The following is a 72,089-nucleotide window of genomic DNA, read 5'->3' on the forward strand; positions in this document are numbered from 1 at the left end:
CTGCTTGTGGATAGTGTTTTTTTATATCCCTGCAGATTGTTCAGGGACATTGCATTGACCCTAATGGAGAAGTCCATTACATTCAATTGTACCACACATGTATCAGTCTCTGTGTACAATGTTCTCCTGGTTCTGCTCCTTTCGCTCTGCATCACTTCCTGGAGGTTGTTCCAGTTCACATGGAATTCCTCCGCTTTATTATTCCTTTGAGCACAATAGTATTCCATCACCAACATATACCACAATTTGCTCAGCCATTCTCCAATTGAAGGGCATCCTCTCATTTTCCAATTTTTGGCCACCACAAAGAGGGCAGCTATGAATATTCTTGTACAAGTCTTTTTCCTTATTATCTCTTTGGGGTACAAAGGTTTATAGAAACTTTTACTTAGAACAAACTATAATCATTAGGATATAAGAAAGTTACAGTGTCAAAAATATTATTGAAATTGTTGCAGTTCACTATTATGTTCAAAATCATATTTCTGTATTGCATTTCTATGTCCCATACCTCTTTCCTTAATCCCAAACCTTAGGATACAATTAGAATAGTGAAAAAGGTTAGGATTTTTTTTTATTGGGGGGTAGTGGAATATTTTTAAATAGTATAGTTTCAGAGTTTAGGTAGTTTAGGAATTCTTCATAGTGAAATAATAAGGCGAGTATTGTTTATGGCAAAATTCTGGGTTGTAATTTTGCAACACAGGAAAAGTGGGGAATTGTAAGGAAGAGACTACAACATCGGTGAGATTGGCAAGCTGATGCAAAGAATGGAAGCTTGAAGGACTGTCAATCAAAGAGAGAAGGAAAGATTCCAAAGAAGAATTTGGTCAGGGAGACAGTTAAGAAAGTCAGCATCTGAAACTGATCACTTCTCTCTTGAACTGTGGAGAAGGAGCTAGCAGGCCACTGCCCTGGATTCCTGGCTAGTGAATTAACATTGGAAAAGATTGGGCCATAGCTCTGAAGATCCTTTTCGATTTATCAACAATATCCCCTCTGAGACAAATCAACTTTACTTCCTTGTATTGAATTTCCTAGTAAATTAGGGAAACCATAAATTCCCTCTTCCCTATCCCAACTCCCTAACCTTCTTTCTTTAAAATAAATCCCTTTTAGAAAATACTATAGTGTGATATTAGTCTTTTGAAAGCTGCTGTAAACTTACCATCTGAGAAGAGCTGTTAGAACCAACTGAGAGAGATAGGAAGTGGGTGAGGGGGGAAAGGAGCAAGAATCCCAGCTTCTCCTTTAACCTATTTCTTAGTGTCACCACTCCAGCACTTCTCTTACCTTAGATATCCTAGTTGAGGAGTCTCTATTATAATAGTAGGTAAAAGGCTGAACCTGATGTGGGCAAGGTCCAAGATGAAGGAAGATTTTAGTGGACAGAGAGTTAGAGGGAGTATACTCTAGGGAAAGAGTGTGCAAAGTAACTGTTCTTGGAAGTAATAGGGAGTCATGAGAAGGGGAAGGTGACATGGTCTGACCTATACTTTATTAAGACCATTTTGATAGCTGAGTGGGAATGAACTGGAATGAGGAGAAGCTTGTGGTAAGGAGACCAAGTAGCAGACTATTGGATTAGACTGGGTTATCAGGTGATGAGGGCCTTTACCAAGATGGTGGCAGTTTCAGAGAACAGAAGGGAGAATATGTAAGAGATGTTACTTTCAAGGTAAAATCAATAGGTCTTAGCAGTATATTGATATGGAGTTTGAGAGAGTAGTTGAATAGTTGAGGGTGGCACTTACATTATGAGCCTGGGGGACTGAAAGGACCCTGGTCCCCTTGACAGAAATAGGGAAGTTTGGAAGGATAAAGGGTTTAGGGGGGAAACTTAGTTTTATACATGTTAGTTTAAGATATCTACAGGCCAACTGCTTCAAAATGGACACTAGGTGGTTGGAGATGGTAGAGTGGAGGTGAGTAGGAAGGTTATGGCTGGATAATTAGATGTGAGAATCATCAGCTTAGAGATGATCATTAAATTCAGTGCAATACTATAGAGAAAGAAGAGAAGAGGACACAGGACAACCCTTGGAGGATGCCCATTGGAAAGCAGGCATGACCTAAAGAAAGATTCAGAAAAAGAGTTTAAGAAGGAAATGTCAGACAGGGAGGAGGAGAACCAGGAAAGAGTAGTGGCTCCAGGCAGTAGTGGCTCAGTGGACTGAGAGTCAGAAGGATCTGGGTTCAAATATGGCCACAGACACTTCCTAGCTGTGTGACTCTGGGCCAATCACTTAACCCCAATTGCCTAGCCCTTACTGTTCTTCTGCTTTGGAAACGATACTTGGCAGTGATTCCAAGATAGAAGTTAAGGGTGTAAAAATAAAAAAGAGTAGTGTCTAGAACATCTTAGCCTTAAAAAAAAACAGGAGAGACATGAAAAAATGGCTAACAGATGTCCAGACAAAATAAGAGGATTTTTTGAGGAATGGGAAGACTTGGGCAAACTTATGGGCAACAAGGAAGAAGCAGCTAGACAGGGAGAAAATTGAAGATAAGTGAGAGTGGGAATGATAGAAGGAAAAATCTACTGGAGAAGACAATGAAATGATGTCACTTTTGCAGGTAGAGGGGTTCACCTCAGCAAGAAGAAAAGTCAGCTCTTCATGTAAGAGTGGAGAGAAGGAGGAAATAGTGGCAAAAGGCATTTGAGTAATATTAGAAGAGGAGATAGAGAAAGAAAAAGAGAGCTCACAGAGAATGGCTTCAATATTTTTAATGAAATATGAGGCAAGGATCCCAGGTAAAAGAATGGAAAAGAGAGAACCATGGGAAATTTAAGTATTAGTAAAAATAAAACATTTGGAAAAGCTACTGTGACTGAGAAGAGTGACTGAGAGAATCAATTAGGGAGATATTAAAGGATTACTTTATCACAGTGAGGACCCAGTTGAAAGTCTATATTATCGATTCATGCTGGACCTAGTTAGCATGGTTTCATGATTTTCTCTACTTTGTTCAGGAGCATGTGAATAGAAAAAAGAAAGCAATCCAAGGCTGAAGCCTGGCAGGGCAAGATCATTAAATAGAATAGGTGGAGAAAGGACAGTAGAAAGTTAAATAAATGTAACCAGACATGTAGGAAATGAATAGGCTAATGTTATAAAACCCCAGAGAGAAGAGAGCATCAAAGACAATACATGATTAAGTGTCCGAAACTGCAGAAAAGTTAAGATGGTTGAGGATGCCCTAAAATGAGTGAAGGAACTGGGATGGATAGAAAGACTGTGATTCAGGCATTAAAATCATTGAGAAAAAAGAGAATCCCAAGAGTTGGCAGAAAATAGCTATTAGGATTTTGACTGAGTGACAAATTTGGACTTAATGAAACTCAAAGAGGACAGAAAACTGAGTGCATGATTCAGATAGAGTAGGAGGCAACTAGGTGGCTCCATGGATTGAGAGCCAGGCCTAGTGATGAGGTCCTGGGTTCAAATTTGGATTCTAATGTCTTAGCTGTGTGACTCTGGGCAAGTCACTCAACCCCCATTGCCTAATCCTTATCATTCTTCTGCCTTGGGACCAATACACAGTATTTATTCCAAAATGGAAGGTAAGGGTTCTAAAAAAAAAATAAGGATTCAGATAGAGTAGCAAGATAGAGTAGATATGGCTAGGAAAGCCAGGTTGGGGTCAGATCACTGATGACCAAATGCTAAGCTAGGACAGTTGGGCCTATGTAAAAATGGAGATTTGAACCCCAGATTTCAATCCCCAGAAGTCCTTGGCAGTTCCCAGAATTCCCTATAATTCCACCTGATATCCCACCTGGGCTGAGAACAGAAATCGTATTTAAACTGACTCTCTGCCTACTTTGAGGCTCTCTGCTTTTGCTTCTAAGCTCATGTGTCTCTCTACCAGGCAGGAAAAATGTAGTGAGTAGGTTACACATGCTTTTCATATTTGTATTTCTTTATTTCTTAATTCTAATAATCTTTAATAAACCTCTAAAAATATAATACCTTTAGTAGAGAAAACTAATTTTAACTGTTACACCTAGGTGGGCTTTGCTCCAGAGGATGGATGGATGGATGGATGGATGGATGGATAGATAGATAAATACAGACAGACAGACAGACAGACACATAGATATAGATATATCCAAAGTATATAGATCCAGAGTATAGATATAGATATCCAAAATATAGAGGCACTTACACTCCTTAGTAGGTGCTATTTGCCTTTATCATCCAGAGTAACACAATGCCTTGCTTTGGGTTTTGAAGAGAAAAGGGCATGAGTCAAGTCATCTACTGAGCAGAGTATCTACTTAGCAAGAATGATGATGGGAGAAATCTCAATCTCAAATGGTCATCTAATCCAATCTATTCATGAGCAAGAATCCCCCCAACAATATTCCAGACAAATAAACACCCTTTGTTTGAAGACCACCATGGAGGAGGAAATTCATTACCTTCTGAACACTTTGTAGGCACAGGAAGAACTTTGTATTATACTGGCTTTGATCCCAAGATTCCAAACTTTTCTACCTCCACCCCAGCTGTCTTCTAACCTTGTAGATGTCTACACTGCTGTGGTTCCCTCCTCTGATTGGTGACTTCCTGCTTAGAACCTCCATTTGAGGCTCACATTAGATATGACTCTTTTTCATCTTGCTTTTATATTTTCACTTCTCCTATCAGAATGGGGGATGGTGAGGGTAATTTACTTTTATCTTTTTCCTATCTTCTAGCAGCAGAATCTTGATAATAACTCAGGTTGGAGGGACTATATAATTGCTCATTTATTCTCATCTTTAATATTTAATATTTCTTTTAATATTGTGTTTATTTGACCTTTGTTTAATTAATCAGTGACTTGACTATGTACAAATATTTGATTTTGAAATTACACCCACTGAGGATAAGAGGCATATGTGAATCGGTCCAACCATTCTGGAAGACAGATTAGAATTACACTGAGAGAGGCACTAAACTTCACAGTTTGACCTAGTGATACCACTGCTAGGTATATAACCCTAGAAGTCGAGACACAGAAGTAGAGGTAAATTTAGGTAGAACTTTGTAGAGAAGCACTTTTTGTAGTAGCAAAGAGCTGGAAAGAAATATTTCATAAAGGGTATTCATCAATAAGGGAATGGCTAGTGGGGGGTGGAAAATCATACTATGATATGTAGAAAAAAGAATATTATTGTGAATATGAGGAAGTTAGAGAAACTCGAGATGACGGACAATTTAAGCAGAACAAAGGAAACAATTTATACTATGACTACACTAATGGAAAGGAAACAGGGAATGAAAGACTTCAGAACTCTGATCAATGCACTGACCAACTTCCGAAATCTCTTGTTTCCTACCTGGCTCTGTACTACTTTGGATCCTGGGCAGGGCATGCCCCAGACTTTTCAGATTCCTTTGTGTGATGTTACCACCTCCATACCTGCCCTGTTAGATTATAAACTCCTTGGGGGCAAGGATTATTTTTCTTTTTTATGTCTAGAATTTATCACAATTCCTGACATATAGTAGGTGCTAAATGAATGCTTATTACCTGAGTAACTGATGCAGAAGCTCGCCTCTTAGTACAAAGATGGTAGACAGCAGGAGTGTGATAAGGAATATATTTTCAGAGCTAATCAATGTGTTGTTTTGTTTTTCATGAATGTATTAATATGTTACAGGGGAGGAGAGTCATCAGATTGCAACAGTTGTGTAAAATTTAAAAAGTCTTGTTGAACATCAGTTCCTTCTAGTTCTTTGCTACTACAAGAAGTTCTGCTCTACATATTTTTATATAAATGGGCTGTTACCCTCTGTGTCTGATCTTCTAGGGGTATATGCCTAACATGGTATCGATGAGATATGTGCATGTATGTATGTATGTATATTCATACATGCATATGTTTTGTGTGAATGTATACACACATATACATATTTATACACATATAAATATACAGCTATCCCTTCCATATCTCAAGGGTTAGAGATGTAGAGCCTCCATGAACTGGAAAATCCATGTGAAAAATTTTAGCCTTCCCTTTATACCAGAGAAGTCTGAATTTTAGATTTTTCTTTTATGGGGTATTTATAGTACCTTACTGTGAAATCTGGATTAAGTATTTCATCATAGGCATATGTAAGTCAAAGTTAAGTAACAATACTTATGAAAAAGACATTTTAAAATATGAAATCAATATGATCATTTCTTAAAAAATGAAACAAATTTGAGAAGAGTAATACTAACAGAGCATGTATAACAAAAGACATTTAACAAATAACTCTGTACATCTTACACATTTATGAGTTACTAAACTTGAAGTTATCTCTACATGCCTAGTCTTGGTGTGTTGTCTGTTGGCTTTTGTGGTCATTTTCACAAACTTAAACTAAAAGGTTTTTTTTAAACTTATTTTAACTTTAAAAAAGAAATTGTTTATATTTATGATATTAAAAAATAAAATGTGTTGATATTCTACAATACCATATATCTATTTCATGCATTTCTAAGTTTTTAAATCTTTTGTCCATCTGATCTTGTATTGTCTGCTACTTCCACAAAACTGCCCTCAAAAATCCATTTAATTTTGTATACCAACCTGTGACATATTGAAACTGTGATGGGGAAAGTCAGCATATGGAAGAGAGATCTGTATATGCCTTTGGTGTGTGTGTGTGTGTGTGTGTGTGTGTGTGTGTGTGTGTGTGTGTACTCATGGTGGGAACTAGTTAGTAAGTGTTAAGCCAGAGGATATCGTACAGGGGGAATATGTCGGTGCATGGAGCTTTACAGTTATGAACAAAAATCAGGCAATTCCACTTTGCGAGGGGAGAATTGTTTGTAGATAATGCAGTGGGGAACTAGCTAAAGGTCAGTGCTAGTGACAACAACTAACCCCCTACCCCCATCATTCTGTAGTATCAATAGGAGACATGAGTGGCTTAAAGATGAGAGAGACAGGTAAGTGGTCTCCCTCATGAGGTACAGAGGTATTTTGCAGCATCTTTGAAAGCCCAGGGGTCCCCATCTGCCCATGAGTGTTTGTCTGTGCCTCCCTGAAGGATTTTTCTAGTTCAATTGGGTATCCCTATAGAGAAAGGCAGCCAGGAGTTAACACTAGTCATGTCTATGTTGGCTACAAAAATAGCACAAAGATTCAAGGTACTGGTGCTCCACAAGGAGACTCCACCTGTAAGAGATTCATGACTCTGCCACTTCTGTGAACACATGCTAACTGAAGCATCCTCTTTTCCTAGGGCAGCAATAGCAGAAAGGCCCCATGGCCTCTGACAGCTGGATTTTGGTAGGAATAAATCATTCCTAGAAATGTGGCAGTGAAAGGAAAGAGAAACATAAAAGAGAGTGACCTCAGGACAAAGAAGTATGGGAGACAGGAACTAGAGAAAAAGTTCAGTTCAACAGAGATAAATGAGGAAGAAAGGTCCCAAGAAATCAGGAGAAAGACTCCATTGAGAGCCCAGACTCAATTTAGCTTCAAAAAAGAGAAAGGATGTCAATTGCTCGATAAAAGAGGGGAAGAAATTAACTTCCATTTCTTGTGAAGAGGTAAGAATGGTCTAGACTTATAGAGACTTCTAGAATTTTTGGGGGGGGGATTTTTTTGCTCATCTCCTAAGGCAAGGAAATATCACATGATTTGGAAGTGGGACAGGAGAAAAGGGAGAGGAGAGAACATACTGGGAAAAAGAGCATCCCCCCCCCCCTTTTCAGAACAGGAATACTATTGAGTAGAAACCTCAGTTCAAATACTTGCTGGGATACTTGCTAGCTAGGTAGCCCAGAGCAAATCATTTAACTTCTTTTATCTTCAGTTTCCTCATCAATAAAATCATGATAATAATGGTCTTTACTTGACAGGGTGGTTATGAGTATCAAATAAGATAATGTTTTAGGAAAGTACTTTATCAACTTTAAAGCATTATATAAATGGTAGATATTCTATTTTCCAGTTTTCTCATTTTTTTTCAGTTGAGGAAAATAAAGACCACCAAAGGGAAGTGACTTATCTAGATCACATAGCTGAGAAATGGCAATGTCAAGATCCTAACCTAGAACCTTCTGAATCCAAACTCATCCTTTTACTTAGATCCCTTGTCCTTATTTGCACAGCACATAGTAGGTGTTTAAATCCCTTTTCATTGTTGGTGATGTTGATAGCATAAATTTGTAATCCAGGGGGAAATGTTAAGAATAGTAGTAAATATCTGAGGCTGATTTTGCACTCAGGTCTTCCTGACTCCAAGCCTACCAACCCAAGAATGTGGAGTCTCTAAACAGAGGGTCTCTGTTTTCTTCAGCTACCTCCCCCACAGCTTCCTTACAAACCAATTCTACTTGCTGCCCACAATGGACATTATATTCTAAAGGACTTTCCACCTTGTATTCTCCTGCCTAAGTGCCATTTGTTGGCCACCATATCTATCTATCTATCTATCTATCTATCTATCTATCTATCTATCTATCTATCTAATATACATTCTAATAGGGGGGATCCCCCTATTAGAATGTAAGGTCCTTGCTTGCAAGGACTGCCTTTGCTTTTGTATTTGCATACCTAACTTTTATTATAGTGCTTTTATGTAATAAATGTTTTTCCACTCATTCATTTTTCTTCCATTCATTATGAATTCAAGGGGCATTATGAAATCTGTGTGGCAGCAGTAATATTAGGAAGGAGAGCAACATTAACAAGTGTTAAATAGCCTGAAGAGTATGCTATAGAATGGTCAGGAAAGATGAGTACTGAAAATAGACCAATTAATTTGACAATTAAGAGGTCATTAGTAATTTTTGAGAGAATAGGGTCAGTAGAGCGGAGAGAATGGAAACAAGTCCAAGGGGCTAACAAAAGTTACCATTGTGAAAATGGACATCAAGATTAGGCAGCATTTTTCAAAAGTTTGGTAGTTAAGCAAAAGAAATTGGATAGTAGCTACAGGAAATGGGAGGTTGAAGGGAAGGCTTTTTCTTTTAAATTTGGGAAGATTTGAGAACATTTGTAAGCATGAGGAAGTGGAATGGGAGAGGTGGAAGATGTGTGAAAACAAAGGAATGACTTCTGGAGCAAGAGTTTCTTCCAAAGGCATGATTGTAACCAAGATCTTACTCAAAACTGAAATGCATTGCTCATTGGTCTACAGGAAAGTGTACATTCCTTACATTGGCATTTTACCTTCTACAATCTAGCTCTGCCCCACTTTTCTAACTTTATTTCACATTACTCTTCCTCATGCACTTGATGGCCTAACCAAAATGGAAATTCTATCTCTTGTTCATGCCTTAAATATACTCTTTGTATTCCTACCTTTATGATTCCTTATCTTCCTTCAAGTCTTAGATCAAGTGCCCTCTTCTTTATGAAGCCTTCAGCATTAGCCTTAGCTGTTAAAATGTTTCTTCTCTCCCCAAATGTTTTTAAATTTAAATTAATCATTTAGTCAATTTAGAACCTTATTCCTTGGTTACAAGAATCACATTATTTCCCTCTCTCCCCTCCTCCCACCCTTCCTGCAGTGGAAGCTCAATTTCATTGGGTATTACTTATGTCCTTGTTCAGAACCAAATTCCATGTTGTTGATGTTTGCACTAGGATGATCATTTAGAGTCTATGTCCCCAATCATATCCCCTTGACCCATGTACTCAAGCAGTTGTTTTTCTTCTGTGTTTCTACTCCCACAGTTTTTCCTCTGAATGTGGATAGTGTTCTTTCTGATAGATCCCTCCAAGTTGTTCAGGATCACTGCATTGCCACTAATTCTCCCCAAATTTTTCCAGGACACTCTGTCTGGATTTCTTCTTTGCCCCACCATTTCCTTCTTGTATTCTACTTATCTGCAGACATTTTGTATCTCCCTCCATTCTCTCTCCCCCCAGTATAATGTAAGTTCCTTGAGGGCAGCAATTTTTTTTTTCAAATTACTGGTTTATTTCCTTTTTTTTTTAACATTATTTTATTTGGTCGTTTTCATACATTATTCACTGGAAACAAAGATCGTTTTCTTTTCCTCCCCCCCCCCCTTTCCCTCTCCCATAGCCGACGCATGATTCCACTGGTTATCACATGTGTTCTTGACTCGAACCCATTTCCCTGTTGTTGGAATTTGCATTATAGTGTTCATTTAGAGTCTCTCCTCAGTCTTATCTCCTCCAACCCTGTAGTCAAGCAGTTGCTTTTCATCGGTGTTTTTACTCCCACAGTTTATCCTCTGCTTGTGGGTAGTATTTTTTTTTAGATCCCTGCAGATTGTTCAGGGAAATTGCATTGATACTAATGGAGAAGTCCATCACCTTCGATTGTACCACAATGTATCAGTCTCTGTGTATAATGTTTTCCTGGTTCTGCTCCTTTCACTCTGCATCACTTCCTGGAGGTTGTTCCAGTCTCCATGGAATTCCTCCACTTTATTATTCCTTTTAGCACAATAGTATTCCATCACCAACATATACCACAATTTGTTCAGCCATTCCCCAATTGAAGGGCATCCCCTCATTTTCCAATTTTTGGCCACCACAAAGAGCGCAGCTATGAATATTCTTGTACAAGTCTTTTTGTCCATTATCTCTTTGGGGTACAAGCCCAGCAGTGCTATGGCTGGATCAAAGGGCAGACAGTCTTTTATCGCCCTTTGGACATAGTTCCAAATTGCCCTCCAGAATGGTTGGATCAATTCACAACTCCACCAGCAATGAATTAATGTCCCCACTTTGCCACATCCCCTCCAGCATTCATTACTTTGCATAGCTGTCATGTTAGCCAATCTGCTAGGTGTGAGGTGATACCTCAGAGTTGTTTTGATTTGCATCTCTCTGATTATAAGAGATGTAGAGCACTTTTTCATGTGCTTATTAATAGTTTTGATTTCTTTGGCTGAGAATTGCCTGTTCATGTCCCTTGCCCATTTGTCAATTGGAGAATGGCTTGATTTTTTGTACAATTGATTTAGTTCTTTATAAATTTGAGTAATTAAACCTTTGTCAGAGGTTTTTATGAAGATTGTTTCCCAATTTGTTGCTACCCTTCTGATTTTGGTTACATTGGTTTTGTTTGTACAAAAACTTTTTAATTTGATGTAATCCAGATTATTTATTTTGCATTTTGTAACTCTTTCTAATTCTTGCTTGGTTTTGAAGTATTTCCCTTCCCAAAGGTCTGACATGTATACTATTCTGTGTTCGCCTAATTTTCTTATAGTTTCCTTCTTTATGTTCAAGTCATTCATCCATTTCGAATTTATCTTGGTATAGGGTGTGAGGTGTTGATCTAAGCTTAATCTTTCCCACACTGTCCTCCAATTTTCCCAGCAGTTTTTATGAAATAGTGGATTTTTGTCCCAAAAGCTGGGATCTTTGGGTTTGTCATATACTGTCTTGCTGAGGTTGCTTGCCCCCAGTCTATTCCACTGATCCTCCTTTCTGTCTCTTAGCCAGTACCAAATTGTTTTGATGACCGCTGCTTTGTAATATAGTCTGAGATCTGGGACTGCAAGATCCCCTTCCTTTGTATTTTTTTTCATCATTTCCCTGGATATCCTTGATCTTTTGTTCTTCCAAATGAACTTTGTTATGGTTTTTTCTAAATCAGTAAAAAATTTTTTTGGAAGTTCCATGGGTATGGCACTAAATAGATAGATGAGTTTGGGTAGGATGGTCATTTTTATTATATTGGCTCGTCCTACCCATGAGCAGTTAATGTTCTTCCAATTGTTCAAGTCTAGTTTTAGTTGTATGGAAAGTGTTTTGTAGTTGTGTTCATATAGATCCTGTGTTTGTCTCGGGAGATAGATTCCTAAGTATTTTATTTTGTCTAGGGTAATTTTGAATGGGATTTCTCTTTCTAGTTCTTGCTGCTGAGCTGTGTTGGAATTATATAGAAATGCTGATGACTTATGTGGGTTTATTTTGTATCCTGCAACTTTGCTAAAGTTGTTGATTATTTCGAATAGCTTTTTGGTTGAATCTCTAGGATTCTTTAAGTAGACCATCATGTCATCTGCAAAGAGCGATAATTTGGTCTCCTCCTTGCCTATTTTGATGCCTTCAATTTCTTTTTCTTCTCTAATTGCTACTGCTAGTGTTTCTAATACAATGTCAAATAATAGAGGTGATAATGGGCATCCTTGTTTCACTCCTGATCTTAATGGGAATGGATTTAGTTTATCCCCATTGCAGATGATATTAGCTGATGGTTTTAGATATATACTGTTTATTATTTTTAGGAATGACCCTTCTATTCCTATGCTTTCTAGTGTTTTTAGTAGGAATGGGTGTTGTATTTTATCAAAGGCTTTTTCTGCATCTATTGAGATAATCATGTGGTTCTTGTTGGTTTGCTTGTTGATGTGGTCAATTATGTGGATAGTTTTCCTAATATTGAACCAGCCCTGCATCCCTGGTATAAATCCTACTTGATCATGGTGGATGACCCTTCTAATCACTTGCTGGAGTCTTTTTGCTAGTATCCTATTTAAGATTGAGGGCAGCAATTTTTTATGTGACTTTGTTTAACCTTACTTTGTCCTCCATACAGTGACCTGCTACTACTAAAGACTATTTCATTGTTGTTGGTGTATGTTTGGTATTTTCCAATTATTTATCTAAACAATATTAAATAACTACTGTGTGTCATTAGTTCTCTGGTAGGCACTGGATTTGTACTCTCTATAAAATTGTCCTTCAAGAAGATCAAATGTTTCTCTTCCCCTTAATTTAAAAACAAAACATTTTCTAGTACTTTGCATTCAGAGTAAATAGCAAATGAGGTCAATGATTTATCTGATTCGTATTTCCACCACAATACTTTTAAGTTCAGATGCCAGATCACAGGAGACATTAATAAATTTGGCGGCTTTTTCTTAGAATCTTTTAAAATCTTGTGACTTTGAGCCTTTGTGTTCTATGGGACTTTTAATGGGCTCTCTCTCTGTGGTCAAGCTTAAAAGCAATCACTTTATGATTTTGTCTATGAGTGCTTACAAGTGAAGATGGCAGTGGATCTAGAAGCCCTATTCCAAGATATCACAAAATGTGATATTGAAAAAGGACTTCTTTTCCATTGAAGCCATTGTTCCAAAGAACTCTTTTAAACATCAGGTAGAAATTGGAGACTTTTTTAGACTCTCTGTTACTATCCATCTGTTTGGGTTTCTGAAAGATGAGAACTTGGGTCTTTAATGGGTGCAATACTCAGCTATTCAAATGGAACTGTGATCTCATTAACTGAATTCAACAGGTAATTGAAGTCAACAAACATTTATTAAATGCTTACTATGTCCCAGGCACTGTCCTAGGTTCTAGTACTTATCTCAGTGTCTGGCACATATCAGGACTAGGTTGATTGACTAGCCAACTAATCAGGTACTGGGAAAACAAAGATAAAATGAAAGGGTATCTGCTCCCACAGAGCCTTGACTCTGAAAGAGCAACATAGTGCATAAAGTGGAGCTGAAAAAGGGTAATGGCATGACTGATAGTGTCAAGAAGTACTGAGGAAGGGTATGCCAAGTCTAGAGGTGGTTTCAGGGAGCCCAATTTTCTGGTGGGGAGGGAGTAGATGTGATGGTTCAAGCAGACCTTAGTAATCATCTAGCATAACCCTCTTGTTTTACAGATGAGGAAACTGAGGCCTATAGAGGTTAAGAACTTGACAAGGTCCCACAAATACGATGTGAAAGCTGGCCTTTAAGCTCAGGTCATGGGAATCCAAGTTCAAGCATTCTTTTCATTGTTCTAAAATGCTCTTTTTGATTTTTTAAAAGGGATCATGAAAAAAAGAATGTCCACATGAGCAGAACACAGTGGGTGGTCAAATGATTAATTCTAGTGTCATGCCAGACTGAGTTAGCAGCTTAGAGATAAAACCATGAGTTACAGTCGAATCATTTTTATCCAACCTTTTATATCAATTTCTTCATCAGTACAATTGAGATAGCAATGCAGGCACATCTCAAAAGGATCTTTTTAAGGTGACTAATGAAAGCTAGTTTAGTTACATTCCAGAAGAAAGATACTGAAATGGTTCTGTTTTCACTCAGTCTAGTGTGGGCCCTTACATCAATGGCAGAGTTCATCATTGTCTCTTAAACATTTTTTCATTGTTAACAATTAAAAGAAGGCTACAATCTGGATAAAAAAATTTTTAACTCCCAAAGGGAAGGAACATACTCATCTGCATTTCTTGGAATTTTCTCCAGTATCTGAGATAGCACTTTCCACAGAGTAAGTGCCAAATGAATAGAACATGAGGATGAGGATGATAAGTGTACAATGGTTCACATGGTGGTGTCAATTATATGAAGAAATAGAAGTGAATTTGTTCATAAAAATTAAATGGGAAAGGCACCATTGCCTAGGAGGTAGACCAGGTCTCAGAGTCAATGAGACCTGATGTCCATCATACCTGGAGTCCTAGATCTGAATAGATATCAATCATTGCTTCTGTTGACTTTAGACACTCAGTACTAGCAGGGACCCCTTCTGTTCTAATCTTGATTTGCCTGACAGGTCAATAAGCATATGCTTGACTTTGGTCAATATCTGACACATAATTAGTGATTAATAAATGTTTATTGATTGATAAGAAAGTGGAATAAACTTTTGTTGGGATTAATTAAAAAAATCTTAAATTCTCTGTACTCCCACCTCTTTTTGAATGATTTTCTGACTCTTTGATTTGAAAGTTTATTAAAAGACCTCTGAGTGGAGTTGCATGCTGGGAGCTAAGATGGTGTGGTCAAGGATGCTCCTCTCCCCCAATCCCTCCACAAAAACAAAGAAGAAAATGAATCATCACAAACCAAAGGAAAGCTAGGGAAAAAGGAAAGAGCTGCCCAGTTATCAGTCTGCTGGTGAGAACCAGCAGAACTTGGAGCAGACCAACACAAGGCTGTCTGAGCCCTCTCCACATAGATGTAGAAGGCAGGAAACCCACAAACTCTCAGGGAAGTAGAGTGCTGTGGTCTCTAGGGGCCAGTCCTGTCCACAGCTCCAAGGGTCCTCGACTAGATGTGATGGCCAAGGCACGAATGAGTGATGGGAGGGCAGTTGAGAATGTCAACCTGTGGCCAGGCTTTGCATGGAACTGTTCTGTCTGGCCCAGAGTTGTGTTTTTTTTTAATACCCCTCAATGGTTATATATTTTCTTAGCACACAACTACATTATTCAACATACATGTTCAATGCAGATAATTGGATAAGTGATACATTAACTTTTAACAAATCATTTGATTAACATTCTGTGATTTTTTTCTACATATTACTTTGCTATTGATTCTGACAACACACACAAAGCTTTCATAGGGAGGATAACTAGAGGTCAGATCTCATTAACCTGTAAGGTGCTTGGACTTGCAGACCACCAAAGAAAATCATTTGTTACTTTTAATTAAATAGATAATCAATCAGGAAATCTGGAAGTCAATCAACAAGCATTGCTGCCAACTTGAGGGGTCAGAGAGTAATAGAAACACAATTCAGTTTCAGATATTCTTTAATATTAGGTTAATCATTTTTCTAGTGTTTCATGGGGGGTTTCCAAGACAGATTACTTATGTTTTAGTCAGTTAAACGAGTCACTGAGGCATGGTGTACCAGCCTCTCCCTAGGGCAATTAATATACTGGCTTAGGAGAACTTGTTCTGTACATGGGAGTGGAATATTTTGAGTGCAGCTTTATTAGAAGTTAACCCATGATAGTCTTTAGGTTTGATTTTGTAAGTATGATCTTTTGGTGATATTCTGGGGGGATAATGTGGAGCATTAGTATTAATTCTGCAAGTATTTTGCTCTCATATTATTTTTCCTGAAGCTAGGGAGAGAACAATAATCATAGCAATTCTAATAGTAAGGGATGTGAGTGAGAGAAGTCACAGATAAGGGGGCTGAGTAGGTGTCTCCATCCTTCCTAGGGGCCACTTTTCAACTCCAGGTTCCACACGTGACCATGTCAAACATCATGGCTTGATGGCCCCCTGCATCTCCCCCTTTTCTGTTTTTTAATTGAAGAGATTTCAGTTCAACTTGAACTTGGTGAATGGTAGAACCTAGTGATCTGATGATGACTGGAAAACAAAATAGAATAAGAAAAAATAAGAGAAGAGCAAATCCACAAGCAATGAGGATATGAGTCAAATCATTATAGGAAATGAAGGAAGAGACATTATCATAAAAGGAATTTGCAATGGAGAAGGTCGAATAAAGGGAAGAACTGGAGTGACTAATAGCCATAATTTGTTTATGTAATGTTTTTAGAACAACAGAGAACTCCGAATGATTCCAAATACCAAAAATATGTTGTTGTATGCTCTCCCAAGGAACATCTGATTGATTATAGGGAAGGGGAGAAACACAGATGCATTTAAAATCAGCATGACATTTTGACTTGAATCTCACTTTTATATTTGTAGTTGGTTCCCAATATAAAGAATAGTGGAGGGAAGCAATAAGTCTCCATAAAGAAGAATGAGTAATGGGAGATGAGGGATTTTCAAAAAACAACAAAAAGGGTGAAGGCCAACCAGGATCATACCAACTAGAAATTGGTTCCTTAATTGGGAAAATTTTATTAATGTGAGTCCAATTATAATTTAGAAGATTAGTTGCAAGTTGTTGAAATCCTCTGAAATCATAGCCTAGACTATAAATAAACCAATCATAAAAAAAAATGAACCATTAATAATGGGATAATAGACACCCTTCTTGGGGAATCCACATTCTCTCCAAGGAGGGAATCCATATTTATCATCAACTTGATGCCAAGGTTTATCAGAGATGTGTTTACATTCAGGAATATTCTTAGGAGGATATACAAGGGTTGTCTGAACAAAGAATTTGTTCAATGAAGAAACAGGTAATAACATACAAAGTAACCATACAAGTCTCATAGTGCCCTTTCCAGGGGAGTCAGTGAGATATGAAAGAACATCTGCCAATAAGTAACCTGGAGTGGGAGTAGGGCCAATGGTGAAACATAAGGGTGGCATATGAGACAAACCAGAGTATATGAAATTTTAAAATGACTTATGTAATAGGTAAGCATCCATAGGACCACCAAGGAAATCAGAATCATTGGTTAGGGCTCCCTGCAGTGGAACCCTGAGGCCACAAGGGAGTGGAGGGGGGAATTTGAACTACAGTAACCTATACCCACATGGCAACAGAGTACCTGAGGTGGTGGAGGAACAAGGGCAGCCCGTTCTACCATAAAAGAGTACTCTACCCCAGGAATAGAGAACTTCAATAACCAGATAAAGTAAAGGGGGAGGTGGGGAGATAACTAGCAAAAGATAAAAACAAAAACAAAAAAGCCCTGACCTTAGAATAGTTACTTTAGTGACAGGAAAGACCAAAAATATTAATTCAGTAGAGCACAACAATGACCAAAAGGAAATATGTGATGCCTCAAAGGAAAGTACAAAAGGATGCCAGACTTTGAAAGAACCCTTGAAAGAACTTGAAAAGAAGTTTAAAAACCAAATAATAAGAACATTGATAGGAAAAACTCAACAGCTGGAGGAAAAAAATACCCTGAAGAAATCAAGTCTATAAAAACTAAAAGAGTCCAAAAGGAAAGAGAAGCACAAAAATATACTGAAAAAAAAAAAAAAACTTCCTAAGGAATAAAATAGGCCAAAGGGAAATGGAGGCCAAGGAACAAATCAAAACAAAACAAAAACAGTGATGAAAACAATTCTTTAAATAGGATTTGACAAATGGAAAAGGAAAAATAAAAACTCCAGGAAGAAAAGAACTCCCTAAAAATTAGAATTAGGCAAAAGACCTCTGAGCAACTGTAGGTCCAGTCCAATAGGTTCCCCTAAAGCGATGGCTGCTGGGTACATTTTTCTAAATTATGGACCATGTACTTGTAAATATTTGGATAATTGGCAGAATTTAACCAAATCTGACCCCCAACACTGCTGGCTCCAGGGGATATGCTTTAACCATGGCAAAAACAACTCTTTGATTGACTCTTGATTCTGCTTCCCCTGAGATTCAAGGCCCTGAGTGGGACACCCTTTTGGTTTTTTCTCCCCAAATGACTCTTTCAAACATGTAAATGAGAATCTGAATCTAAAATCTACTCCCTTCTAGGGGTTATCCAACAACTGAAATTATGGACTATATGTGGTCACTCTGGCAGTCTGTTAGGATAGAGGCATAGGATAGATTTGTTAGGATAGATTTGGAATTCTGAAGGAAAGGACTGAAAAGAAGTTGAGTGACAACTGAAGAAGCAAGGGCTTGTGGGACAAAAAAACAGTTCTGAGGGAATTCTAAGGATCCTCTTGGTCTTCTGCCTTGGGATCTGAAGCTGTGAAGTCCAGTTCAAGAGGACTCTGCTTCTTTCTCCAAGCTTGTTACTGATCTCTCATCAAATCTACCACCATTACCACCCTCTTCCTAAAGAAAGACATCTCAGTCTCCTCTAGGGGGGGTGATTTGGACTCTCAAAAGAGGATACATCACCCTTGACCCTCCCTGTATCCTTGAACTATTTTCAACATTTTCACATAGGCCTAGCTATTAAGTTATAGAAAAGGAGATATTTAGCTAGGAAGGGGCGGAGACGTCTGCTGGACACTGATATAGACCCAGCAGATTAAGGACCGTATAGGATCCTGATAGGGCTACCTAAACTCTCTCTTCATCTTCCTTCTCCCTGCTTACCTGTTCCATAATAATAAACTATCTGTAGCAGTCAGATCCTGGCCAAGTCTCTCAATTCCAGTTATAAGGAGACACTCCTTATATTTGGGTCAAATATCATATTGGGGCCACCTCCAAACCTTTCTGAGAAAGACATTGAAGACATCTACAAGGTGGCTGACTGGGGAGAGAAACATTTAATCTCCTCAGCCATTTCCCCAAGAGGCATCAAGTGATACTGTCAGTCTGATATCACTTGAGTGAGAGAGAAGGAGCTGCCATTTCTTCTCTCACATAGCCTTTTCTCACATCCAGTTTCTGCTTCCATAATCCAGCCAATACTTCACTGGCATTCCACCTTTATCCAGTGAACTAAAACCATTTATTATATCTGCCTATAGGTCCATTTTTACATGTCCCTCTTAAGGGACAGCTGTCAGCTACTTTTGTCTGTCTTTGTGGCAAGCAGTTTGTATTATCGTGCCGTGTATATTTATGTTTGAGAGACAGCATGGCCTCTGCAAACAACTAGTAAGGACCAAACTGAAAATAGCAATAAGTTTGTGCAAAAGACTGGTAACTAAAAAGCTCCACTAGTATTTTAAATGTTGCCATTAGGACACCAAGATTTGAGTTCAATTTAAATGTCCTTTTATATGGAATGATTAGGGTAAATTAAAACCCAATTTCAGACTACCACTTTAAAAATATTTTGGTAATAAATTACCTGACAATAGTTGGTCCCGTAATATGAAGGGTTTTGGATAAATGACCACTGTAAATATACATATATATGCATATATATAAATATAATTATGAGTCTATGTGATACCATTTGGAAAATATATCCAGGTGAGATTGAATTTATTATAGTCTTATTTTGACTGAAGTATGCGTCTCCCGGTGAAGTGCTCTTGATGGGTCAAAATCTGTTGTACTATTTGGCAGTGTTTTTTTAAAGTGTTTTGTTAAAGAATTTGGATATTGGATGATTGCATGATCTGAGAGCAGGTTGCATCAATTTGTCAATCTGTAATGTAGATATTTGTTGGTTTTGAGTCAGTATTCTTTTGTGTTATGGATGGAATTGTTATAAATTGAATTTTAAATGAATGATGTTTTTTAAAACTATAAACTGCTCATTTAGAACTGCAATATTTATGCTTTTACTTTACATTTAGAATAGTAGGAATCTTCTAAGATATCCCCATCTGTGAAAAGCAGAGTTCTAAGATCTTACCAACTGATAATTATTTAATTATGGTGGTTTGATTTTAGGTGAGGACTAAACCATACAAAGAGAAGAAATCCCTAGCCTACCATACTGATCAAAGAATTTTGAAACTTTAAAGGCTTAGAAGATTAAGTTAGATATAGGTATCTGGTAGCCCTGCCCACACACCTTAGATAACCTGTGTTTCTTAGTGCTATTGGGCACCATTATAAATTTGTATCAGTTCTGTTGTCATGGTATAAAGCTTCATAATGCTATAAACATGAGAGCTACAAAATTCAGACGTGGAAAAATTTTGGGGAAATTTACAAATCAATTTACAATTTAGGAAGTAAGCTCCACCTACACTTATTTAGCCAACATAGTCCTGTCTTTGAATTTTTTGCCATTAATATATCGAAATAATTGCAATTCAGATTTTCCCCCTCCCTCACTCCTCCTCAATGTGGTAATAAATGGCCTGATATAGTTTATACCAGTGCTGTCATGAAATACATATTTTCTCATGTCATAACTTAAAAGCAAAGTCCCTCCCTAGGGTATTTATATTCTTGAATAGCTCTGGGAAGGGAGCTACTGGGCTGAGAAAATTTCCCAGCCCTAATTTGTTCAGGCACTGTGTGATGACCCCAAATTGAAATTCCTTTGCCCCAATTAAAGACTCATATCTTTGCTACTTTGGTAGTCCTCATTGTTTCATGTTGATGCCACTTTATTATATTGCTAAGTGTGGAGGGGTGCAATATGTTCGTGCACTATGTTCATACCTGTACTTTTTGGAAATTTTCTTTGTGGCTGAAAGGGGCATGTATTTGCTGACCAGAGTATTGACAGTGTCAGAGAAGGGGAGATGGAGAAATGTTGCTGACGTAAAATCTGCACGTCTTGTTAATTGCTTGGATATAAGATGTGAGAGACAGAGACTGGGAGGATGTTGCTGCCCTGTACAGTAAGAGGGGAGGTAGGAGATGCAGAGCATCAGGGGGAATGATAATGAGTTCTGTTTTGAATATTGTTGAATTTAATGTATCCACTGGACATCCAGTTCTAAATGTCTGAAAGGAGATTCACAATCAGAGGTCAGCAGAAAGTATTTAACCTCCTGTGGTCCCAAGCTACTCATGAAGAACAGCAATTTCAGAGCTAGTGCAGATCTGCTTTGATAGACAGAGCTCATTCACTGGAACTCCTCAAACCAATGAAAATACAGAACCAGGATGAGTACTATACTGTCTAGAAATTTAAAATGGAGCATATGTGTTCTGTATTAACACAAGAAGATGAAATAATATCCAATGAAATAGGAAAATGAATATATACACAAAATTATGTTTGGATGACTAAACACTAATAAAGATCAAGAGAATTTGGAGTAATAATGTAAATAGTTTAGAATCCAGTGTCCATCATGCACTTCCTTTTCCTGTAAATTTAATTTTTTGAAATGCCTCTCCTATATTTACATAAGAATTATGATTAACTAGGACATATATATCTTGGTAGAGATATTGTCATGGTGAGTTTTTTATCTGTAGGAATGGATTACTCCATGTGGTAGGGTGGAGAAAAGCCCTTTGTTTCCCCAAATTTGCCCCAATCACTGGTTATTTCTTAAATTGAAGATTTTTAAAAAATTCTTACCTTCTGTCTTAGAATCAATACCAAGTATCCATCCTAAGGCAGAAGAGAAATAAGGGCTAGGCAATTAAGGTTAAGTGACTTTCCCTGGGTCACACAGGTTGGAAATATCTGAGACCAAATTTGAACCAAGGACCTCCCATCTCAGGTTTGGCTTTCTCTCCTCTGAGCCACCTAGATTCCCCTTACATTGATTCCTTCGAGTCCTCAAGGCTTTTCATTTTCAGGAGTGTCCTATTACAATAAATCATTACTGAGAAATATCTTTAAGCACCTTAGCTGGTTTAGTTGATAATCTGGAAACATGAGAGTTAAGATGCTGAAAAAAAAAAAACCCATGGTAGGGAAAAGGAGTCATCCAGAGGGAATGGAGAAGTCTAAAGGGAAGATAGAAGGGCACCAAAGAAAAGCTTAGCTTTGCCTTCTTCTCCATTTTGTTGAGGTCTCTCCCTGGAAATGCCATATCTATTCTTCTGGACAATGACTATATTAATTTTGTTCTCAGCTCTAGCCCAGTGTAGGAATTTCTTCTATAACAGTCCGGACAGACGGTCATTCAGGCTCTACTTTTCCACCTCTTAGAAACCTTGGCTCCCCTTCAAAGTTAAGTTCAGATGCTGTTTCTTACAGGAAAACTTTCCTATTAGGTCTCCTATTCCTCCAGTTTTGGGTGTTCTCTCCTCCCTACAATTACCTTGTAGTTGCTTACCTTTGAACATGTTGTCTCCCCTCTTCCCTCCAAGAATGTAAGTTGCATGAGGGCACAAGTACTATTTCATTTCTGTCTTTGTATCTCCAGACTTACACATTTAATAAAAATTTACTGGAGTGAGTTAGTTGAATTATGTTATAGCATAGCTTACTTGATTTGAGCAAAGCATCTGATGAAGTCTCATACCATCATGATGGATGAAATTAAATCGTGTGCCCTAGCTTATAGTTATAGGCATACAGAACTGACTGAGGCTGCTAGGCGGTACAGTGATAGTAATGGACTTAAAGTCATGAAAACCATGAAAATCTTGTCTCAGAAACTTACCTGCTATGTTCCAGGCACTGTGCTAAAATCTGAAGGGACAAAGAAAGGAAAAAGATGGTCCTTTCAAGGACCTTACAATCTAAGAGGAGACAATAAGCAAACAAATATGTATAAACAAGATATCTGCAGAATAAATAGAAAATAATCAATAGAGTAGAAGGCTGAAATTGAAAGCCAGGTCTAGAGATGAAAGGTCCCCGGTTCAAATCTGGCCTCAGACATTTCTTAGTCACATGTGACTCTAGGCAAGTCAATCAACCCTCCAGGGCCTAGCCTTTACCACTCTTCTGCCTTGGAACCAATACACAATATTGATTCTATAGTAAGGGTTTAAAATATATGAATTGATAAAGACACTAGAACTAAGAGGGATTGGGAAAGGTTTCCTATAGAAGGTGGAATTTTAGCTAGGACTTGAAGCCAGGAGGTAGAGAAAGGAAAGCATAGATCTAGGCTTGGGTAACAGCCAAATAAAATGCCCAGAGCCCAGAGATGGTGTGTCTTATGTAAGGAAATATGGAAGTCAGTAACTACCAGGTCAAAGACTGCACCGAGGGGATGGGGCAGAAAAAACAGTGAGGTGTAAGAAGCCTGGAAAGATAGAATGGTCTAGGTCAAGAAGGGCCTTAAAGGCCAAATAGAGGATTTTGAATTTGATTCTGGAGGAGAAAGGATACCACTAGAGTTTGCTGAGGTTGTGAGGTTGATGACATGGTGGGACTTAAGTTTTGAAAATCACTTGGGCATCTAAGGAAGATTAATTGGAGTGAGGAGAGATACGAGGCAGGTAGACCCACCAGCAGCTAATGCAACAGTAGGAGGTAGGAGATAAGAAGGGTTTACACCAGAGAAGTGGCAGGATTGAAAGAAAGGGGGCATAGAAGAGATACTGCAACAGTGAAATTGGACGGCCCTTGGCCCCAGTGATGGGAGGTGATATGTTGCCCAGGTTGGGAGCTTTGCCATCTGGAGGGATTGGCCTTGACCTCAGCATTGAGAAGAAAGTGGGGAAGCAGGGAATACTTAGGAATAAAGAGGAGTTCAATTTAAGACATGTTGAGTTTAAGGTGCCCAACTGGACATCCAATTTGAGATGTCTAAAAGGCAGCTCAGCAGAGAGGTGAAAGCTGGATGGGTAGATTTGAGCATCATCAGCATAGAGATGATAATTAAATTCAGAGGAAATCACCAAGTAAATCATATAAGGGGGAGAAGCCCAAGGGAGAGCTCTATGGGACACCCATGACTATGGGCATGATCCAGATAAGAATTTAGCAAAGGAGACTGAAGATCTGTCATACAGATAGAAGAATCAGAAAAAAGGTGTCCCTAAAACCAAAAGAGAGAGGAGTATCAAGGAAAAGAGATGATGGTCAGTGTCAAAGGCTGCAGAGAGGGCAAGACCAGAGAGTAATATTTCCAGTGTATATAGGTAAATATCCAGGTGTGAGCACTGCCAACCTAGCCCTTTTTTGTGTCTCTGGGGATACACTTACCCACAAAATGACAATGCCTGCAAATACTAGGAAATAGGCTGGGAATCACTCACTGTCCAACCTCTGTGTAAACTCGGAGCTTTCATCAGCAGCGTGTACTCTGTGGGGCAAAGGTGAGGGCTCAATGTCCTTTAAAAGAAGAAAAGTACATTCCTGACATTCGCAAAATTCAGAGGGGACTTTGCTTTAGAAGATCAAAAGCAGATTTTTATGGAGAATGACCTTGGTTAAAATTTTAACACTTTACAGACAAAAAAAAAAAGCTCTGAATTTTTTATAGTTTCAAGGAATTCCATTTTTTTGCTGACATTTTCAGGAAAGGTGAAAACTGTGGTGCAAGAGCATCTGAAGCAGTCTCCTTTGGGTTGCAGCATGGCTAAATGGTGCTATTAATAGAAGAGAATTTAGGAATTCTCTTTGATAAAAGCTACTTTATTAGAGATGACCTTTCAAATGACAATTATAGCTCTGTCACCCTTTCCTATCATCAGGTGCTAGGTTATATGCTGAGTATTTCTTCATATACATGTAGATAGGTAATGTAGGTATGTATGTAATCAAGGATTGAAAAAAAAGACTTTTTCAAAATGTCAAAATTTCAAAAAAGTTAGTCACTCATAACTTGCAAAACTTTAAAGTTTTGGATTATGTCCTAATCCCCTCTGATTTTGTCTCTTGATGAGAGCTGTTTTTCAGGGATTACCAGCCTCTGGGAAGCAATTAAAAGTTTACATAAACTTAAGCAAAACATATTTTTGCCCATTTCAAAATAGGGTCCTGGGTTAATGCTGAAATTTCTAAAATTAGGAGTTTTTATGGGAAGGCACTAATCTTCAAAAGTTTTGAGTGCAACCCAATAGTCTCGTGGCCCTGAGTAAATCAGTTAGTTGGTAGTGGATAGAGTGCCAGATTAGAGTCCAGAAGTCCTGAGTTCTAATCCTGCCTCAGACACTGCTGTGTCTTAGGGCAAGTCACTTAAACCTCTGTCTCAGCTCAGTTTATTCATCTGAAAAGTAGAGATGATAACAGTATTTCTGTTATAGGGTTGTTGTTAGTATTAACATAAATGTAAAATGCTAGACTAGGCAAACCTAACAGTACTCTGTTATTATTGTCATGTACTTTTTTGAGCCTCAGTTTCCTTATATCATCCTTAGAATGTGCTATAAAATGGGCATAAGTATACTTACACTACCAACCTCATGGAGTTATGAGGATTAAATTAGATCATGTTTGCAAAGCCCTCTGCAAACTATGAAATGATATTTCCACATAATTATTTATTACTCATATTATAATTATTCAGCATATCAAAGTATAGAAAAAAAAAACTGGTAGAGGTAACAGGAAATTCTCCTGACTCTCGCATGAAAGACAGCTGATGTAGAAAGAAGCTTATCAAAAGACAATCAGAGACATATGCTCATCTGACAATTTGGACCAGGTAAAGCATGTGATAGCTACCTTTATTATTAGTTTAATAATCAGCTCTTAGGTAATCACAGGCCTTTAATAAATATTAAATGGTTAAATATCAAACCTTGGAGATGATGAAAATTGCAACAGTATAGAATTAAGTGCCTCCAACAGTGGGCTATTTTAATTAAAACCAACCATTGGCCATCCAACATATTTACTGGAGGTCAATAGTCCCACCACACCATTGAAAATGCAGGGATATGACAATTTTTTTTTCTTCCCCATGGCAATCAATCATGGCACTCATTCGAATACTGCTGAGAACACAGAAGTTCCAAATAAGATTGCTTACTTTTTACCTACATAGTGATCTTGATGAGACCTTGTCCTTGCAGTGACAGCAGGTTCAATTTTCTTGGAAAGAGGAAGCTGTTAAGCACCATTCTGTCTAGACCTAATCAAGCACATTTCAGGGTCACCTGAGCTCCTGATCTCACTCTTCTTGGAAGCCACCCCAGATGGAGTCCTCATCTCTATTTCCTATAGCACAAATTATATTTTTATATATTAATTTTATTATGCATGTTATTAATTTAGAATACATAATTTATCTCTTTTGATTTTCAGATAGGGAGGGTCACAAACTCAGTGACTTTTCTATTTTCAACAATTGTTCTTTATAAACAAAAACAACTCTAATTTCCAAAATATTTCACACATACACATACAAATCTACCTTTAGACTTTCCAATGCCATGCCTGTGTCTACTATATCAAAGTCACTATGCTAAAGCATTGTGTACCATTGTGTAAATATTATGATTACTCTTTCTAAAGATAGTCCAAATCTTCCAAAACTTCCCAGCTATAATCAAACCACACCTGATTGTCAATTATTCCCTCCTTCCCCAGACTGCTGGATGGTTAAGATACACTAAGTGTGTAGAATTCAGTATTTTAAGATGCTTTAGAAGAAGACAATTAGGGACAATTGCCTTTAGTATTCTAATGTGATCTACACCTAAGCTCATGATATCAGGGACCAAGGTGGCAACAACTAAGTGAAACTACAGTTTTAGAGAAGGACTCAAGAGAATACAGGATGAGTGGAAATAAAATGGATAAACTTGGATTCACAGTCTACTTGAAGGATCTTGGGCTAATAACCAAGCCAGAAGAGGCAGGAAGCAAAGTAGAGCTCAGAATAATGTAATTCAGAAAGTGCCGATGAAAATGGATATTCATCTTAAAGAAAATGGGCAAGAAGCTAAGGGCAGATAACCTGGAGAACAGATAGTCAGGTATTTCCTATGAGCACAGTCCAGAAGCATTCTCGTTAAGGAAGAGAAGTTAGCCCTCTAGTAGGACAATAACTTTGGCCTCAAACTCCAGTGAGTTGCTGCTGAAGCCTAACCAGAAAAAGATACTGCTTCACCAAAGTGCTAAAAAGAAAGTTCAGGTTAGGTTTAAGGGTGAAAATTCCTTAGACTAGCAAGAATGGTAATACTCCCCCATACCCCAACAGATATACAAGAGAGAGGCCTGATGACTAATCATAATAGCTTCTATACTTTTTGAAATATAGCCAATACATCCCAACCCACTCTCCTAGACTCAGACCAACTACAACTGCCTTTTAGCATTCTAAGGCACCAAGAAGGGTTGGCATTATGGCTTCTCTATTGCCATTGGCTTGAGCTCCCACCATCTGTTCCCCATCCCCAGTCCCTTCACTTCCATTGACCACTTAACATCAAATGTCTTTTACAAAAGGGGTATTTATTTCAAATGTGTAGCAAGTACAAAAATATAAACATTTCCCTTGGTATATGAGGGAAATAGTTCTCTTTAGATAAATCTCTAGGAGAAAAGGCTCAAACAAAGCTCAGTCTTGGCACTGGCCCAACCAAATTCCTATCCAACAATTGCTACCACTGGGCTGGGTCACAAAGTTCACTACTGAGAGTTACTTCTTGCTCCTCTAGGTACCAATGTGATAATCGTTGCCAAAAGTCAGACACTGTGGAAGCCTGGAAACTCACTCTTCATTGACTTAAAGTGGAAAAGAATAAACATAGAAGACAAGATCCAAAGGCTCAGGCAATTGGGGTTAAGGGACTTTCCCTGGATCACATAGCTAGGAAGTGTCTGAGGTCACATTTGAACCCAGAACCTCTCCTCTTCAGGCTTAGCACTCTATCCACTGAGCTGCCTAGCTCCCCATTACCCCAATAATCTCCAAAATCAAATGAGAGACATTATCTTAATCATCTTAACCCTGTGAGGCAGTAGGTATGAAGTCACATTTCATAGTTGAAAAAAACTGAAATTCAGAAAGGTTAAGGGATGCCTTTGAATATACAGATAGTCAGCCAGGAGCAGAATACAACCCCAGACTTGCTCTGGACTCAGTGTTCTCCATATTATACCACACTGGGTCTCAAGGAATACTGACAAATTTGAAAAGTACCTTTTGTTCTGAGGCTTTAAACTAATGCCAAGCTAACTTCCTAGTGCTTTTCCTTTGTTATTTCCTATTTGTTCTGTTGATAAATTATTTGCAGGTCATCTTTTCCATTAGAGCCTGAACTTCTTCCTATGTAGTGCCTGACCCATAGAAAGCATTCAGTGTTTTCTGACTGGCTGAAAATATTTTGCAATTTACTCTATATGTATCTAGTACCCTGGAATTCCACCTTGTAGTAAAATATTTGTTATGTATCTGATCTGTGTCCTGGGATGCAACAGGTGAGATGGAAGAGTCTGCCAGAGAGGGAAAAATAGTGAGAAAAAATCAAGAACCCAAGAAATATAATCTCTAGAGGAACTAACTAGCAGAAAGTTAACCCATAACAAAACAGCTATGGAGAAACCAATCAGAGGAGCTTTCATTTTGGCTGTACTGTTCTTGAAGGGAAAAAACACACTCAGCAAATCATGATGAGCAAAACAGAACAATATCATTAGCAAGGAGATAGGTAAGGATAAGAATAGTCTCAGATGAGAATTTCAACTCCAAAGGCTTTGCTGCCAATTCCCAGCCTGCTCTCCACCTGGTCTCAGAATGGAGCATCCCTCCTGGAGGTTTCCCTAGGGGTTGCCATGGTTACATCTGATGTTGCTACAAGGTTCTTCTCCCTGGGAACACTAACTGGGTTGTTGCTTTCCACTCTTACAAAACAGAGACCTCTAATTTGGCATCTGGTGACTCCAAACTCTTGGTTAGAGTTGGGGCTATTTCCCAATTATCAAAGGAAAATGCACCCTATAGATAACAAACTCCCACCAAAGGAGGGTCTAGAACTAATGCAGTATTCTTTCTACAGTGGTCAATTACTCACTCCATGCAACTAAGATTTGGAATACATTTTTAATAGTAATTTACAAAAGCTTTACAGACCAGGGTGTAGTAGACTTCTTGGGGCTTAGTTAACAAAAAATGATGCAATGTTTTCTGAGAGCTTTATCAATAATCATTCACTAAGCTTATCTAGGAAGCACCAACTTCTGGGGGATTTTTTACAAATACTTTTCCACTTGCTTTTGAAGTAAACTTTTATTACCTTACCAGTGACTGTATTTATAGGGAAATGGCTCCAAACCATCAGGTTACAAATTAAATTGGCCCAATTTGTCACAGTTTCCAATGATTACATTTCGTGATAAGGGCCCCAGAGACGCAAATATTTAGAGACTAACTAGGGAATCACACTGATGTAAACACAACCCAATTGTACAGCTCTGTTTTGATCATGTTGTGACTGTGAAGATCTGGACAAAATGGATTGCTAAGGGCCTGCACTAGCTTCTTGATGTAAGAAAAGGTGATTTTCTCAGTGAAGTCCTGTGTAGTTAGGTCTTGGTTTACCTTAGGGATACCTTATCTCCCAATGTGCCATCCTGGGAATGGAAATCAGTCTTTGGCTTCTATCTGTTTCATCAGCACCTGCCTAACTGATAATGGGAAGGAAGAAACAGTCCTAATTGGCAACTGAGTTAACTTTTGTAAAATCATGGAGGCTTGGGAAACCCATTTTTGTAAGTCAATGGAGGGTAAAAGATAATTCTATACAAATGAGGCTCAGGAACAATGGCAAAGGCAACTGTCCTTCTTAAAACAAGGACAACAGAAGACTACAGTGAATTTCTCTTGCTTGGTATAACAACAATGGCAGTTGATAGAGCTTGGCACCAGAGGGCATCCACGACCATAATGCAGTTGTTGATTATTTTTATTGTCCCAGGGACTAGGTTAAAACACAAAAAAGAAAGTATTCGAAGAAAAGAGGCAAAGTTCATGGATTTTCCAACTTGCCGGAATGCTACTCAAGAAGTTTGATTTTCCAAAGTAGTTTGCAGAATTTTTAAAAAAATCATAAAAGGCACACAGTTACAATTGATCCTAGCTCCCTCTTGATTCCAACAATTATTTTCCTTTTTTCACAATCAATAAAAATAATTTTAATGTGTTTCCTATCATTTTGTCTTTTTTGTCTAAGTATACTGATAATTTAACTGTGATGTTGATAAATACAGGCTTTATCAAACAGCCAACGTATTATCCAGAGAAACATAACCATGTGGTTGGCCAAGGAGTATTAAAAACAAATGCCCAGGCTCATATTCTCTTTGTACTTGCCAGATTCTGGTTTACTTTTGCTAAGCAAGCCTTAGTAATGCCTGAGTCTTAAATCCCTTTTACAAATTAGCTCAGACCCTTACGTATAGAGATCAAAAGAAATTAGGTTTGGTTCAAAAAGAATTAGGCTGCAGACAATGAAAAACAGAACACAAGGCCCTAATAAAAAATTTTTTAAGGAAAGGTCTTATTAAGGAGTTCACCGATTTGGCCATGTTGAGAATATGGGCTGAACTCTACCTCTGCACTAGGGAGGAAGTTGGCTTTACTTGTTGGAGCTAGTTTGCTAAGCCAATTAAGAACACAGATTTCTGGGAGCATGTTTAAACTAATTATGAGAATGACTATAATTCAGAACCATTTATCTACCCCAAAAGTCACTGTTAATTACAAATAATTTCACATATATTCATTAAAGATGTCCCTTAAGATCCTCTATGAAGCAACACACAGTTAGTCTCGTTCTAGTTACTATATGGAACTGGATATATGAGTGTCATAAAGGTAAATCCAGCCTCATTCCATCACCACCTGCCTTGTAAGTCTGAACTGCAGAAATTTTATTATACTATATCTCCAGACTACTGAGAAACACTTGCATTTATAGCATCTTAAATCGGCATCATTTCAATCAGGGCAGTAATGAACTCATTTCATTCAATAAACATTTATTAATTAAGCACTTACCATATGCCAGACACTAGAGATACAAAGACAATCAATTTCCTATAACTTTTATTGGGGAAGGGGGCAATAGGATCCAGACCTGTAATTTCATTGTGTAGAGTACTCCTGGGTATGGATAGTCCCTTCAGCAACTCATCTGTAATTTGCAAGCCTTCGAGGGTTGGCTTGGAGCAACAAGAGACTAAGCCATTTATCCAGGGATCACCCAATTTGTTGTTACATGTAAGAGGCCAGACTTGAATCCACACCTAAGTATTCCTGATGCTGGGGCTTCTCAGTGCCATTAGGATGAGAAAATTTCACAGTATGATTAAGATCTTTTTGATGGCTCATAACACTTGGGACTTACCAGTTTCTTTGCAATTATTGATATTTCTATTGATGGTATTATTGTACTTCCCAGACACCAAGGCTCAAAACCTGAGTCATCTTTGACTAATTCTTCTCCCTCTCCATATCTTCCCTACCAATAAGATCAACTGCAAGGTCCCTATCTATCTAGCCTCTGCAGTCTGTTCTGTGCCTTTCTTTCCTACTTTTACTGCAACCACACTAGATTAGTCCCTCAGCACTATACACTAGAGCTGGACTGTTACAACAGCCTTCTAAATGGTCACCCTGCTTCCATTCTCTCTTATAATTCATCCTTCAACTGTCAAAGGAATCTTTCCAAAACACAGGTTAATTAATTTGTCCTTTATTTTCTATTGTCTTCTCAATTTTTTGGCTTGCTCTTGCAATTTTTTTTTTGCTGTTGTTCAAATATACAAAGGCATCATAGTGTATTCTTTCTCTGTTAAAAACAATTTCTGGAGTAGTTCTCCAATAAGTGCTATCTAAATAAAGTACAAACTGCTTAACTCAGAATACACTGCTTTTCACTTCTGAATTTAACCTGTCTTTATAGATTGATCTCATACTATTTCCCTTTATTCTTCACTTTTCTAGTCAGATTAATCTACTTAGTATTCCATGACTAAGGCTATCCTGCTGCTCTCACACAAGGCTCCATCAGATGCATTCAGACCAAAAACCAGGAGTATGCTGGAACCAACTCTAATCTGAAGGGATGTTAAAATTTCACTACATTACACTTTGGAAATGGGTGAATGCTACAAACCAAAGCTTATTGTTTTGTGGATTATTTTAACTTAATGGAGAAAATATTAATGCAGTTTAAAGTAAAAAGTGTATTCGGGGGATAGGTAGGTGACTCGGTAGGTAAGAGTACCAGCCCTGGAGTCCAGAGGACCTGGGTTTCAATCTGGTCCTAGACACTTCCCAGGTGTATGACTGTGGGGAAGATAGGTAACTCCATTTACCTAGCCCTTGCCCTCCTTAGAGTTGTTACTAAGGCAGAAAGTAAGGGTTTTGTTTTTCTTTTAAGTGTATTCTGCATATTCTCCTCCCCTCCCCACCCCCAAACAAGTTGTTAAAACATTTACCTGCATACTATCACTTCAAATATAACCATCCCATCTGCAGAAATGTTTTTTTCCTCCTAATGCCAGCTCAGGCCACCTTTATCTGTGAAGCCTTCTTCCATCCCCTCCAAATCTCTATTCCTTTGGTTCTCCTTTAGGCACTGTTTTATTTTCATTTGTATTGTCATTGTAATGCCTCTTCCCTTTCCTCTAATTCTAAGTTTCTTGAAGGCAAAGCCTTTTTTCTTTGCATCCCTAGCACCTCCTGTCAATGCCTAACACATAGAAGATGCTCAAAAAATGCTTGTTGAACTGAATTCAATTATTCAGCCTTATTACTCCCAATTGCCCTTCTTTCCCACCTCCCTCCTTTTTCTGTTGCCTTCCAATATATCCTCATTGCACTTTATATTCCCTCTATATTCCTACAGTCTAATTCATATTTTTAATCTTTTGCGCATGCCAATATTTTCCCCTTTCAAAGCTACAAAACAGCTAAGCAATACATTGAATGAAATGTAAGGTCTAGTGGCAGAAAGTCTTGAGTTCAAATTTGATCTGACACACAATAGCTAAGTGACTCTAGTATGTCACTTAACCACTGTTTCCTCAACTATAAAATAGGGATAAAATCACCTTCCAGGATTGTTGAGAGTCAAATAAAGCATTTGTAAAGTGCTTTGCACACCTAGCACACAGTGCTTAATAATTGCTTATTTCCTTCCTTCCTACAAAAGCATAGAGACAAATTCTCATTTGACTCTGCATCTTCTCTGCTACATAAACTGGGTGATTTCTACACAATAGGTACTATGTGTGTAAAATGAATTAATGGGTCCTTTGACTTTAATTTTTCCTATACCTATTGTCTCCTATAGTTTTGGTTTACTCTTGCATATTTTTGTGGTTCCTATAATTTCTCCCAGATGAAATAATATCCCCTCCACTAATTCATGTCCACCTTAAGTCTCTATTTAAAATTCATACTCATTTTAAACTTCCTTTAATATTTAAAATTTTAACTTCCACTAAAATTTTTAACTTCCTTTGGCTGAGATTAGTGATTAAAATGGACCTCATCATATTCCTCTTGGTCTTGCTCTTTTCCCTGACTCCCTCAGCTCTGTCAGCCATTATGCCATTCATTCAGATATCCATGATCATAAACCTAGAATTGTTTGTGGTTCCTCCTCCATTCCTCATGCCAAATTCAATCAATTCTATCTCCTAATTATCTAATAAATTTCTTCTTATGTTCCCAGCTGTCTTCTGAGATAATTTGGGCTTTCATTATTTTCAACAGTGATCCTTCAGTGCAGCCAGGTTGGTCTTCCTGAACCCACCTTACTGACCCTTACCTTCCAGTCAGATTCTCTTTGCTTCAGCCAAGTCTGAACATGCTTTCCCATTTCTGTTCCTTTGCTCACCTGGAATTCCATCCCTCATCATTGTTCTTGTCTCCATCATTTATCTTCCAAATGTACCCATTCTTCAAGGTCCAAAGCAAGTGGACCAAGGTAAGTCCCAAGACTTAGACTTTCCTGATTCCTGGCCTTTGAAGTAACATCTCCCTTATCTGATAGAATCTGCACTAATGTTTTTTTTTTTTTAGTTTATGCTTTATTTCCCCCAAGTTCCCAGAACAGAGAATTGCCCACCCTTAATCAATGTTTGTTTTGGCAAAACTTCCAAGTAACCATAGCTAACAATAACATAGTATCTGTAATTTCATCACTGTGGATTATCAATCTCCCAATAGAGATCATGAACCCACTATCATTTAGATGGTCTTTAAGAATTGCTCTTGCCAAAGAATTCATCATCATGCAGCCAACCGGTAAAGGAGTTTCTCTGGGACTTGGCTGAGTTGGTCTTTGGACAGCAGACATAATCTTTTTCACTTTGTAGGACCTGCCAAGGCTTATCATCTGCAAACATTGCTTTTAAGAACTTATCACCTCCATGCCAAGTGTAGGGTTTTAGTAGGGATTAGATGTTTATAAAATGTCTTTCCTATATGCCCCCCCCCCCCCCAGGAAATAGAGGCTTTCCAAACTTTAAGGTGTGTGAACAATACTTTCAAGACCCTAATCAAAATTGTTCTCCTTATTGGCCTTTTATGGTGTGGGATCAAAACAAAGAGGGTGGGAAGGAAGGGGGGATGCTCTGTTTGTGAATGTAGTTAGTGTCACAATTATTTACATAAAGGGGTCAAATGGTGCAGTGTATTTAAAGTAAAAAAGACATGGTTTTGAATCCCAGTTGTCACTTTAAAGCCACTATAATCTTTGACAAATGTCAACCTCTGTGGCCCTTAGTTTCTTCATTTGTAAAATATGGGGTTTATTTGAATAACTCTGAGATTCCTAAGAGCTATGATCTCAGAACAGAAAAGGCCCTTAGAAATAATCAAGCTCCATTTCCCTTTTGTTGTTTAAATAGTACTGGACGAAATAGTCTTTTTCATTTCTAACATTCTGTGAATCTATACGAAGAACAAGACCAAACCAAGTTCAATTTCACTTTTGTTTTGTAATTTAAATGATTCTGGACCAAAGAAAGTCCTTTCCATTTCTAATAATCTAAATCTATGTAATTTTAAAAAACCAGACTGAACCAGGCTAAATTTCACTTTAGCTTTGTAATTTAAATGCTACTGGACCAAATGAACCTTTCAATTTCTAATATTTCCTGAGACTTTGTCTAATGTTTTAAAAACAAGACCGAACCAAACTCAATTTCACTTTTGTTTTGTAATTTAAATAATACCAAATCAAATAAAGTCCTTTCTAGTTCTAGTGTTCTGTGAGTCTATACTAAGAACAAGAACCAATAAATGATATAAATTACAGAAAGGGCTAATCAGGAGATAAATTTCCAGGAGGGTCTTTAAAGTATGGAACAGGAATTAACATACCAAAAAAAAAAAAGTCTAGAATGTCAAAAGTAAAAAACTTCTCTTGCTGCTTTTGAGCTTCTAGTCCCGAATAATGGATACCACAGATGAGTGACCAACAGCTAGGGCCAGCGACAAGGGCAACAAATGTTGAAGTCCCTTGTTTTCATTGTTTTCTAAATTGTGACATGGGCCTGATTATTTGCTCTTTTAAAGCACCTCCTCTCCGCCGCCCGTCGCCCCTGCCTACCTCACCCCAATTCCACAGAGCCTGATCCCTTCTCTCTTATCTCTCGGAATTCATTCATTCCAGTTATGACTGCCGAGGGCACTGGACCCAAATTTCTGCCAGGGCTTTATCCTTGAACCGACCGACAGGAGCGCTCTTATCAGCCCTCCTCCATCAATGACCGATGACCCAAACTGTCTCCGTGGAACTAAAGCGTGGCTGTTGGTTTTAGACTCCCGAAGTCTGACCCTCACCCCCTCCTCCCAAGGGAGTGGGGGGGGGGCACCCTTTGCTCCCTCGGCATGAATCATTAACGAACTCCGTCGGGCATGCGCTTCGGGCGCACGGGGGAGGGAGCGGAATCTGAGAAAAGAGAAAACTCTATCTCTAGGGGATGTGAAACTTTAGCCGGGGAGGCTCCCTCCTGCATCTCCCCATCCCCCCCCCCCCACCTCCTCCTTCTCCTCCTCCCTCCCTCCCTCCCTTCCTCCCTTCCTCTCTCCTTTCCTCCCTCCCTCCCTTCCTCTCTGCTTGCAGTTACCGCGATGCTCAGTCGCAGCGCTGTAGAAGCAACCTTAGCATTAGCAGCATTAGCAGAAGCAGCAAAAGGCTGCGCGGCGGCGGCGGGAGCCGGCCACTAGGAAGGATGCTGAAGGCAGAGAAGAGATAAATCCCCCGCAGCGCGGCGGCCCTCCCCTCCCCTCCCCCACCCCACCCTCTCCACTCCCTCAAAGCTCCCGCCGTCGCCGTCAGCCCCCGCAGACGACAATAGCAGCCGGGGGGAGCGGAGCGGAGCTGGGCTGCTGCGGCTCCCACGGCTGCTGCTCTGGATTGGCGCGGCCACCGGGAGGCTCAGGTATTGTTCACCTGCAGTAGCAGAGACGGCCGGGGCCGGGAGGCCCCCGGGCGGGGAGGCGGAGAGGAGGCGGCGCCGCGCCCGAGGGGCCGGCAGCATGCCTCTGCGGCTCCAGCCCCGGGGTGCGGGGACAAAGAACCCTTCAGCCGCGTCGTCCTCGTCGTCCGCCCCGGCGCTGACGGCGGCCTCCCCTTCCCCGACCCTCCCCGGACCGAAGCCTCTGCTGCGCTGGGACGAGGTGCCCGACGACTTCGTGGAGTGCTTCATCCTGTCAGGTTACCGGCGGTTGCCTTGCACGGCGCAGGAGTGTGTGGCGTCGGTGCTGAAGCCCACCAACGAGACGCTCAACTTCTGGACGCACTTCATCCCGCTGCTGCTGTTCCTAAGCAAATTCTGCCGCCTCTTCTTCCTGAGCGGCCGCGACGACCTGCCCTTCCACCACCCGTGGCTGCTGCCCCTGTGGTGCTACGCGTCGGGCGTTCTGCTGACCTTCGCCATGAGCTGCACGGCCCATGTGTTCAGCTGCCTGTCATTGCGGCTGCGCGCCACCTTCTTCTACCTGGACTATGCCTCTATCAGCTACTACGGCTTCGGCAGCACAGTGGCCTACTACTACTACCTGCTGCCGGGCCTCAGCCTGCTCGATGCCAGCGTCATGACGCCCTATGTGCAGCAGCGCCTGGGCTGGCATGTGGACTGCACGAGGCTCATAGCAGCATACCGAGCACTAGTACTGCCGGTGGCCTTCGTGTTGGCCGTAGCCTGCACCGTGGCGTGCTGCAAGAGCCGCAGCGACTGGTGCACGTATCCATTCGCACTGCGCACCTTCGTGTTCGTCATGCCGCTCAGCATGGCCTGCCCCATCATGCTGGAGAGCTGGCTCTTCGACCTGCGTGGGGAGAACCCCACGCTCTTCGTGCACTTCTACCGCCGCTACTTCTGGCTTGTGGTGGCCGCCTTCTTCAATGTGAGCAAGATCCCAGAGCGCATCCAGCCGGGGCTCTTCGACATCATCGGCCACAGCCACCAGCTCTTCCACATCTTCACCTTCCTCAGCATCTACGACCAGATGCACTATGTGGAGGAGGGCCTGCGCCAGTTCCTCGAGGCCCCGCCCGCCTCGCCCACTTTCTCGGGCACAGTGGGCTACATGATCCTCCTAGTGCTCTGCCTGGGCCTGGTCATCAGGAAGTTCCTAAACGTGGCCGACCTGTGCAAGGAGGACTGAGGCTGCACGAAGGAGGAGACGGACCAACGGAAAAGGAGAGGTGGGGGCCAGGCGGCCACTTGGTCAACCCTCCTGGCTCCACGGTGGGAGTTCCCAGGTGGGGCTTCTTGATCTGGCAGGTTTGGCTTCGTTGGTTTTCCTCTCTCCACTGGAGTGGATGCTGCAAAACCGCAGGGGGTAGGGGGCCAGAATACTCCCAGCCAGCATCGGACCCCAACCCCCCTCACCCAAGCCTTTGCATGGCCCTTAACTGACCGGGAAGCAATCAAGCCACTGGGGGGAGGGGAGGAGAAGAAATGTTCATGTTATGGTTCAGAAAAAAGAGAAAAAAACGCAGAGGACAGCCTTGTGATTTGGGGGGAGGGGGACGATCAGTGGGATTTTATCTTTTCTTTAAATGCACAACTTGCTTTTAGGACAACTATCCCCCTAGATTGTGCCCCCCCCCAGAAGTGAAAGAGGGTTGATAATCATTTTAAAGCCTACTGCTGCTTCCACGCTCTTGGGCTCTCTAAGAAGAGTTGGGAGCCCAGTAATGTAATCATGATGTTTTAACCTGCTAGAAAATGCATGGAAATGTGAACACAAGTTTAATTATTTCAATGTGTTGTTGAATTATTTAAATAGTAATATATATTATATATCCACATATAATATATATGCACAATGATTATTTCATATGTTTTTTAAAAAATCAAATCCTGTGGAAATATTTTCAGAATAAGCACTTGAATTTTTTTTCTTTTTGGGGGGGAATAGGAGGGGATAATTGTTATTTTGAAATCTCAGCCCTTCTGCATTACATACACTGGAACTGGGTGGTTGGAAGGCAAATTGACTGAGAACTGGCTGCCTGTTTTATACAGTGTTTTTCTTGAGGACCTCATGGAGGTGTGATGATAATGCTGTGAATTATTATTCCCCCATAGGGAATTTGATCCAAGTATGTTGGGGTTTGGGTAAATAACCCCAAGGCTGGACATCCTCTCACTCATTCAGGTTTTGCTTGGTCCTTCTCTGAGAGGGCTGTACAAATCCCACCTTGACTGTTTTTCATCTTTATTCTCCTTAATTCAGTTGCCACTGGAGTAAAATGTGCCTTTTGAAGCAGTGCCCAAATGGCTGGTCCTCAGGCAGGATGGATCTGTCTGCCTGGCCGGAGGAGGAAGCCTTGCCTGGGTGGTTATTGCAAATCAAGGTTTAATATTTCACCCATGAATGAAGAAAGATGGGGCTGGCTGTGATTTTTGTGGTCTGAATTGCTCGCTTAGCCTCGTCTTCTGAAATACTCTGCATGTAGAGTTATGCATGGAAATCAAACCAAGATTGCTGGTACCACTGTTTTTCCTGACAAAGCAGCTTTTGGGGAAGAGCCAATGAGAGTGTTCCAAATTGATGCAATCTTTTTGTTTTAAAAATTCAGTAAGGGAAGAAATAATTCATCAGGAGACAGATTCCATCAGCTCCAGTTGAGAAGTTTGAATTAAAACAGGATTTAGCTTCATGATGGGGGAGGTCCAGCTGCCCACTTCCTGGCCTCAGAGGTTCAACTCTTTAGGGGATAAACTCTCAGATGGGTCAGTCTTTAAAAATTACTAATGGGGTCCTCTTAAGTTATTTGTTAAGTTACTTGACTTACTCTTTTAGATCAGTTCAGTTTGGCCTATCTTGAGGGGTGGGGCATTTTTTACAAGGCCTAATCATTTTGCATTTGAGCACAATCTGGGAAGGCTATTTAAATGTTTCCTAAAGGCCAGTTTAGGTCACTTGAAATGGGGAATAAGAAAGTTGGGAGGGTATTTGAATTATAGCATTGTTATGACATTATAGATTCACACCAAACTGAAAAAAGTAGAGAGGAATGACTTCCTTAGAACAGAGAGATGGTGCTTTTAAAAGGGGACTCTATAGTACTACTGTTTTTGTAAACAGAGGTTTACTACAATTCCCTGGAAGAAATAGTATAACCCTGTTGATTTTTGTGCGTTTTGCTTGCATATGGAAGTTAACTTCATATTTATAGGTTTATATTTAATGGAGGATTTTTTTTTTACTGGAATTCATTGCAAGGGTATTGATTGAACACCAGCTCATCCTTTGGAAAACTCAAGCAGCATTTATCATTGGACTGTATAGAGTAATCATTTGTATCTCCAACCTAAATGCAGTTTAAAGATGGTACCTTTGTATCCAAGGAGCCCATGGAAATGACCACGTCTATATGCAAACTTATTTGTTTATAGATGGTGTCTTATGTTACCAGAAGGAATGGCTCTTTGGGTTGCTGAAATGACCCTATGATACTGATTTTGAAGTGATCGCTGATTCTGAGCTGTCCATCTGTGGACTTCTAAAGGTGGATCATGTTATGGGGTGGGGGGTGGGGTGGGGGGGGAGCCTTTTGCACTTGATAGTAGGTCTTCTCTTTAATTCACAGTGGAGAGTATTAGTTAAACCCAAAGACACAATCCCCACCCCACACCTCTTTCTCCTCCTCCTTTGTCCTTATGATAGAGAGGCCACTTAAGGATAAAATTATACCCATATCATTTTCAAGTGATTAATGTTGCGTGAGCCCTGTAAGATGACACACTTTTCCCTGTGAAAGGTTCAGCCCAAAGTATGTCACTGAGAAAATACTTCTCTCCTTCCTTTTCTCCCATTCCTCTCTCCTCCTTTTCCTTCTTGGTTCAAACTTGGACTTTTTATAAAATGTATATGGGAAAAGAGATAGTAAGCATTGGAAATAGAATGTTCACTCACCTGATTTCACATCCTGTATACATTAGGTACATTTGAGTCATAAGATCAGGCAATATCCATCAGATTTCTTTTATTATTTACTAAATTTTTTTTTATGATTTCTGCTAACATAAATGATGGTACACTAGACTCCATCAATATTTACATTCTATTTCCACATTCATGTGAGACTAGTAGGTATAATAGAAACAATACACCAAAATCAGAAGAGATTATCTTTCTGGAACAATTGCTTACTTGCCTGTTTGCCCTATTTCATCCTTTAAAATAAGTTTATTTTGAAGACTGGTTATGTCTCCATAGCATCCAACCTAAGTTGTAAGGTGAAGAACAAAAGACAAATAACAAATGGGAATTTTTAAGTAGACTGCATGAATTATCATAGCAATAGAATGAAGCACATTATATAATCCATTTTATTTTTACTTGTTAGTCCTGAACAGGATGCCATCTCAAGGAAGCAATGTCACAGAGTCATGACTGGCTTGTAAAAATAAATGTGATATTTTCCATTGGCCACATAACATCATCTATATATATCCCAGCAGGAGTATATGGTGCTGGCCTGTCCAAAGTGTGCCTGGAATGTTACCTCCATTCATAAATAGTGCCTGTAGATGAATGATTTATGTGTTCTCAACAAAAAAAAATTTTAGGCCACACTAAATCAATGTTATTTCATACAAAGAAATCATTTCTAGGAATATGAAATATTTAAGAATGATGCTAATGGAAATGATTTTGGAACTTTTTTGATTTCTGTGACTTTTTGCCAGAGAATTAGATTTTAATTAAAGGGATGATGTCTAGCAATAATTAATAGTACTTTTAATTTCCAGGCTTCTTATTAACTAGATTAATTAATCTTCACAAAATTAGATAATCAGATATCATAATCAGATAATCAGAAAAAGATAATCCATAGTTAGTATCTCAGTTGTTAGGGTTAATACAATGTATCTAGGCCTACAGAGCTAGTTTCCCAAACTGATACTTTGAATTTGAGAACTTAAAAGAGTTCACAATGTGGATTTTATATCCATGCCAAAATGCTTAGCTATGATTATTTTTTCAAACAGGTATCAAGTAGACTTTTTTTTTTTAACATTCTGATCTGAAAGTCAGAGACAGTAATCAATACATATGGATGTGTGAAATAGGTGGCAAAAATCTTCCATGAATATCTGGCTCCTACATGTTATTTTATTATATGGCTCTCTGTTTTTTTAGGCCACATCTTTTTTTATTCATTCAACATTTACTGAGCACCTGTCATGTTCAAGCTCATGTTTTTCACATGAATTGGCAGGATAATTCTTTGACCACCAATTTCCCTTTTTCACACATTTCTGAGGAAGTTGGTTTATGGGTGCTAATGACTAGAATAAGCTTTTACTTTAAGTAGGATTAAAACTCTGCCCTTACCCTAATGCCCCTTTGGATCAATTAAGGGAGAATGTTTATGGTACTCCCTTGGATCAGGGATGAGGACTGCAGGCTTGTAAAATTTCTGTTTTCTCTGAATGCCACAATTCTCTTTGGTTGATAAGCCTTGTATTTCCAGGCCAATGTACATTTTCATGATTAGATATCTTTGGAGGTTTCTTCCAAACACAGGAAGAGAGAGGCCAAAGGTATAGACAAACTTTTGAAATTCTGGTTTGAAAAATTGGGTAACCATTCATTTTGGAGACATTGACAGCATTTTAGCATTATGCCGTTTGTATGGAGTGCCTAAATTGTGTCAATGGTATTTCAGATATGAAACATTGTCCCTCAGTTTCTTTCCCCTTACCTTTGACATTGAAAGAATTTTTGGAAAAAGTAAATCTTCATAGAGGATTTGGGGGAGAAGGGGAAGGAAGATACTTACTGAAATAAGAAAGCTGCTTTAATAAGGAGAATAAGGATTTGGCCTTAAGATATCAGCTAGAAGCAGCCAGTCAATGCAGCAAAAAGAGCCAAGAGCATCTCTGCCTAGATTTTTCAGTTTGTCCCCAAAAGTCACGTTGCTGCTCAGAGAACTTATCAACACAGCACCCTCCCACCGTGGCCCCCTTCTCCATCACTCTTCAGTTTGTATTCTACTTGTGGTGTCCAGATTTTTTTTAATCTTTGAGCAAAGTGGGAAATTCGGGGTGCTTATTTTGCCAGTGGGCAGCCAAGAAAGCTCACTTAGCAGCAAATAGTGGCGATATCTGAACTTTGGAGACCAAGGTGCTCTGATTTCCATCTGTATGCAACAGATACCAACAGTTGAGCACATGCAAGCTGTAATCACTCATTTCTATTTACTCTCTTGTTTAAATGGAAGAAACAGTGGTTTATTTTGGTTTGTAGAAATGCTTTATATATATATATATATATGTATATTCTTCTTTGCAATGCATGAGCCCTGTTGCTGTATGATTTTGTATAATTTTTTTTTTCTAAGCCATTCCAGGCATGGCATTTCTCAAGGATACTTGGATTTCTCGAATGTGTAAAAAACACCAAGCCAATTTCTTCATGCCTTATAGCACCACCCAGCACATGCAATAACCACCCAAGTAGGTGCATGTTGTGTCTTAACGGATTACTTTAACTATGTTATTCAGAATGTCTTGTTCTTAGTGCATCTTATCTTATCAAGAGATGGATGATCACTACTGTAAATAAACTTGTTTCTATAGGAAGGAAACCTTGGGACATAGTAAAATTCATTTTCTTTGCAGTCCCGCCTCTACATAGAATGTTTTTAATCAGCTGAATGCAAAAATAAATAAATAAATAAAGATAGGGAAATTTTTTTAAAAAGAAGTATTTTCATTTTATAAAAAAAAATCAAGTTTATAGTAGTAATTAGTTTGTGAATAATTCACCTTTGCACAGAGGTGAGGCTTAGCTTCTTAAAATGCTCATCTTTATCCTGGGCTTTTAATCACTTTTAATTCATTTGAATGATAATGACCTACAGGTCAGTGCTTTTTCCCTTAAAATACTATATGAATAATATATCAGTTAGGAAGGGTAAGCTTAAAAAGAAAAAAGTAAAAAAAGACCAGATTTTTTTTTTTTTGGAAGAAGACCCTTTAAAAAAAAATTCCGGTGGGAAACATCATTAAATTTATTGATTGAACAACAAGCATTGCTAACCAGCCCTCCTTTCTGCTAGTTTCTCATTCTTAATGGAGGTCATTAATAAAATTATTCCAGTTAGGCCACTGAGTCTAAAATAAAACAATATCAGTAAAGAGGCACATTCCATTTTCATGTTGCCTATAACCACAATTAATGATGTGGCTGGACAAAACTGACTGGCCAGGGTCATTCCATTGGTATTGCTGACTTTTACATTTCTGTTGCCTCCTCTGAGAGTGAAAAATAGGGAGAAAAGGAGAAAAGAAACAACCAGTACATTTTTTTTACGTCTCTGTTTCAGAAATAGAAGGGGCATTCAAATTGCATCATTTGCATAATGTGTGTAAGGGGCTCCCACCCCCCAAAACTGCTGCCCTCTTAGAGGCATTCATTCATATTTGTTGGGGAAGCACCAAATAATATAGCCCTGTTTAATTCTGAAGGCAAATCATGATGGACAGCTCAATGGCTTGGATGATGAAGAATTTGGGCCTTTAAAAACCATCTGCCTTATGAGGTTCATTCATTTCTAAACTAAGACTTTAACTTGGATCGCTATTTTGGGCTTTATAATTAATAATGTATAACCAGCATGTATCCCTTTTTATTATAGTAAAAGGAATTAATTAAAGGGCCATTGTTCATCCTTTCTCAGGTGACATACAGGATGGGGGGGTGGGAGTAGGGTAGGAAGGGGGGCTTTGATAATGACCAAATTCTATAGACCTCCATATTTCAGTATTTTTAAAGCACATTTTGATGGTGATAACAGAGGAGGATGGGTAAAGGTTGAGGCAGGCAAGAAGAGAGAAATTAATTTTTTCCCCCATTGCTTGCTAGATGATCATAATTTTTCCCAGGGAAACCCCTGACTCTACTAGCCATCAATAAACATAGTGAATTTTGTCCTTAAAGGGCCATGTTTAACTAGCTGGGAAAGGCTTCTCAGTATGTTTGAACTTGTGTTACAAGTGATCTATGATGCTATTCAAAATCAGTAGTGTGTAAAGGCAGAAAGATCATTGATCATTTTTTGTTATAAATCAATGAATTACATGCACCCATCCACAGAGATAGATGCCACTTTGATCTGTTTTTATGCATGCAGCAGCCAGACAAAATTGTGAGTCATTCTGTTTGATTTACTTTAATTTTGTGTCTGCAAAATTTGTTCTTTGTGGTCTTGAATGCTGATTTCTGTAAAACAAAACAAACTATGCATTTTTAGCTGAAAGACAAATGTATGAATAAAGTTGTTTCTAAGCATAATAATTTAAAGACTTCATTTGTATGCGGTGATTCTCATTCAGAAAAAAAAATCTTTTTGTTCAGTAAGCCTGAAATTATCCAGGAATTAATGAGAATTTAGGATGAATAACCACATTCAGAAAGATTTGTTTCAGGTATAGCAATGAGGAAGAAATATGTATACTTAAATAATTTTAATGGCTATCTTTATCATGGAATGTAGGATCATAAAGCTAGAATTAGAACAATCTTTAGAGGTCATCTAATTGCCATACTTTCTCATTTTTATAGACAAAGAAACTGAAATCTGATGGTTTGTTGTTGTTCTGTTGAATGGCCCAAGTGTGTATAAATGTGTATTGACCCAACTATTGGGCTTATTTCCCAAGGAGATCAGAGAAGAAAAGAAAAAAAAACCATATGTTCTAAAATATTTATAGCAGCTCTCTCTGTGATGGCAAAAAAACCTGGAAATTGAGGGCCTTTCCAACAATTGAAGAATGAATGGTTAAAAAAGTGGCATATGATTATGATAGAAAACTACCGCACTGTAAGAAATGATCATCAGGTTAATTATAAAAAACATGGAAAGACATGAAATTATAAAGAGTGAAATGAGTAGAACCAAGAGAATATTGTATACAGCAAAAGAAATATTGTGTAAAGAATGACTTCTGTCCATCTCCAGAGAAAGAACTGATAAATAGAAATAAGCAAGATATGATATAGACATACATATATCTTTTTGTTAAATGATGTCTTCTCTATTTCAGGGAGGGGAGAGAGATACTTGGGACTGTTAATGTAAGAAAAGTTATTTTTTATAAAGGAAAGAAAAGAAGGTCGAAGGCAGTCCTGCATGTCAGATGGTCCTGAGGACAGTATACAAGGAGACCACAGTGTAATCAATGATCAGGTGTTGCTATATAATAATAAAGACTGCTGCTGTTTTTATGTCAAACACTATTTTTAACATATTAAGGACCAAAAACAAGTGGATTGGAAATTCAATTAGAACCAAAGATGAGAAAAACAATAAGGACTCAGGACAGGGAAGATTATTCCATCTATAGTAAATTTCCCAAAGTTATAGAGATAGATAGGCAATCTATATAATACATACACACATCAATTTTAGATGATTAGAGTGGCATTATAATTCTGACTAATCATCTGAATGGCTTTAGAAATCAAAGGAAAAAAATTTTAACCAAAACATTCATTTAGAAAGCCACATATGCTTTAGAAATTTAATTCTATTAAATGTCTCTGCAGATCCCCTGCATAAATAATTGCTTTTGAGATTATCAGTTTTCCAAAAACTAAGACTCATGGAATTCCTACCCTATGTATATGTAGTATTTTCAGTTGCCAAATGTTAATCTCTATGGCAAAATATGAGAAAGATGAAAATTTTATAATCTACAAATAGTGGTAGTCTCTCGGTGACTGAGAATGACTATTAAAGGTTATATCAATACATATTTTGGGAATTTGCAATTTTATTTCCCTTTAATGTAATAATAATAGTATTTCCTCAAGGAGTCTTTGTTCTTCCTAGTATTTAATTTAATTTAATTCCCAGAATTTAAATTCTTCCTAGTGATAACTCTCCTCTGCTATAATAGTAACAGCATTAATAATGATAGCTAACAATTTGGTGTTTACTATGTACCAAGCACTGTTATAATTGCTACAAATATCTCATTTAATTCTTAGAACAACCCTGGGAGGTAGGTGCTATTATCCCCATTTTACAGATGAGGAAACAGAGGCAAGCAGAGGTTAAGTTCCTTCTCACCACTACATATTTTTTTCTGGTTTATAAAATTTCTTTTTTTAAACTTTTACCTTCTGTCTTAGGATCAATACTAAGTATCAGCGCTAAGGCAAAAGAGCAGTAAGGACTAGGCAAACAGGGTTAAATGTCCCAGAGTCACACAGCTAGGAAGCATCTGAGATCAGATTTGAACCCAGGCCTCCTGACTCTAGGACTGTTACTTTATCCATTGTACCACCTACCTGCCCCAACACAACTCTACACAGAAGCCTAGCTAATCAGAATATGCTTTGATTTCTCATCAGAAACAATGAGTTAAACTTAAGCTGTTATCAATTTGTTCAGACTTGTATCATAGTAGAAAGAGCCTTGGGCTTAAGAGTCAGGAAGGCCTAAGTTGGAATCCATTCTCAGATACTTACTAAGCTATATCCCCTTGGGCAAAGTCACTTAACCTCTGCCTCAGTTTCTCATCTGTAAAATAAAGATAATAAGAGCACCCACCTCTCAGGGGCTGTTGTGAGAATTAAATTAGATAATACTTGTAAAGCACTTGATAGTCATTGTTATAACATTTATATTGATTATATTATACCAATAGCATAGTATCAATATGGCACTTAATAATTGTTATAACATTAATATAATTAATATTTCTTAGAACATTTTTATAGCACTTAATATATGCTAGTACTTCTCTATATACTAGTACTATATACTAGTATTTATTATTATTATTATTGGAAAGGAGAGCTAGTCACTAATCACTTGCTTTCCTGTCTCACTGGCATCCTTCTTTTATTGCTCTCCTTCCAAACTACCTTGAGCTAAGGTTATGGGCTTTCCAGTTGGTTTCCAACCTTCAAGAAAAGTGATAAAGTGATTAACTTATTTGTTAGGAAAGTATAGGGAGAAAAAACAGCAACCAAAACCAGATATAATCTTTAGCATTTGGTCATTTGCCAATCATCTCCATTCACTCATAAAAATACAAATAACCTCCAAACTCAAGGAACTCTTGAAGAAGTCAAGGAATTTCAGAAGGAAGGAGATTTTAAAAGGCTTAGATTCTACTGAGTTTGGCATTGTTCTTTGGTAAATGGAATTGAAAAAATTTAAGATTAATAAAAGCCGCTAAGAGTGGTACCAGGTCCCAGGGGTTGAAAAATCTCAAGATTAGTAAAAGCTGCTAAGAGTGGTACCAAGTCCCAGATGTTCACATGATCCCCTGCCCTTCCCCCATCACTGTTTGGAGTGAAATCAGAGGAAAAGAGGAAAAGAGAGGGGGGGGGGGAGAGAGACCCTTAAAGTACACCTGTTACTAGAAAGGTGTAAAGAATTAAAATTGTAGAGCAATTTGTGATGACTTTGACAGCCCTGAGTCTCATTCTTCTAGTGATGTATGAATCTGCCCTGATAGCAACCTGTCACTGCCAAAAATAACCAAAGATAAATTATTTGGGGCACTCACTTATGTGATGCAGTAAAGAGCCTAAGCAGAAAACAAAAGAAAACCTGTTTATGTGATTTAAAGGAAAAGCTACAGGCTTGGGTAACCCTAATTCTAATCTAGGAACTACTCACAAGACCATTTTGCTCTCATGAAAAATGGATTTTTTTCCTTCCAACCTTTTCCTGCTTGACCTGCTCTCAAAGTAGAAGATAAAAGTTAAACAGTAGGTTCCTGATATAAGAGGCCAGACGTTTTCAAGCTGGAGTCCATGAACATGTTAATATATATATATATATATATATATATTTTAAATTATTTCAATATATTTTATTTCCTTTGTAATCCTATGTATTTTATTTTATACATTAAAAACCATATTCTGAAAAGATGTCTACAGGCCTCACTAGACTTCCACACAAAAAAGGTAAGGACCTCTTTGCTAGGCTGATGGGCTATTATTATGTTGAATATGGGCTTTGCTTGTTACCTTGATGGCTACAATTACGACCATATCTTGCACAAACCAGAACTTCTCGGTTGACCTTACTTTTTAAATGAAAAAAATTTTAATTAAAAATTTTAAATTTAATAAATTTCTCTTTTTTTACCCTTGGTCCTTCATAATGGGGGAGAGGGATAGGACTAACCATCACCACTACATTTTTATACTGCTGAAATTTAATAAAAATGAATATCAAGGGCAGCCTAAAAGTCCCCAAAAGCAGTGTATACTCTGAGGACTATGTCCCACTATGAGTTGACTTCTAGAATCACAGGCTTAGAATTATATATATAGGAAAGAGTGAAAAAATCCAACCAAAACCAAATATAAGCAGAGTTCAGTCATTTGACAACCATCTCCATTCTCTCATGAAATAAATAGCCTCTGAAAGCAAGGAACTCTTTTTCTTTTTTTAAACTCATATGTTCTGTCTTAAAATCTTAGAATCAATACTGTGTATTAGTTCCGAGGCAGAAGAGCAGCAAGGGCTAGCCAATGGGGGTTAAATGACTTGCCCAGGCTCACAAAGTGATGAAGTGTCTATGGCCAGATATGAACTCAGGACCTCCTGCTCCAGGCCTAGTGCCCTATCCACTGAACCACCTAGCTACCCCCCACCCCCCGCACCTTTCAAGGAACTTTGGAAGAAGTCAAGGAATTTTTAGAATTAAAGGGATTTTAGGAAGCCTAGATTCCACCGAGTTTGGCATTGTTCTTAGAGGCCAACTTGACCAATTCTCTTCTTTTACAAATGAGGAAACTCACAGAGAGGAATAAAAGACATACCCAGTGTTGCACATCTTGCATGGAAAATCTTGCTTGGATTCTAATCCAAGTCCTCCTAACTGCAGTATTCTTTTCACGCTGAAAACATTTCATAATGTTTAAAATCATGCTGCTTTTCATTATTTGGGAATATCTTGGGGGGGATATTTTTTGGTGTGTATAGGTGAGGGGTTTTTTTTGTCTTAGGTGACAGGAACACCTCCATGCTTTCTGAACTTCTTGACCCCTGATCTGCCATATAACAACAGCCACAATTATCATTTATTATATTATTGATAATAAGAAGCCTAGATTCTGAGTTTTATGTCGTTATCTTGCTATTATTATTTTATGTCCAGTATTCTGTGGACTGTTGCATAATAGAGAGATAAGTCCAAAAGCTTAGAGCAAAACAGTTATCTAGGAAAAAAACAGAGCCCCATGGATGATAGGAGACTGCTAGGACCCAGGAAGTCTGAGGTTAATGAGGACACACTTAGGGCAATGAGCTTACAGTAATTCCACCATTGGACCAGCCATATTTTTGGTTTCTAGAAAGAAATCAAACAAAAACTCTCACAATGTTAAACAAACTAGAGACTCATCACCCCAAGGTTGCTGTTGGAAGAAGAAGGAAGAAGATTAATAGATGTTCCCAGCATCCACTAAACAGGTTATAAATATATAGAAATACTTCTGGAACAAACAGATGTGATTCCATAAAGCAAGGATTAACAATGGCAAGGTGGCACAGTGGATGGAATGGGTCCTGGAGCCAGGAAGACTTGGGTTCAGATGTGCTCTCAAACACTAGCTGTGTGATGTCACTTAGGTTTTGTTTTCCTCAGTTTCCTCATCTATAAAATGGGGATAATAATAGCACTTATCTCCCAGGGTAAAGATCAAATGACATCATAATTGTAAAGCTCTTAGCACAGCACCTGGAACCTAGTAAGAGCTATATATAGATCTTATTGTTATTATTGTGTAACCATAAACAGTTAATCTTGAGTTGGAGCCCACAAAATGACTAAAATTCAAGAGTGAAATCAAAAGCTCTGTGGAAAACATCTACATGTACTCAGCTAGCTAGCTATGAACAAATATTGAACAAATGACTGAACCAGGAGAACTTTGGGGGGGTCGAATTAGAAGGGTTTATGATAGCAAATCAATTTATTGCTACTACAAATTACAAAAAAAAGGTTATCTTTAAGGAGTTTGGGTTTATTGAACAATCAATGTACATTGTATAGAATATCCCTGCAGGTGCAAACATTTCCAATACACCAGATACCTGGAGACACCCAGTTGGGTGACTGGAATGATAGACCAGAAGCTCATTTGCCTTTATATATTGACAGATAACAAAGACAAATACAGGGGGCAGCTAGGTAGTACAATAGATAGAGCACCAAGCCTGGAGTTAGGAGGACCTGGGTTGAAATCTAGCCTCAGACACTTCCTAGCTGTGCAACCTAGGGCAAGTCACTTAACCCCATTTGCCTAGCCCTTGCCTTTCTGCCTTAGAATTGTTATTTTTATTTTTATAAATATTTTCCATGTTTACAAGATTGATTTTCTTTCCCTCCCCTCTTCCCTCCACCCTTTCGGAGCCAATAAGCCCTTCCCTTGGGTTATACAAATGTTATCATGTATACCTGTTTCCATATTATTCTTTTTGCATTAAAGCAATCTTTTAAAACCAAAATCTCAAATCATGTACCCATTTAACAAATAAGTCATATTTTTTCTTCTGTGTTTCTACTTCCATAGTTCCTTCTCTTCATTAAGACAGAAAACCTTAAAGTATTTTTATTTTATTTTATTGTTTTATTTATAAAAAATAAAGTATTTAAAAAATACAAACCCCTAAATGTCCTTAAGTTGAACAAATAAACAAGCTTAGTGTCTACAACTATATATATATATAACACTCATATGTAAATATTTAAGAATAACATCTTTAATAGATATGGCCATACCAAATGCTAGACATATTACAATATTTCTAAACTACATGGCATAGAAAACTTTCAAAATATAGATTTCTAGGAGAAGAGCCTAAATCACATGAGAATGAACTAAGATATGTGGGAGCATCCATTGAAAGCCAGAAGGAATCCATCCAGTCCATTTTACAGATCAGAAATCTGAGGCAAATACAGGTTAAGTGATTTGCCTAGAATCACACAACTGGTAAGTACTTGATGCTGGATTTGAATGCAGCTTTTCTGGGCTCCAAGTTCATTTCTCTGTCTACTAGCAACCTGCTTTCATCCTATCTGACCCTGGAGCCCTAACAATGTTTTGGGTGAGTCTACAGATGACCTGACACCCCAGGACTCTTATTTAACAGAAAAGCAGTCATCTTATCTACCTATGTAATAGTCCACCAAACACTGAATATAAAATAATAACATTATATAGCAATAAATAAATGTAAAAAATATATAACAATCAACAAGACTCTTTTCACATGAACTCCATCAATAAAAGATGCAGAGACCACAATAGCAACACACGGACATATACACAGATTATTTTTTTTAAGGAACACAGAGCTCTTGACATAGATTATCTAATTTGTATATTCATCTGTAAACTAGGTACTAAAGACATTATTATCCTTTTTTACAGAATAGGAAATTGAGACTCAGGGAGGTTTAGTGAATTGCCTGCAGTCTCACAACTAGTAAATTTCAGAAGAGGGATTTGAACCCAGATTTGTCCTGGTCAGAAGTCTGCTACTTTCTGGGTGTTTCAGTGGATAGAGTACTGGGCTTGGAGTCAGGAATGACTAGTTTCAAATCCAGCCTCAGACACTTACTAGCTGTGGGACCTTGGGCAAATCACTTAACCTCTGTTTGCCTTAATCTACCAGCAATAGAAATGGCAAACTACTCCAAAATCTTGGCCAAGAAAATCCCACAGATCTTCTAAGACAGAAGGGAAGATTTTTATTAAAAAAGTATTAATCCAGAAGTAATATATGGGAATGATCTGAAGAGAGAGTCGCAATGAGAATGGAAGCAAAGAAAAGTTTATCAGCATTGCCAGTAGAAGGGAGTGACTTTTGAGCAAGAAGCTTCATTAAACTCATGGGGACATAAGGACCCGAGAACAGAGAGAAGGGTCACATCGGAAGGGCAAGCAACTTGATTGCTTTTATCTTTCCCAAAGTGTCTCAACGAAAAAGAAGAAAGAGGAGATAGTAAGTTGAGGCTTGAGGGAACATTTATTTAGAAGAAAGGAGATATCTCAATATCGTTTTCCTGGAAGAGCCATCTCCCATTTGGGGGTTGGCCAACATTATAATAGAGTTACTGCTCTGCCCTCCATCTTCAAGTCCAAATAAATTGGAGTGGGTGGCAGTAAGGTATATAGTTCTTCTTTGCCGGGTCCACTCACCTGCAAGTGTCTTTATGCTCTAGTATGTGTCACCCCAGTCAGTGAGAACTGTGTGGATTAATGTGACATTAATGTCACTCTGAAGAGTATTGGCATTGCATTGAAGATCTTTGTTCTGGACTCCTGAAAACACGTTAGTCCTTGTAGAAGGGGATGACCCAAGGGTGCCCAAGGTGAGAGAGGCAGGGGTTGCTTACTTCTCTCTTAAGGAATATCAGGATTCATTTTCAGTTTGTTCCGATGCTGCCTGGTAAAGTAATGTCTAAAAATAACCTAACAGAAAGGGTTTCCATTTTCTGCTTGTGCTGCTCAGTCAGGATGACAAGTGTAAACAGTTTTATTGCCTGATAGGTAGACAAGAATTAGAAGTATTTGTGTGCATCGTTTTCTAAAGTTGTATCTCAGGGCTATGAAGTGAAATCATTAAGTTTATTACAGTTGCAAAGGAACACAGAATGACTGATATGCTTCAAAACTGAAAGATAAAATGTACAAGTGGACACTGGCTCTCATAATCATTTTTATTGACCAAAATGTGTTTCAAATCTTGCCATATACCATGTAGAATAATTGCAGTAATGTGCCAACTTCTCCTTTGCTGGAGGAGAATACCATCCCAAATATCTTGAAAAGAAGATCTGCTTTTACAGTGGGAAGAATGTCATCTCTGATGAGCTAAAAGGCTTTAAAATACAATTTCAAGGTGGGTAACTAGGAGGCTCAGTAGATAGTCAGGCCTAGCGACAGAAGGTTCTGGGTTCAAATTTGGCCTTAGACATTCCCTTGCTGTGTGACCCTGAGCAAGCCACTTAACCTCCATTGCCCAGCCCTTACTATTCTTTTACCTTGGAACCAATACTAAGACAGAAGGTAAAGGTTTTTTTAAAAAATGCAATTCCAAGGTTGTACAAAACAGATAATCAGGGAACCAAAAAGAGCACTGAATGCCTTATTTAATAGAGATCTTATAGCTTTACAAAACTGCCACTTTAAATGATTATGCATGTGGTAAGTGAATAGCATCCCTTCCTAATTTTTCAAAAGAAAAAACTGACAAATTAGGCATTTTATATATATATATATACTACATTTTTATATGTACATAGAAAATATATGCTATCTATATATATATGTGTGTGTGTGATACACACACACACACACACACACACACACACACACACACTATACCTGTTATTTCCTTGGTATTAAGAATTCCCAGGTAAAGAAACTCCCCCACTACCAATTCAGTCGGAACCTTCACTACAACTTAAGAGTCCCAGAGAGTTCCTTAGAAGAGTGGTATCAAAATCATAAAGATATGGAGGCCCTAAACCATTCATGGGGATCCCTTGTGCCTTATTGGCCACATGGTTACATAGTTCTTTTTAAATTAATTAATACATATTGGCTTAGAAAACTACAAGTTTATGTAGTTCTTTTTAATTAATACATGAACACATTAAAATTAGATGAAAATTATATTTGCATCTGTTTCAGGCCATACTCAAGAGTATTGTGAGCAGCCACACAAGAACTTGTATCTGCAACTTATTCAGGGGCATACAAGCAGTATGCATCAGGGGAAAAGCTTCCTGGCTTTAAGGGCAGCTCTCCATGCCAAGCTGCCTCTGATAGAGATCTTTGTCTTATTCATATGCAATATACATACTTATATGCATATAAATATAAGGAGACTATATTATATGTATCACAGAGAGACAGAGATGGACAAGAGAGAGAGAGAGAGAGAGAGAGAGAGAGAGAGAGAGAGAGAGAGAGAGAGAGAGAGAGAGATGGATAATAGAAAGATAGGTCTAGATCATGGTCTTTTTATGGCTGAATTCAAGAAAATGGTTTGGTTTTACAGGCAACTGGATGATATCATGGATAGAGAGCTATACTTGTTGTCAGAAAGACCCTGAACCCAAATCCAACCTCAGACACTTACTAGCTCTCTAGCCCTGAGCAAGTTATTTAACCTCCTTTGCCTTAGCTTATTTCTCTATAAAATGGGGATAATGATAGCACTAATAACTAGGGTTATTGCGAGGGTAAAATCAATAGAGAGGTGAGAGAGAGAGGGAGGGACAGGGAGAAAGAGAGGAAAAGAGAAGGAGAAAGAAGGAGAAAGAAGGAGAAAGAAGGAGAAAGAAGGAGAAAGAAGGAGAAAGAAGGAGAAAGAAGGAGAAAGAAGGAGAAAGAAGGAGAAGAAGAAGAAGAAGAAGAAGAAGAAGAAGAAGAAGAAGAAGAAGAAGAAGAAGAAGAAGAAGAAGAAGAAGAAGAAGAAGAAGAAGAAGAAGAAGAAGAAGAAGAAGAAGAAGGAAGAAGGAAGAAGGAAGAAGGACGAAGACGAAGGAGGAGGAGGAGGAGGAGGAGGAGGAGGAGGAGGAGGAGGAGGAGGAAGAGGAGGAGGAGGAGGAGGAGGAGGAGGAAAGAAAGGAAGGAAGGAAGAAAGGAAGGAAGAAAGGAAGGAAGAAAGGAAGGAAGAAAGGAAGGAAGAAAGGAAGGAAGAAAGGAAGGAAGAAAGGAAGGAAGAAAGGAAGAGAAAGAAAGAAAGAAAGAAAGAAAGAAAGAAAGAAAGAAAGAAAGAAAGAAAGAAAGAAAGAAAGAAAGAAAGAAAGAAAGAAAGAAAGAAAGAAAGAAAGAAAGAAAGAAAGAAAGAAAGAAAGAAAGAAAGAAAGAAAGAAAGAAAGAAAGAAAGAAAGAAAGAAAAAGAAAAGAAAATAAAGAAAAATACAGAGAGGAGATGGAAAGAGAGAGACAGAGAGAGGGATAAAGAGACAAAGGGAGAGAGAGAGAGAGAGAGAGAGAGAGAGAGAGAGAGAGAGAGAGAGAGAGAGAGAGAGAGAGAGAGAGAGAGAGAGAGAGAGAGAGAGATCATTGTGGATAGAGTGCTTGACTTGGCATCAGGAATGCCTGGGCTCCATGCATCTTTCTCAGACTTAATAAGCTATAGATGAATTGTAATCTGCTTTGCGGCTACACCAGTAAATACTTAAAATACTGATATCTCCATAAATATTCCATATGTTAAACAACAAAATTCAGAGAAGATGAAACTGCAGATAACCCAATAGACACAGAGAACTCTCAGAATTCCATCTACCAACACAGAGGAACAGGTCTCTGTAATTTATAGTATCAGAGATTTGCCCAGGTTCACAAGGCCAGTGTGAGCACTGAGGGACCACTTGACCCCAGTCCTCCTGACTCCTTGGCCTGCTCTTTACCCTCTAAGCCATGCCGACTCATTTAATGCATTACAATATGAATCTAGTACAGGCTGCAGGATTGAGGTAATCGATATTTTCCTATTCTTGTTCTAATGGAGACAGTGTTAGAAACTGGCTAATCAAACCTAGCTGCTATTGCATGGAAGCCAGTATTAATGATAAACAACTTATACATCATCTCAAAGCTGTAATTGAAAGAATGTGTTCTGTGGTGCAAAGGGTAAATGGGAATAATTAAGAGAATCAGAGAATTTGGTAATGGAAGGAACTTCATTATCCACAGTCCAATATATATCCCCAAAGAATTTCTACTATGACATGCCTAATAAGTTGTCATTCAACCTCTGCTTGGAGTTCTCCAGTGAAGTGGGGTGGGGATGGCAACCCCTCCCCCAAAGAGTCCATTCGGCTTTTGGAATCACCCATATGGTTCCTAGATCTCAAGATGGAAAGATTACTTCTAGAACAGATTTGATTGTCTTCAACATGAACTGTCCAATAAATCTGATCCCACTCCCCCTGGAGTAATTCTAATGAACCAATAGCAAATTCATACATGGAAGCAAAAAGCCTCATAGTAGCACAAATGTCCAGCTACGTCTAATTATGGACAAATTCAAGCAAATAGTTTGGTTTTAGAGGCAGCTGAATGGCACTATGGATAGACAGCTGTACTAGGAATCAGAAGGACTCTTAAGTCCAAATCTAAACTTAGACACTTACTGGCTCTCTAACCCTGAGCAAATAATTAAATCTCCTTTGCCTCACTTTACTGCTCCTTAAAATGGGGATGGGGGAAGCTGGGTAGTTCAGTGGATTGAGAGCTAGGCTTAGAGATGGGAGGTCCTAGGTTCAAATCTAGCCTCAGACACTTCCCAGCTATGTGACCCTGGGCAAGTCGCTTGACCCCCATTGCCTAACCCTTACCACTCTTCTGCCTTGGAGCCAATACAAAGAATTGGCTCCAAGACAGAAGGTACAGGTTTAGAAAAAAATTTAAAAAAAATAAACAAAATGGGGATAATAAGAGCATCTATTTATTGGGTTGTTGCAAGGGTAAAATGAGATAATATTTTAAAAGTGCTTTGTAAACCTTATAGTACTAAATTGATATGATTATTATTATTTGGTTTTATTTGATAAAGAATTTAATTATTTTATATTATTTGATGAGGAATTCTAGTATTGATTAAGAAGAGAATATTTCTAATGATGAATCATTCTAATGTATAGAATTATTATCACTACTTCTTTTGAAGAAATAATAAAAGAAAACCTTAAGTGAAGATTGAAAGGATAGATACAGTCAAAAAAGAGAAAGCTGATCCTCTGTGAATTATACCAATTTATTAAAAACATCAGCTGGGAAATATTTCACTTAATTTTGGGATGACCTAGAACTAAATCCAGATGTTTAAGAGTGAAACTTATAAAATTCTACTCTTTGAAACAAAGGACCTAGTAGGAGTGGTTATAGTAAGGGGGGAAAGGGAAGTAGTCTGTTAAAGCAATCATCATACAAAGTGAAGTTTTCTCTTGCCCTTCTGTCTTCATCATTGCAAAATGTAAGGCCAGTGTTAATGAGAAAACTATTTCTATCACCTGCAAAAAGCAGGTGGAATGTCATATTATGAAGGTAAGGGCCCTTGACTGGAGAATCACACTGTATTCTAGTCTCCCACTTGTTGGAGTACCCCCCAAAGTTTATGAGATCTAAATGAAACATTTATCATGTCAAACAGGTATCATGTCAAAACCTTTCAACCATAATGCCTAGGATAACTACCCGCTTTTACATTTTAGCATGCATATTAAAGCTGTGCTATAAAATGAATAAAATCCATTTCATTTCCTTAAAGATAAGGATTATTCCATAGATTATGCCAATGTCATTGTGCCTTTCTGATGCATTTAAAAAATTTTTCACTTATCAAAAATTTTTTTTGGTATACTGTAACAGCTATTGCTTTAGTTGACCCCTCCTATGAGCTAAACACTGGGGAGACACAAAAGAGATTAGACATTTCCTGCCCTCTGGTAGTTTATAATCTAGCAGGAGGAATAAGAAACCCATCCAGTTAAAATACATATATAAGAATAAAGCCTTTACCTTACCTTTCACTCTTCCCAGGGTCCTCCGGTAAGCATCAGGGCATTTGGGGCTGTCTAGGCTTTCTGCCATTGGCTCTAGCCCCCCACCAATGGTATTCCTCCAATTGTAGAGGATGTCCTGCATCTCAGCTCATTTAACCACTTAACAACTGGATTAGCTTTTACCAAGGAATTTTTATATTCACTTTAAAGAAATGGTAAGAATAAACAAACATCGCATTCCCTTCCCCAACATCTAGAGGCATAATCAACCCCCTCTTCCCAAATCCTTTCATACTCTGGGGAGAGGCAGGAGATTAAGTCACAGAGTAGCTCAATTCCTATATAGCCCAGACCCAAATTCCAAATCCAAAGCCTCCCTTGGACTTGAATGCCAGGCATCCTGGCTTCTGGCAGCTTCCTTGCTGGGCTAGCTGGCTGCACATTTAGCTTGGAACCTTGCCTCCAAAGGTCACCATGGCTCAAGCTCCTGGGGTCATTGGAGTTTTCACCACCTGCACCTAGAACTGAAAAGGACCAACCAGACAAGCTAAAACAAAATCCCAAACCTGTTTCGCAGGGCCAAGGGATAAATATGGAAAGAAGAAGTTCATTTTTCTCCCTCCTTAGTCAGTTCATGGAGCATGTACTTGACCCTTTCTGGAAATAGTAGCAGCAAAGCCTCAGTAGGGCAGTTCTTAAAGACGTAGCCTATTCTAGCCACACAATCAATCAAGGAGACCTTTTCCACTCACGTGAGAGTAGAACCCAAGATTTGCTTTCGGAAGCAGATCCCACTGTCTTGGGTGATCTGGGCTTGCTCCAAAACCTTGCTATGTAAAGATGAAGTGCTATATCAAACTACCAGAGAGTCACTTCACAAAACTAGACAAATTATCATCAAAATTCATTTGCGGTTTAAAAAAAGAAGTCCAGAATAGCAAGAGAAATGGGGGGTAAGGGATGGGAGGAGAAACCAAGTAGGTATGAAGAGAGACTAGCACTACCAGATCTCAAGCTATGCCATAAAGCAATAACAATCAAAACCTTTTAGCACTGGATAAAAAGGCAGAAAATCGGACAGTGTAGCCGACTAGATTTTTATTTAAGCCCCAGAAGTGACAGAAGACCAACCAGTGGTTAGTAAAGTAGAGATACTATAGTGTCTAGGTCTCTAATATGCTTTCTACCTTGGCTCACAGCCTTCCACTTAGAAACAGAAAACAAAATACTTAATAATCTGAAACTATTTGCTTCTTATGTAGGATATTTGCACATGCCTACTTTTAAAATTCTTCTCTGTACAATGCCTGCAGTCCATCCTACCTACTACTAAATGTAAATTAGCATTGTATGATAGGAGAAAACAATATAATAATAAATAAACAAATAAAACAATATAATAAATGCACACATTATCTAAATTTCTCCTGAATTAAATGGCAAGCATCTGTTTACCTAACTTCTCATTTGCTCTGTAAATCTTTTTTCCAAAGCAAGATTACCAGTCCCCATGGGATTCATTTTCTGTTGAGCAAGTCTCTCATGTGAATTATAGGCTTGGGATATTGTGGCAAGTGACCTCTTCAAGGCCCTGTGAGATAAGCCAATGAAATGATCTCAAATGCAAATTTGAGGGGGGTTTTCCTGCTCCCAATCATTAAATATTCCATCAACTTTTTATCCTCCATTTTTTATAGGAACAATGGGAATTGATCTTCCTACCTTAAATATTTTAGGAAGGAAATTGTTTAGACAGAAAGAGTTCAAAGGAGAGCAATAAGTGTGGCTAGGGTCTTATATACATTCTATATAAGAATCAGTCGAAGGAATTGGACATATTTACCTCAGAAAGAGACATGACAGCCATCTTGAAGTATCTGAAAGACTGTCATGTGGGAGAAGAATTAGGCTTGTTCTCCTGGGGCTCAGGGGACTGGACTAGGAGGAGTGGGCAGAAGTCACAAGGAGACAAATTTGGCTCCATTTATGGAAAATATTTCTAACAATGAGAGAGACCCCAAAGTGGGCTGCTTCTGGAAACAGTCAATCTCATGGAAGGTATCAGTCCATGGGGCTATGTTTCTCTCATTGAATAAAAGTCAGTGATGCCTCTAGAGTATTAAAGTCTTTCTGTGTAGCTACGTATGACAGACAGTAGGATAGAAAAGAGAGATACAAGTGTTGTAAAATATCTTAAAATTACTGAATAATAGTCTCAAACACATTCAAAACAAATTAAAGCATGTTATACGGGCAAAGACTTTCAGTTCTTTCTTTGTATTCCCAAACCTTGGCTAATGCCTTGAACATTATTTTTTTTTTTGGTCTTGATTTAATGTGACAGTTTTATAAGAAACTCTCAGTGTTAAACCTCTCTTCACCCATGTACATCAAGCAACTTGTCTGAGTTAACAAGTCTTAGGGAATTGTCAGTTACTGAAAACATAAATGGTCACATAGACAAAAGCCAGATTTGACCCTAGATCTTCCTAATTCCAAGACTGACCCTCTCTCCACTAGATGATACAGCTTATAAAATAGATGAGAGACAGAGAGACAGAGAGAGACAGAGACAGAGAGAGACAGAGACAGAGGCACAGAGAGACAGAGAGACAGAGAGAGAAAGAGACAGAGAGAGAGAAAACTTTATCCATACTCTGGCATATATGTATATTTTACATACATAAGCACATTCATGTGTTTTCCTTCCATATAATAAGCATTTAATAAATGTTTGTTGATTGGATTAAGAAATGTTATAAGAGAATAAACTTGGAATTAGATGAGAGCCAACTTTCTAGGTCCATGATAAAACCACTTATCAGTCAACAGACTGGTAGAAAAACATTTTTACTGATTAGCTGAATTCTATATTTTTCTTTTGCACATGTTTTCTTAATATAAGATGCCCATCATTAACCTGGAAAAAAGATCATCTTTAAAATAGCATTAATAGGCTGGTTTGTTTGTTTGTTTGTTTTTTCACTTCTAAAATCAGGAATGTTACCCATAGCTTTTATCATTAAACATCCTTGTACCGTCTACATAACAAGCCAATTTGTTCATGACACCTTTCATATTCTTAATACCACTCTAGTGGGGATGATAATAGCCTTTACTTCCTAGGATGAGAATAAAATGAGTTACCATTTGTTAAGTACTTTGCAAATCTTAAAAAGATAGTCCTTTATTCACATAGATTTTCTAATTCCAATACAATTATTCCCTTATCGTTCTTTTCAAGATTCCCTCCACTATTTCCCCAAAATGTGATCCGTTATATGCTAGCATTTGTGTGCATGTATTTTTATCTCTATATCTATAGAGATACATTCTAGAAATTTGGGGAAAACACAATACCCAGAAATTGAGCAGTATTCAAATTCAGTGCTAGCCAGAAGGCAACTAGTAAGTTCTTAGCAAATATCAATTCCAAAACCAATCTGTGGCATTTGCTTAACTTAATCCATCCATCTGCAACATAACCAAAAAGTGATCATGTTGCTTCAATTCAGATCAATCCAACTTCATGAATATTTATTGTTCATCTCCTTTGCGTACATTTATAGAATGAAAAGAAGAATAAGATGTGGTTCTTAGGTTCATGCAATTTACATTCTCTAATAGAAGGAGACACAATAAAACTGTTTCATTGCTGGGCCATTGTAGAATTCACCCCAAGAAAACAAAATTCATAGCAGAGAATATTTTTAATCATCTTTCTGTCCATTATTAATGGTATCAAAGATACTCAACCAATGTTATAATAATAATGATGATGATGATTATCACTAGCATCATTATTGTTATTATTATTATAGTGAGAGATATTTTCTGGAATTTACATAGATCTTCTTAAGGTTTGCAAAGTACTTATTTTATCCTCACCCTAAGAAGCAGAAGCTATTATTATCCCCACTAGTGTGGATTAAGAATATGAAAGATTTCATGAACAAATTGGTTTGTTATATAGACAACATAAGGATATTTAATTGATATAATGTTAAATATATAATTTTAATGCTACTTATACCTGTAAACTAAACGCTATGGAAGATTTGAGGAGAATTGGTAGTCACAATTGCAGAAACTTCACCATCTTCTGATGATGATAAAGAACTGCTTGCTCAAGTAATATATTTCTGAGATCACATTTGAACTCGGGTTCCTGACATCACTCACTCCCTGTGCTCCAATCACTGTCACCTAGATGCCCTATTAGACATTTATCAGGTGCCAGACATTGAGCTAAGCAGCAGGAATCCAAATACAAAAGTGAGGCAGTTCCTGCCCCCTAACAGAAGGAGGCAAAACTTACAGAGCAGCAGAACCAGAAACAGATAGATCTCTGGGATAGCAATCTCCCACTTCCTGAACTGATCCACAGTATTGACAATTGACAATTCTAGAAACAATGGTAGTATTGATTTGATTTGTGATCCCAGAGCACTGGAAGTAGAAAATGGGATAAATGAGAGATGGCCAGATAGCCAAGGAAGAAGACGGGACAAGAAAGGAAGCTTGGTCTAGTCAGGAGCTGGCTCGGTAGAGTGGGCTGGATGAGTTTTACTCTTACTCATCTATCAAGACATCTCAACTCCAGGATAGAAGTTCACAATCTGAGAGGATTAACTGCCCTAGAGACCCATGCATCTGGATTCAAATTTCAAAGGTTCATTAATTCAATATCTTCTGGATGTGGGATGATGATAATGCTAGTCATTGATGCCCTCATCTATTCTCAGAAGGCTCCTGACACACTGAATGGATTGGGATTATCCTCAGCCACCTAAACCATCCATCAGCAATCTGACAAATCAAAGAAGTGGCAATATAAGGAGATGGAATTTCTAGATTATATATGGATTGATGCAAGATGAAGTCCATATAGATAAGGGCCCATTGAAAGTGGCAAAAGGCATGTTACAGCTATCCCTAGACTAAATGACTATTCATTGGGAATGTTATTGTAGGGATGTTTTTTCTAGTATGAGTTTACCTGAATGGTCCCTTCTAGCTCTCATTTCTATGATTCAATGACTTTCATCAACTTCTTTGACTCCAAGCTCTATAACCAGATAGCATTTTGCTAATGCGGAGTAACAAAAAGATTTGGAAATGAGGCAACACAGGGATAACAAGGGATATTGCTTGGGCTTAATTTTCATGTTTTCAGTGCTTTTAGTTCTTCTAAGCAATTTCCAAAACACTCCAAGACATCCCAGATGTCGAAAATACATACAATATATTAAAAAAAAAGATCTACCCATGTCTTTTCCTTGATCTACCCAGGCTCACATGAATATGTTGTCAGACATTTTGATGTATCTCACAAACTACACCATCCTTCTTTACTCCCCGGCCCTACTAATACTTCTTCAAAAGTTGGTTAAAATAGAGAAAAGCTACACAATATTGAAGAAGAGGCATTAAACCATAAAATATGCACTTGGGGTATGAAACACCAACTTGAAGAGATGGTGGCACTCCATCATCATCCCTATTAACCATAAGAACCTGAAATGTGTTCAGTATGCTTATCAGCTTAACCAATATTGGTTACTAGTCATTCCTTTTTTGGGAATTTCAAAAAGAACCTGCCTATGGTTTGGTGTTAACCTGAAGAAGTCTCCAGTAAAGTGTTTCAGGGATCTTAGCTTGGCATTGTGCTATTGAATTTTATCAAATGACATTGGTAAAAAGCATAGATGGCATGCTTGAAAAATTAGCTGATCACATAAAGATAAACAGGATAACCAACACAAAGGATGGCTAAGCTAGGACACCCAAAGATCTTGACAAGCTAGAACAATGAGCTGAATCTAATAAGATGACATTCAATAGTGATAAAGGTAAAGATACTCTTGGATTAAAAGGAAAAGTTCACAAGTGGACTATAAGCTCAATATGAGTCAACAATGTGATGATGTGGCCCAAAAAAACCCTAATGGAATCTTGGGTTATATTAATAGAAGCCTTGCTTCAAGAATTAAAATGGTAATAATAATAACCTGTACTCTACCCCAGACAGATCATCTCTGGACTATTGTGTACATTATTAACATGGTTTAAGAAGGACATTGCTAAGTTGGAGTTGAACATCCAGAGAAGAAGAACCAGTATGATAGAAGCCCATGAGTCCATGTCATATGTTGATCATTTGAAATAAATGTGGATGTTTAATCTGGAGATGAGAAGACTCAAGGGAGGCAGGAGAACTGGATTCAAGAATGTGAATGGCTACCATTTTGAGAAGACATTTGATTTAATCTGTTTTAATCCATTGGGCAAAACAGAGAACAGAGGGTAGAAGTTAGGAAGAGGCAAAGCTGGAGGAAGACAACAACAACAACAAAACTTCCTCTTAGCATTATCCAAAAGTAAAATGGGGTGCTTCAGAAAGTAGAGGGTTCCTCTTCCTTAGAGGTATTCAAGAAGAAACTGGATGGCCATTCAATGGTGATGTTATTGTAGAGATGCCTTCCAGTATGAGTTGATCTGAATGGTTACTGAGATTCCTTCCAGCTCTCATTTCCATGATTCTACAAACTTCAACAACTTCTATGAGTCCATACTCTACAATCAGGTAGCATTTTGCTAATGCAGATGAACAAAAAGATTTGGAAATCTGGCAAATTAGATACTGCAAAAATCCTTCTTATAAATTGTAAACTTTGTAGGTAATTAATCTAGGCCAAACCAACTAGATGATTTAACAGTAGTAGGCATAAGATGCCTATCACCAGGCCTTGCCATCCATGCTGCCAGCTGGCCCAATTCCCCATGCCCAAAGAAACAGCATTCTCAGACAGGTGCCTGCACCTCTATTATGACATTATGTTCTCTTCATAGACTAGTTGTACAGTTCTCTGCCTCTGGCATAGCACACTAAGGCTAGACCACATGAACCAGTTGAAAACATTACTTTCCAGACTTCTAGTCGCCAAATGCAGTATAATTTCTGCCAGTGGGTCCTGTCCTGTGAGATAAGTAACCAGGATTAATTAGATTTGCAACCCTTGCTGATTTCCCTCTACCTTTGGGTAATGATAATTCTGGAATCTTGTAATAATTAAAATAGTTGAGGTCATAAACAGAAATAATTAAAATAGTGGAAGACTTAAATTGTAGTAGATGTAAGAGTGGATGAGTAAATTGTGACTGCAGAAAATATGTTTTCACTACAGTGGCTTGTTTTTAAATCAATATATAAGATGGTCGCCAGGGAAATATTCCCAATTATGAAATATACCCAAGTCAACTGGGTTTTTATAGAGATTTTAATTCATACAAATGAGGAATTAAAGAAAGAGAGAGAGAATAAGAAAGGAATAAGTATGAAGGGTCTTAAGCCAACATGGCCTAGACCTGAGTCTTAAGAGAGAGATCAGTCAGTCCTTAATCACTCACCACAAGATCTGTCCAAGCAAGAATATAGACACCCATTCAGCCAGCCATCTTTCTCCAGATGAGGGATTCTTCTGACTGTCTCAAGAGACTGCCTTCAAGAGACCCCTCTTCAGAGCCTCCTTAGAGGCTTTTTCAACATCCTTTTTCAACAGACTGTCCTCTCCTTATATAGGGAATTTTCTCCTATGTCAACTCCCCTAAGTCCTTCCATCTACCAATCACAGTAGACATTTTTCCAAAGGACAGCCCATTCTGAATTTATACCTGAGTAGACTAAACTTTTGAGTAATCCACACCTGAGTAGACTAAAATCACTGAGTAAGTTCTCACCTCTTTGTCCCATGTAAGTTTACAAGTTGCCTGAACTTTATAGGTACTTAGCACCCCTTTGTATTAGTCCTAAAAATAGGCATGGCTTAAAGAACTTTTGTCCTACTATAAGTATGGGTTTAAGTATCTTTCATTGTTCAGCAAAGAGTTTACAACTTTATCTTCCCCTAGGGCAGACTTAAGTAGGGGTGGAGTAGAGGTCTCATATTCCTGATCTAAGTAGCTTCACTGCCCAAATGGGGAATGGTCCCAATGGGGAATGGTCTTAATCCAACCTTATGAAGTAGGGTCTGGGAAATTTTAAGGTTCACAATCCTAACCTTATGAAGTAGGGTTTGAGAAATTTTAAGGTTCACAATCTGTTATGAACCTGATCCCATCTCAGCGGTATAGTACCATTTTAATGGTAAGTAGACACCCTGACCAAGGTGGTTCAGTCTCTTCTTCCCTTTGCTGGATTCCCTAACATTGCTAAAGCTGCCCACCTCTTCCCCAGAATAAAGTTTCTGACTCCACAGTGTCTCCTCTCGCATCTCCTCTAAACAGGTTCTCTACTTTATTTCTTATTCATTCTTTGCAGTAAAAAGGTAGCACTAGTGTTGGTAAATAGAGGGCCAACCTGAGTCAGAAAGAAACTGTTCAAGTCTTGCCACTGACAAGTGACTTGTGGCCACAGGCAAAACATCTAACCTTTCCATGTCCGAGGCAAGTTTCTAACCCTATAAATTAGGATAGGGTTGCTGAGTTGCTCCCACAGAGGCAATTTCCAATCAGAGAGTTCCCCATACTTCTGGAATCACAAGTCTAGAACAAGTACCATTGGCTATCTGCGCAAAGTAAAATTTATCTTTCCGTAACATGGTCCAATGGGCAGACAGAGTCAAGGACCAGTTCCTTGTATAAAATCTCAAACTTTGTCTTCTATGAAAACCCCAACTGGGTCATATTACTGCCTATCATGGAATAGAATTTTGTTACAATATCTGAATTCATTTGTTCACTCAAAACAAGACCTTTAGGTTTCCGTGTCTGCTTCTTCCTTGTGCTCAAAGTCCCTGTGGTGGTAAAGGAGTAAGAGGATACCCTGGTCAGCATACAATGTACTCATGCCAAAGCTACATAGGAATGATTATTACTTTACACATAGGGAACCCATAGACAGACGGAATCAAGTCTGGCTCTCTAGCATTAGACACTGGGCTCACTCTCCCAGCCCCACCCAAATTGGTGTTTTGGGTTCCCCAGAGGATTGTTCTCACCTGAGCTTCAGAGATAATTGGAGGGATTAGGGTATTTTTCCTAATATTGCTAGCAACTCATGAGCCCCCATCTGATGTCTTTTCTCCAGAAAGGTTAACACCTCACAAATATCAGTTAATCAACTCACAGAAACGAGCTTTTACACAAAGATGTTCACTAAGAAAGTATAATGTGCAGCTACATGGTGCAATGGATACAGTGCTGGGACTGGAAGCTGGAAGACTTTAATTCAAATCCAGCCTCAGACACTTACCAGCTGGGTGAACTGGGCAACTCACTTGCCCCTGTTTGCCTCAGTTTCCTCATGTGTAAAATGAACCAGAGAAAGAAATGGCAAACCACTCTGGTATCTTTGCCAAGAAAACCCCAAATGGCTTCACAAAGAGCCAGATATGAATAAAACAACTGAAAAATAACAAGAAAGTATAGTGAGGGCCAAAGTACAATAACATCCTCCACAGAATACTTTCCCCTCTAGACACCCACTTGGTCCTCATGAAGAGAGAGGACTCCAACTTAAAATGGCTGTTATAAAACATCTCCTTCATTCCCCAATCAAGAGGTTAAACTTCCTGACCCAAGGCATCCTTTTCTCCCTGCAAGAAATTCCCACCAATTTCATTTCTGGATGTGTCATAGGAAAAGTTAAGTTCCTTATAAGACACAGTGTCCCCACAATGGCTTTCTTCCTGATCCTCACACATGGCATGGAATCTCCCATCTTTGTGGCTTTGCACTTCTGCTTGGTAGAATCCCCTACTTCCTTCAAGATTCAGCTCAAGCATCCTTTCTGCATGAGATCTTTCCTGATCTCAGAATTGTTAGTGCCCTCCATCCTTAGATAGCCCTGTATTTTATATTTATTCTGTATGTATTTATATATGTATATATTGGCTACCTCCATAAAATATAAGAACCAGGACTGATTCATTTTTTGTTTGGTGTTTCCAGCATATAGCACAGTGTCTGGTGCTTAATAAATACAGATTGATCGAGAACAAATAACTACTGAATGAATTTTTCATTTTTGAACTCATTCTACTTCGGTATAGCACTGTGCCTTATTTACATGTTCTTTTTCTTCCTGAACAAAATAAAAAGATTCTTATTTAATTTTTGTCTAACAGGGACTTCTATGAGGCATTTCACACAAAAATGACACAGAACTATTCCCTCCTTCTCAATCTGTCTGGTTTACTATATGTCTTGGCTATGATATATCTAGTAGTGCAAGTGGTAGGATCTTCTTCCCTTTTTTTTAACCCCTTACCTTCTGTCTTGGACCCAATAGTAGATATTGATTCTAAGACAGAAGAGTGGTAAGGGTTAGGCAATGGGGGTCAAGTGACTTGCCCAGGGTCACATAGCTAGGAAGTGTCTGAGGTCAGATTTGAACCCAGGACCTCCCTTCTCTGGGCCTGACTCTCAATCCACTGAGCAACCCAGCTGCCCCCAGTAGGATCTTCTTGAAGGGAGAAAAGGTCTCCTTGGGTCATGAAGTATAACTCCCTGATTGGGGAATGAAGGGGATGTTTTCTAACAACCATTGTAAGTCTTAGTCCTCTCTCTCTATAAGGAACAAATGGATGTCTAGAGAGGAAAATAGTCCCTGGAGGATGTTATTATATTTTGGCCCTCACTGTACTCTTGGACAGGAATACCAGATATCTGAAGTATTCTTTCCCAATTTTCCTTTTATCTGTTTGCCCTGTCCTTTCCATTGCTGGATTTTCATTTGGATCTTTCCTACTACCTGAGGTTCTATCCTGTGCCCTTTCTCCCTCTATACAACTTTGCTTTGTGATCTTATCAGCTCATACGGATCAATCTCCATCTCTAGATGATTCTCAGATCTACTTATCTAATGACCATGTCACCCAATAAATTCCAGGGACTCCCTATTGTATCCAGGATAAGATATGAAATCCTTTGTTTGGCTTTTAAAGTCCTTTATAATCTGGCCCCTTTCTACCTTTCCAGGATTCTTCTGTCTTCTTTTTACCCACATAATCTACTCTCCAGTGCACTGACTTCTTTGATATTTCTTACCTACAGTGCTCCACCTCCCAGTTCAATATATATATTAAAAAACCTTTACCTTCTGTTTTAAAATTAATATTGTATATTGGTCCCATGGCAGAAGAGAAGTAACAACTAGGCAATAGTGACTTGCCCAGCTAGGAAGTATCTAAGGTCACATTTGAACCCAGGACCTCCCATAGACTTGACTGTCAATCCTCTGAGCCACCTAGATGCCCCTAATTCAATATATTTTCACTGCCTCTGCCCCATACTTGGAATATTCAGCCTCCTTATTTCTGTCTCTGTGCTTCCCTGACTTTGTTCAGATCCCAGCTAAAATCCCTCCTGCTACAAGAAGCCTTTTCTGATTCCCCCTTAATGCTAGTGCTTTCCTTCTAAGCCTATGTCCAATCAGTTCTGTCTAGAGCATGCTTACACAGAGTTATTTGCATGTTGTCTTCTTGATAAGACTGTAATCTTTTTGACAGCAGAAACTGTCTTTTGCCTCTATTTGTATCTTCAGTATTTAGCACAATGCCTGGCCTGTTGTTAAAATTTAATACATGTTTGTTGATTTGACCTGATCTGATTCTACTTCCTTCAACCAATCTTCACATGCATGATTAAAACATTTAAAAACATTTCCAATTGCGTGTAAAAACAATTGATACAAATTTTTTTAAATTTCAAGTACCAAATTCTTTCCCTTCTTCCCTTCCATCCCCTATCTCTGAGACAGCAAGCAATTTTATAAAGGCTATACATGTGCAATCATGTAAAACATATTTCCCTATTAATCATGTTGTAAAAGAAAACATAAACCAAAAAAACATAAAAAATTAAAGTGAAAAATAATATGCTTTGATCTATATTCAGGCTCCATCAATTCTTTCCTAGTGGTGAATAGCATTTTTCATCATCAGTCCTTTTGAATGCTTAGATCATTGTATTGCTGGGAATAGCTGTCATTCACAGTTGATCATCACAAAATATTGTTGTTACTATGTATTATGTTCTTCTGGTTCTGCTCACTTTATCTTGCATCAGTTAATGTAGATCTTTCAAGGTTTTTCTGAAATCATCCTTCTCCTCATTTCTTATAGAAAAGTAGTATTCCATTACAATCACATACCACAACTTGTTCAGCCATTCCCCAATTGATGGAGACTCTCAGCTTCCAATACTTTGCTACCAGAAAAAGAGCATATACATGATCTTGAAAACTTTAACTATCATGGTTGCCATCATCCCAATATTTTATAGCTTATCAGTGTCCTTCCTAAAATATGACACCTAGAACTAAACACAGTATATGCATATCTCAAAGATAATGTTGGTTCCATTCCAGACTACCAGACTACCAGACATTCCAGACACAATAAAGTGAATATCACAATAAAGTGAGTCACATAATTTTTTTGGTTTCCTAATGCATATGGAAATTAGGCTTATGTTATATACAGTAGCCTATTAAGTGTATAATAATATTTTGCCTAGAAAACCAATGCATATATCTTAATTTTAAAATACTTTATTATTAAAATATTTACCATCATCTGAGCCTACAGTAAGTTATAAACTTTTTGATGGTGAAGAGTCTTGTCTTAAGGTTGATGGCTGCTGACTGATCAGGGTGGTGGTTGATGAAGGCTGGGGTACCTATGGCAATTTCTCAAAATAAGACAACAATTAAGTTTGCTCTGTAGATTATAGTGTCATTAATTAGCTTAATTTCAATATTGTTGTCTCAGGGAATGGGGGAGGGGGTCCCAAAGACAGGTAGAAAGATGGGGAATGGCTGATTGGTGGAGCAATCAGCACATTATTAGCACACACAATATTTATCAATTAAGTTTTCTGGATTATATGACTGGAGTTCATGGAATACCAAAACAATCACAAAAGAAACAATAAAGATTACCAATCACAAATCACTATAACAAACATAATAATAATGAAAAAGTTTGAAATATTTCAAGAATTACCAACATGTGACACAGAGACATGATGTTGAAAAAATGGTGTCAATAGATTTGCTCCATGCAGGTTACCACAAATCTTCAATTTGTAAAAAGTGAATATCTGGGACAATTAAGTGGCTCAGTGAATAAAGAGCCAGGCTTGGAGATGGAGTCCTTGGGAACTTCCTAGCTGTGTGACTATCTAATACTAGTAGTATCTGTGCAGATTTCCTTGGTCCTTAAAACAGATTTTAGGTAAGAGAGGGTTTGTATGGTACCTATGAGGATCACGTAGATTTGGGTCACCATCTGCCAAACTACTGAATTGGAGAACAGTATCATGGTAATAAATGAAGTACTATTAGCAATAAGTTCTACCATATCCATTGTAACCAATGTTACGGTGTTATAAATTACACAATATGCCCAGTATATAGCTAATGCCATGAGCACAGAGGCCCATAAAAATATTTGCAGCATTGTATTGTCCTCTCAAAAACTCCTCTGTCCTTGACTCTTCAAAATGGCTACCCTTGTTTAGGGGTTTCAACTGACAACCCTCCTTTCAACTGCCTGGGATAGATTCTGGCTTTTCTGTGGTGCCAAAATTGTAATAGCGAGGGGAATTTGAAAAGGAAGTAAGTAATGTTCAGCTGTAGGGGACTGAATACTATGTGACACTTCCTCCTTCTTTCTCTAAGCTGAGCTGTTACCAATGGAGTCAGTCAGTCTAGACTAAAGGGTAAATCTGTTTCCCTTCAGCCTCCTTTCTTAACTGATGGATTTGAAGTTCCCCTCCTAACACATAGATTCTGATTCAAGTTCTATTATAAATCAAGATATCTATTTTAGTTGAGTATAAAGTTTTGGGGAAGGAAATGAAAGCACAGAGGGAAAAGGAAGTCCCTAAGATTTTGTTTCCTATATAGCTTTTGAGGGTTTGACCAGGGAAATCTTTTCAAGAATAAGCTCTGGGTTCCCCTTAGGGAAAAAGAGAGTCTTTATCCCAAAGATTGGCTCCAATTGAGAATTGAGATCTTCTTCTGTTCAAGTAAAGGATTTGGAGATTTGTAGTTCTCCCACCCAGCTCCACAGAGTCCCAGATAAGAACTTTTGTTTTTCTCCTACAATTGCTTTTGAACCTGGATGGAATTCCATCCCATCCTCCCAGGTCTTGTGAAGTTCCATTTGCTCCTCTTCTGATGCATTTCTTCAAACTTCAAATTTCCTTGTTTCTGGTCATCCCCTTGTTCACACCCTGGGCAAGTCACTTAACCCTAATGCCTAGCCCTTCCTTGTCTTCTGTCTTGGAACAGAT

General features: G+C 38.4%; 1 protein-coding gene and 1 long non-coding RNA gene across 2 annotated transcripts; one reads left to right on the top strand and one right to left on the bottom strand.

Moving 5' to 3' along the window:
• Positions 1-15,458: 15,458 nt before the first annotated feature.
• LOC103093680 (uncharacterized) lies at positions 15,459-24,285 on the bottom strand. Its single transcript, XR_008914182.1, has 2 exons — positions 24,042-24,285; positions 15,459-16,047 (listed from the first exon to the last, which is right to left on the bottom strand). It is a non-coding gene; the product is annotated as an uncharacterized LOC103093680 (long non-coding RNA).
• An 11,058-nt stretch (positions 24,286-35,343) lies between these two features.
• On the top strand, positions 35,344-38,022 carry PAQR9 (progestin and adipoQ receptor family member 9). The gene has a single exon (XM_016425250.2). It carries the CDS (start codon positions 36,289-36,291, stop codon positions 37,417-37,419), a length of 1,131 nt encoding a protein of 376 aa, XP_016280736.1. The 5' UTR covers positions 35,344-36,288; the 3' UTR covers positions 37,420-38,022.
• Positions 38,023-72,089: the final 34,067 nt, after the last annotated feature.

This window comes from Monodelphis domestica, chromosome 8, assembly GCF_027887165.1.
Source record: "Monodelphis domestica isolate mMonDom1 chromosome 8, mMonDom1.pri, whole genome shotgun sequence".
Classification (NCBI taxonomy): domain Eukaryota; kingdom Metazoa; phylum Chordata; class Mammalia; order Didelphimorphia; family Didelphidae; genus Monodelphis; species Monodelphis domestica.

Excerpts from the sequence above, each read along its gene's own strand:
- PAQR9 (XM_016425250.2), top strand. The coding sequence starts at position 36,289 with ATGCCTCTGCGGCTCCAGCCCCGGGGTGCGGGGACAAAGAACCCTTCA.